The following is a 68,431-nucleotide window of genomic DNA, read 5'->3' as shown; positions in this document are numbered from 1 at the left end:
CAACTATTGGACCGATCATTCCAACTCCTAGACCGATCGGTCCATTCACTCGACACCGACAAAACACCTGAAAAATGTGTTTGACCGATTGGTTATTTTCGTGACAGACCTAATTGAGTTTCTTAAACTGGTTTTGTTTTCTATTTTTCCTTAATGGGTACAAAAACTCCAATAACCGAAGAGATGAATTACATTTTATTTTTCTGAATTTTTGAAGCACTTGATACCTTTTGCAAACCACTTATTGGGAAGATTCGTCTTTTTAGACAATTAGAAGATTTGTAAACAATTTTTCTCTTATTTCAATAATCTAATTATATCTTCTTCATTTATTTGTGTTGTTTCACGCAATATGTATGAGTAGTGTCTTAGTTGGTCCTTATGGATCGAGCTTGGATTTCCTAGAAAATCATTATCTCTACCATCACATCATGAAATTTTGTTAGTTTTATAATGGTCAATTCGCTCCTCTTTGTGTAGATAATCCATTAACAATTGTCTTCTATGCTCGAGCAAAGAGTTTTCCACACATCTCCTTTTTGAATAGATTGCCTATACGCATTGGCGCTGCTATCATATCATCAAATCTTCTTAGTTTCCCTAATGGTAAGTTCACCCTTCTTTGTTAACATAAAATCATCAACAATTGTGTTCAATGATAAACACTAATAACATGGTTCAACCCTCTCGAAAATGCAAACATTCTAACTAAACTATATATTAAGATATATAAATTGGAAATAAAATTCAACCACACAATTTAATTTCGAATAGAACTTTGATTAGTTGTCAAATTCAAATGATAAGATGATATTAAAAATATATACAGGACCAGAAGATGCAATAAGTCTCATTCCAATCAGACCCAAAGTTTTGGATAATGTGTCAAAATCACAAGTTAAGATACATATCTTCAAATGGGACTGAGAGTTGCCTATCTCACTATATTTCTCATATTTGGTCATTTGTCGATTCTTCTCATGCATTATGTGTGAAAACTTTCATAGCTGAAAAGCATCATCGAACGTAGCCAATATGTGAAGCAATAATTACTTTGTAGCATCGAAATTAGCTACAGTAATTGTTTCACACATCGACTATGTCCGATGATGCCTAGCTTAGTTGTAATCGTTTGGTTTTGAGTTGAAGAAATTTTTTGACAAAAAAAATTATAAATTATGTCTTTGGTTGATTCTAAATTTACAACAATGAGAAATTGTAATCACTAAATAGTATTAGTTATTTTAACAAAATTAGAGTCCAACTGTTTAATAATTATTTATCAAAAAGTTGAAGTAATGTATTAAGTAGTTTATGTTTTTGGTACAAAATATCATGGAATCAAATCATATCAGTCGCTATTCAGTTACAACATCTAAATTTTTTTATCCAATATTGTTATTTGGCATTTATGTTGTTTTTCCATGTGGATTTTTAAAAATATCCTTCTATTGAAGTCAAATATGTGAATCAAATATTTTTAAAAATATCCTTCTTAATTTTCTATTAAAATCTATTATACAATTTTTCCAACCACTTTAAATTTAAATTGATTGACTCAAATGAGTAAATTTTGAGGAACAATATTTACATATAAATTCAACAGCGGTTCGATACATACTTTATGTGCTGTAATTATATTATACGTGAAAATTTAGTGGTTTGCTATATATTTTAACAGTTTCTCAAAAAATATCTCTTTCCAAATACTTCAAGATAAGTAAGCAATTATAACTTTATGATTGACTATCATCACTTCAATTTTGTTTCCTACTACACATATTAAATTAATATTATATCTATGAAACAAAAATTTATGTATGATAAATTTAAAATAAAATATTAAAAAATAATTAAATTGACAATCATTTTCAAATACACACTCTAATTACTTAATCTTTTAAATAATAAAATAATGATAAAAAAGTGAAACTATAAATTAAATGTAGGGGATGACAATTGAATACTATAAAATAAAATTATTAACATAAATTTATCATCTTAATTTCTTAGTCAATGTTTTAGAGTTGAATTTTGTGGGACCAAAGAAAATGTGGACCCTCATTCAATAGAAACCATTAGATTAACATCATAATACCAAGAAAATAATCACACAGCTAATTGAAATAATATTGCTTACATGTTCAACACTTGTCACCACAACAATACAAACTACCTTATAACGACTTCATGATTATTACATGACAAATTTTAGAGACTATTTTACCTTTGGACTACCAAAATGTCTTTACAAAAAATAAATTTTTTTTATTCAAACAATTTATAAAAAGTTATTTGCCAGCTCATCACCATTCACAGTTTTGTTATTATTTATAAGGCTTAGTATTCTACTCTTACCATCACTTCACCCAGTTTTCCTCTTCCTTAATTTTGTTTATCAATTACTTTACTCATCATCTTTTATTTGCAGTCAAGTTAAATTGCTCTCTCTGAAGTCTTTGTGTTCTTTAAACCAAAAAAAAAATGTCTTTGTGTTCTTCACCAACTCATTTCTTCTTTCAGATATAAGATTTTATACTTCAACTCAACTTTTTTTTTGTTTAGTTAATCCATCTTCTAATCTTTGTTTATATGTAGTTTTAAACTATGGAGTTCGAGTCAGTGATCAAAATGCATTATCCGTATCTTGCAGCCGTTATCTACGACGATAGCCTCACTATAAAAGATGATTTTTCTTGTATACACAATATGCATCACAAACCTATCCAGATTAATCTCGATATGTCACATCTTCCATCGATGGTAAACTCTAACCCTTATCTTTGTCACAAGAATTTCACATCAAAAACTTCAAACTCAACTTCTGATCACTTTATTCAAAATCTAAATATTGTTCCCTATTACTTTGATATGCAGCCTCACACACATGAAATACCGTCAAAAGAAACCAATAGGGGCATAACTCCTTCTCCATGCACTGAAACTTTTGAGACATATTTTCATGGCACATCCAACGACCAAGGTTTTTTCAGCATGGCCTACACCACCTCGCAAACTGTTGAATCCAACGTTTCACATGTCACACATGAGAGTACTATGTGGGAAAATGATCAAAACCAAGGATTCATCTTTGGGACCGAATCAACCTTCAATCTGGCCTTGGTTGAGTCTAATCAATTCATTATGCCGAAACCAAACTTGAGTGCAAATGAAGACACCATCATATCTCGGCTTCAAAATAATCAAGTAATGATCAAGACTGAGCAGGTCAAGAAGAATAACAAGAGATTCCAGATTAGAAGAATTCGTAAACCCACAAAAAATGCTAGCATCATCAAAGGACAATGGACTCCTGTAGAAGACAAGTAAAAATAAAATCTAAACATTTTTGGAATCCTCAATAAATAATTTTCCTAATATGGTATGATTTTTTTCCTAATAACAAGATTTTTCTGATGATTTTGTCTATATTTAGGTTATTGGTGAAATTAGTGGAAAGTCATGGAACTAAAAAATGGTCTCAGATTGCAAAGATGCTTCAAGGACGAGTTGGAAAACAGTGCAGAGAGAGGTGGCATAACCATCTTCGTCCCGATATCAAGGTCTTTTAATTTCTTACCTTCTTCTTATTTTTATATGCATATGTGTATGGTCGTCTTTGTGTGTAACATGATTTAGAGAAGCATACATATACATATATCATGATTCATACATCAACTTGATGTGTCCATCACTCAAATTGACATCTGGCATCAGATGGTCATGGATACATAAGCAAATAGAATTATGTGTTTAGTTTTTGATGATTACATACAATATGATACATCACTGTGTGGTGATACACGCATATGCATATATAAACACAAATTCATCTTAATAAATTATTAGAAATTAAATAATTGCATAGAATATGTCTATGTTAGTTATTTTATGATGAAATGTTCAAAGATCGTAAAGTTTTGTAAAACATATTAGTATGCTATACAAACACTTTTTTTTTTTCACAGTAAGAAAAAAAAAGAAAAAAAAAAAAGCAAAGTATCATCTTCGATATGTTCAGATTCATACATATTACATTGAGAATCTTCTAAGGGAATTAAGCAAACTTTTCTAACACTTGTCAACATGTATACGGTTTTAATTCATGCATGACTACTTTAAACTTTTTGTTTGTATATACATATATGTCTATGGCATTTTGTCTTCTTCTTGCGGACAAAACTTTTTAATTGGTGAGACAATTAAACTAAAGTCATTTTCACTCAGATTCTCTCATAACAATGTAACAACCCAATTAAAAAAATATACTTTAATTTAATATCATATGTGTCATTTTATAAGCATATTTTATGTTTTATATTACAGAAAGATGGTTGGACTGAAGAAGAAGATATCATTCTGATTGAAGCCCACAAGCAGATTGGGAACAGATGGGCTGAGATCGCTAGAAAACTCCCTGGACGCACAGAAAACACGATCAAGAACCATTGGAATGCGACGAAACGTCGACAAAACTCGAGGAGGGCTAAAGGAAAAGATGAAGTCTCCCTTCAACTTGGCAGCAACACTCTTCAGAACTACATAAGGTCTGTTACCTACAAAGATGATACCCTGACCCTCATGACCCCAAACTCGAACGTTGGTCCAAAAAACATGAGAGATAAAGGCAAGGGTGTAATGGTCGCGGTCAAGGAGGATGAAGAGGATGAGTGTAAGTATATTGTTGATGGTGTGATGAACATGGGTTTAGACAATAAAACGAAGATGCCATCATTGGCGGCTGTGTCTTCGACTTGTGCGTCTACTTCTGGTTCTGCGTCTGCTTCTGGAAGTGGTGTAACCATGGAGCTTGATGAGCCAATGACTGATAGCTGGATGGTGATGCATGGGTGTGATGAAGTTATGATGAGCGAGATTGCTTTGCTGGAGATGATTGCTCATGGCCGTCTTTAGACCGTAATATAAAACAAGTCAAACTTGATTATATCCTATCTATCTTTATGTTTAATTATGCTTATAATATGAACTCAAATTAGTGTTTTATAATTAAATAATTGGACATGTAATATATATCGTGGTTTTATTGAAGTTCTCGTTTCTCTATTGAGTTTATATATTTTTCTAAAGACCTTTCATTGTCATAGTATTTTTCATCATACTTTAGTGGGTATGTTTGTGTTCTTGAGTAGTTTTTATTCCATACCATTTTGTTTTTCTATTTTATTAATTTTTTTGAAAATTGAATCTGTAATTCTTACATACGATTTGTTATATTTTCATTTTTTCTATTCAAAATATCATACATAACTAATTAAAAAGTATAAATAACTTTTTGGTATATATATATATATATATATTTGGTATCTATATTCATTAATGTTATTTTGACCAGATTCATAGAAAATTGAAATCCCAATAGAAAAATATATAACAGTAAAGCTTACTACAAAAGAAAAAACCAAATACAGTAAAGCTTTTCTTATTTTTTGCCACTTTCACATAAGAAAAAAAAAACTTATTTTAGACTTCACCGTAAATAGTAAAAAGAATATGATGAGCTGGTAGTGTTGTAAAACACTTGTGGACTCTATAGACCGGCCCGCTCATAGCCCGTTAGGACATGGCCTTACGGCCCATGTACGGTCCGCGCATGTACGGCCCATATGTTATTGCTTTACGGCCCATGGCCTATTCTATGTACTCGTTTGGTTTATGGGCTTTGACCTTTGTACTCCTATTATATATACTTGTAAACCTCGACATTCATCAATAAGACTAAGAGATTTCGCTCCCTAAATCCTCTAGTTTACAACACGTTATCAGCACGATAGCCTCTAACCCTAAACCCTAAAAGCAGCCGCCGCTTCCCAAACCCTAAAACCCTAAGGCAGCCGCCGATCTTCTTCTCTCTTTCACAAACCCTAAACCGTCTTCGTTCTTGCTTCCATCCGAGACCAAAACACCTTTCTGTTCGAAGATCCCCTTGTTCACGAGCATACCTTAAGCTCATGATCAAGCTTCTATCGACAACTTGATCGAGGTTAGTGGTCCGTGTTCGGGGGTGAGTTCGTGTGTTCGTGGTATGTGATTCTGGACAAGAGAAGTACAAAGGAGCGGTTCGTGGGAAGCTGTTCGTGGTTCGCGGGAGCTGTTCGCGGAACCAGTTCGTGGTTCTGTTCGTGATCCAGTTCGTGGTTCTGTTCGTGATCTAGTTCGTGGTTCTGTTCGTGATCCAGTTCGTGGTTCTGTTCGCGATCCGGTTCGTGGTTCTGTTCGTGGTCCTGTTCGTGGTCCGTGAGCGAGAGAGAGTTAAAACCGAGGTCTGTTAGCTCCCGGTCCATATCCAGTCAGATCCAAATCGGTGAAAGGTAAAATATGGCCGAACCCTCTTAAAACCCTATGATCCGAATTTGGACTTAAACATACAGAACCCTAAAACAAACAAGTACACAACCAACAAAGTTTAAGATCTCTGAAACCTAAAACTTAAAAATCGGTTGGTGTTTACGTTGTTAGATTTCTTGAGAATTAAAACCAATTATATTATGAATTAAATTTGGTTGTTTGCTGCTTGTTGTGATGCATAAGAACCTAGAAATATTTTGCTGTTTAAAGATGTTCTAGGATATTAAAAACCGGATCATTCATGCATCATATTGAAATCGGATCATGTGTAAGATAGGATCTATTTAAGCATAACTTGTTCATGTAAATTTCGGCTGCATGAATCATGTTCTAGGATTGTTAAAACTCAAAAACCGAATTTGATAAACTTGTGTTAAGGGTGAATCCGATTAAGCTTTTAGTAAAATTGTTAATTTTCTAAAACTAAAACTTTTGAAATCGGAAATTAAAACATTGGTTAGGATAAATTCCTAATTAATTTAGTAATTATCTAAAACACCCTAAAAACAATATTTACTAAATCCTAGACTAAAAGGAAATTTAAGAAAAGGAAATCCTATCTAGAAATAAGGAAATTGTTGCATGCATACATATTTGATTTTGTTGTCTTTGCATGCATGATTTTAAACCAACGAAATCTATAATAGGCAAGGGCATGTTTCGGTCTCAAATACCGCATGGCCCAAGGCATGTTTCGGTCTTAAATACCGCATGACCTGAATAAATATTTGTTGCATGATTCGATCTCAAATATTGCATGCTAACTATCGGTTTGTCTATATTATATGTAGATGGCAAATCTCAAAAGCCTAGACTATCCCATCTTGCAAGCTTCTGGAAAGAACTACTTGGAATGGGTGAAAGACACCGAAATCCACCTAAGGTCAAACGGCCTTGCTGGTTGCATTGATGAGGAAGTTGAGAGCACTGACAAGAAAAAGAACAAGTGTCTCCAACATATGCACCATCACATTGCGGAGAGTCTCAAGAGCCAGTACCTCTTCATAGACAATCCACTCGCCCTTTGGACACAGCTTAAACGCCGTTACAGGCACCAAAAGACGGTGCTCCTTCCAAAGGCCGAGTTTGATTGGAAGAACCTAAGGATCCAGGATTACAAATCCATGGAGGAGTATAACTCTGAGCTTTTTAGGATTGTCTCACTCCTTAGGTTATATGGAAAAGAGGTGACTGAAAGGGAGCTGATAGAAAAGACTTTGTCTACTTTCATCCCTAACAATAGAGTTCTTCAGCAACAGTATCGGCATCAAGGCTTTGCCGATTATGGGGCACTCATTGAATGTTTACTGCTAGGTGAGCAGAATGATGAGTTGTTGCTGATGAACAGTGCTATGAGACCTCCCGGTACAACCCCATTACCGGAAGCAAATAAGGTTGATTTGGGAAAGAAAACTACAATGGAGTCTAAGGAGCCAAAAGCGCCCCATGAGACCAACTACGTCCACAGAGAAAGATACTACGGCCAAGGCCGTGGTGGCAGAGGACGTGGTGGCCGTGGCGGCCGTGGCGGACAGGCCGGCCGAGGAGGCCGCGGACGTGGTGGTAAGGGACGTATGTCCTTTAAACCACACACCAAGGTCAAATCGGTCTGCCACAGATGTGGTATGTCAAACCACTGGTCCAAGACTTGTAGAACTCCCAAACACCTCATTGATGCATACCAAGAAGTTCTAAAGAAAAATCCGGAAGCCAACTATGTGTAAATCGATGATGAAGGAGACTTCGATCATGAGAATGACGACTTGCTAGAGACTTCCGATTGCCTTCAAGATGATGATTGATTTTCGTTTTAATTTGGTTTAATTTCAATGCTTTTATGCTTTATTTTCCTTTATTGTATTGGATGATTATTTAAATTTAAATGCAATGGTTTTTATTTTATAATTGTCTTATTAAAATACAAAATTATATCCTATTTATAGAAATGGCCAAGGACATGAGTGAACTAGTGGTGGACAGTGGATCCAGCCACACTATACTAAGAGACAAAAGATATTTCATAAATCTTAAAATGAAAATTGCAAATGTTAGTACAATTGCCGGTATAGCCAACATGATAGAAGGCTACGGCCAGGCTCACGTTTTGTTGCCTAACGGCACACACATTGAACTAAGTGATGCCCTATACTCACCCAGCTCTAAGAGAAACTTATTGAGCTTTAAAGATATAAGATTAAATGGTTATCATGTTGAAACCAAGGGTGAAGGAACTAAAGAGTTCCTATACATTACAGAAAATGTAAATGGCCAAAAGAAGGTCCTAGAGACTATACCTGCACTAGCCACTGGTTTATACCATGCTAGGATAAACATGATAGAAGCTAACATGGCTAAGCACAAAATGTTCACTGAACAATTCACTCTATGGCATGACCGGTTAGGCCACCCGGGTTCGAACATGATGCGTTAAGTTATTAAGAGTTCGAATGGGCACAATCTTAAAGAGAAAAAGGTTTTCCCTAAAAATCTCAATTGTGTAGCATGTGCACAAGGGAAACTAATCACAAGACCGTCACCAGTAAAAGTCACAAAAGAGACTTTACATTTTCTGGAAAGGATACAAGGTGATATATGCGGACCAATACACCCACCATGTGGGTCGTTTAGATATTTCATGGTTATGATCGATGCATCAACCAGATGGTCTCACGTTTGCTTGTTATCCACAAGGAACCTAGCATTTGCTAGGCTGTTGGCTCAAATCATAAGATTAAGAGCACACTTTCCAGATTTTCCACTTAATACTATACGTCTAGATAATGCTGGTGAATTTACATCCCAAGCGTTTAATGATTACTGTATGTCCATGGGGGTGAGTGTGGAACATCCTGTGGCACATGTCCATACACAAAATGGATTAGCTGAATCCTTCATTAAACGTATACAATTAATAGCTCGACCATTGTTAATGAGATCGAAGCTTCCTGTGTCGGCTTGGGGACACGCGGTCTTACATGCAGCAGAACTCATACGCATCAGGCCATCTAGTGAACACATATATTCACCATCCCAACTATTATCGGGTCAAGAGCCAGACTTATCCCATCTCAAAACATTTGGTTGTGCCGTTTATACACCCGTTGCTCCACCACAGAGAACTAAGATGGGACCTCAAAGGAGGATGGGAATATATGTGGGATATGAGTCTCCCACCATTATAAAGTATCTTGAGCCATTGACAGGAGATCTATTTAAGGCCAGATACGCGGACTGTCAATTCGTTGAGTCCGAATTCCCTACGATAGGTGGTGAGACCGGCAAGCTGGTCAAGAAATTAACATGGAATCAAACATCCTTAAATTGGCAAGATCCTCGAACTCTAGCATGTGATGCAGAGGTTCAAAAGATTATACATTTACAACAGCTAACTAATCAATTGCCAGATTCCTTTGCTGACCCAAAGAGAGTAACAAAATCGTACATACCAGCTTGCAATGCACCAGTACGTATTGATGTTCAGAAGGAACACAATAAACAAGTTGCTACAGAGTCTAAACCACGTTTGAAACGAGGTAGACCGTTAAGTTCCAAAGATAAAAATCCTCGAAAGTCTAAAGGTGCAAAACAGACCGAGGTTCAGGGAATTATAGAAAAACCAGACATGGCCGCGGAAATAATTAATGTACCAGGTGAAGTTCAGGACGCTGAACCTCAAGAACCTGAAGGAATTGATAACAATGAGGTATCAATCAATTACATAATGTCTGGAATAAAATGGAACCGGAAAAATGTCGACATTGATGAAATATTTATATACAAGGTAGCACTTGAGATAAATGAGGATCTAGAACCCACATCCATATTATAGTGCACTCAAAGTAAAGATTGGCTTAAGTGGAAAGAAGCCATTGATGTGGAGTTAAACTCTTTAAAGAAGAGAAGTGTGTTTGGTCTGATCTTAAGGACAACACCTACCATTAAACCAGTTGGACACAAGTGGGTCTTTGTAAGGAAGAGAAATGAGAAAAATGAGATAGTGAGATACAAAGCACGGCTTGTAGCACAATGATTCTCTCAAAGACCCGGCATAGATTATGAGGAGACATACTCCCCTGTGATGGATGCAACGACTTTTAGATATCTAATAAGTCTGGCCATAAGAGAAAATTTGGATTTACGGTTAATGGATGTTGTAACCGCCTATTTATATGGTCCACTGGATAATGAGATTTATATGAGATTACCAGAGGGTACAGAACATAAAGGTAAAAGTGGTTCTCGAGACCAATACTGCATAAGGCTAGACAAATCACTTTATGGACTGAAACAAAGTGGTCGAATGTGGTATAACCGACTAAGTGATTATTTAGCTAAGAAAGGCTATAAGAACGACCCAATCAGTCCATGTATATTCATAAAGAAGTTTGCAAACAAAGGATTTGTGATAATAGCAGTCTACGTGGATGATTTAAACATTCTCGGTACCTCTGGGGAAATCGCCCAAACTGTAGAATACCTCAAGAAAGAATTTGAGATGAAAGACCTAGGCAAAACAAAATTCTGTTTGGGATTGCAGCTTGAGTACAGAAATAATGGGATCCTTGTGCATCAAAAGGCATACACAGAAAAAGTACTCAAGAGATTTAATATGGAGCAAGCTCACCCATTGACTAGCCCAATGGTTGTTAGAAGCTTAGACTTGGATAAAGATCCATTTGCTCCTAAGAAGGCCAATGAAGAAATTCTTGGACCTGAAGTGCCTTACCTCAGTGCTATAGGAGCGTTAATGTTCCTGGCTAGCCACACTAGGCCGGACATATGCTTTGCCGTGAACCTCCTAGCAAGATATAGTTCTTGTCCGACTATACGGCACTGGAATGGTATTAAACACGTCCTACGGTACCTGCGAGGGATGGTTGATTTTGGTTTATTTTATACTAACCATAACAAAGATGGTCTAGTTGGTTTTGCTGATGCAGGTTATCTATCCGATCCACACAACGGTAAGTCACAAACAGGTTATGTGTTTACGCACGGTGGTACGGCGATCTCTTGGCGTTCGATGAAGCAGACTCTTGTGGCCACATCGTCAAATCACGCGGAGATCCTAGCCATCCATGAGGCCAGCCGTGAGTGTGTTTGGTTGCGGTCTATGACTCAGCATATTCGGACGGATAGCGGCTTAGAAGACAGCAAGGAAGCAACCGTCATCTACGAGGACAATACGGCTTGCATCGCCCAGCTCAAGGAAGGATACATCAAGGGAGATCGGACGAAGCACATACTGCCGAAGTTCTTCTTCACACATGAACTACAAAAGGCCGGAGAAGTTCAAGTGGTACAAGTACAGTCCTGCGACAACTCAGCCGATCTCTTCACCAAAGCATTGCCGACATCGACGTTCAAAAAGCTCACGCACAAGATTGGAATGCGGAGGCTTCAGGACTTGGAGTGATGTTTGGATCAGGGGAAGCAATGTGTGTTGTACTCTTTTTCCTTCACCAAGGTTTTGTCCCATTGGGTTTTCCTGGTAAGGTTTAATGAGGCAGCATCCCCTAAGCACATTGCAGCGATCCCATCCAACATGGCACGGTCATCTCGTCCAAGGGGGAGTGTTGTAAAACACTTGTGGACTCTATAGACCGGCCCGTTCATAGCCCGTTAGGACATGGCCTTACGGCCCATGTACGGTCCGCGCATGTATGGCCCATATGTTATTGCTTTACGGCCCATGGCCTATTCTATGTACTCGTTTGGTTTATGGGCTTTGGCCTTTGTACTCCTATTATATATACTTGTATACCTCGACATTCATCAATAAGACTAAGAGATTTCGCTTCCTAAATTCTCTAATTTACAACAGGTAGATATTTTTCCTTTCAGAAATGTTTGTCATTTTTATGCCTATACACACGAATCCAGAACGACGCCGTTTAAAATGTCCCACATGTCATTGTCTCTCACTCTGTGTTCTTCGATTTCTCCATTTTAGTGGGCCTCTAACACCGCCACTGGATAATTCTGGAGATTTATACGATATCTCTCATACGCTATCAAAGTTTCAAATTGACTTCTCCATCACACACATACACAACTTCACGTTACTTCTCAAGAACAAGAACAAGAAGAAACCTAACATTACGTAAGTATTAAGTATTCAAGCTACTACTTAATCCTAATATTCTAACATCTCTATATGTGTATTGTGAATCAAAAAAGTTACTTCAATTCATCTGCAGAGACGGGTCTGATCTGGTTTCTCAAGTCCGGTACTGATCCAATTGAGATTCGGATCTGAAGATCCGAATTATTCAGACGGATCAACTGAAGAAAAAATGAATCTTGAGAATGTTTTGGGATTGACCAGTTTTGAGTACTGGTTTAACTGGAGAGTGTTACTATGTGCGATATGGGTAATAACACCAATGATTGTTTCTTTATTCGTTTTGTGGAAGTACGAAGATAGTTCAGTACAAACTCAACCACCACTAGATGGTCATGATGGTGATGTTCTGTGCATTGATGATGTTTGGAGACCTTGTTTTAAGCGAATCCATCCGGGTTGGTTACTGGGTTTCCGGGTTCTCGGGTTTTACTTTCTTCTTGTTAACAACATTGTCCGTCTTGTTAACCGTGGATGGCGTATTTACTACTATTACACTCAGTGAGTTCTTTAAAAATCTCTCCTTTATTATGTATGTGTAAAGTGAAGATCTTTAGTGCTTTAAGAATGTTTCTGATTGAGATTTATGAGATGCGTTTGGTGTTTTTGATTGGTAGGTGGACATTCACATTGATAGCAATCTACTTTGGGGTATGTTTTGATCTCGATGTTGTGTATATCTATATGGGTTATAATAGTCAAATTTTGTGTGGATGAATGTGTTTGTTCTGTAGATGGGATCATTGCTTTCAGTTTATGGATGTTGTCAATACAAGAAGCAACGTAACATGGTTGATCAAGTAGGAAATGATGCAGAGATCGGGTTTCGTTCTCCCCTTATTAATGGGGACAAATTGGTTTCGTTCGACAAGAGTAAAACTTCTGATTCAAAGGCACTAAACTCATGTGTCCATCTCTTTCAGATTATATATCAGGTAGACTCAAATCTTTAGGATATGTATAATTTGTAACTTTCAGATTTCTGATAATAGCTTTAGTAGTATATTTTGTGATCACTGAGGTACTTACTACTTTGTGCGCTTTGGTTGTTGAAAACAGATGGGTGCTGGAGCATCTGTGCTTACAGACAGTATATATTGGACCGTGATTTTCCCGTTTCTGTCTTTACAGGACTATGAGATGGGTTTCGTAAGTTTTAGCGCCCTCTCATAAAGAATTCTCCTTACCGTATAATTGTTGAAGCCTTTGCTCGGCTGGAGGCACTTTCTATGTTTTACTCAGTCTTAACTTTTCTAGTGCAAACAATGTGTTTTCAGATGACTGTGAATTTGCACACGAGCAACCTCGTTTTGCTGCTTATTGACACATCTCTTAACCGTCTGGTAACATACTTCTTTCATCTGCATATGAGATGTTACCACAAGTTCTGTTTTTTTTCATTAATGTATCAACCTGAGGTCTTTTTTGGTGTTGCTTTGTAGAAATTTCCCTTGTTCAGGTTCGCTTACTTCATCTTGTGGACAGGATGTTTCGTTCTTTTCCAATGGATTCTCCATGTTTTTATCTCCGTAGGGTAAGAACAAAGAACTCGTCGTCCTACTCGTTCTCTGTCATCTTTTATATCTTACAGTCAGTTCTTGATTGATCTTACACTTGTATTCCTCGACTGACTTAGGTGGCCATATCCATTTCTCAACTTGTCATTAGACATGGCTCCAGTATGGTAAGCTTTCAAAACATTTACATACTAGATCAGTCAGGATTGGTACTGAGAAGAATAATGAAATTATTTTGCCTGCATTATTTCGCCGATCCTTAACAGTTTTATTAATTCATGCACCTGCAGGTATTTGTTGGTAGCACTACTGCATATTCCTTCTTATGGCGTATATGCATTAATCGTCAAAATCAAAAATAGACTCGTTACCTGAAGTGACTTCAAATCCAAGAGTTTCTGCCTCGTAAGAGTCGATTCTCGCTTCATTTTCGAGGGTTACAACAATGAAAGAAAGAAAGAAACAGAAATTTTTACCCCATATGTCTAAAAACTTCAGAACAGATCAATGTAATCACCACACTTTTCAGAACATTTCCAATCGTTTTGTCGATAAATAAAAATTCTTTATCGCCAATTCTGTTAGCAATCGTAATGGCTGGGATATTCTGCTTCAACCAGAGGTCATCAAATGGTTCCTTTGTTGTGCCAAACCACAATGCTTTATCAGCTTGTACTACTAGTGTCCTTTTGTTGTGTGAATCATTTTGCCTAATCTTGTCTGATCAAACACTACCTCTTTCGAACAGTTTTCCGCTAAGCTTCACCATTTGTATCACTGTACAACATTTTGGTTACGAGTCTTCAACCGCAGTTTCACCTTCTCGTCGGTATTATCAAACCATTGTTGCGTGACTCTACCACAAATCTTTTCAGTCACCGGAGGAGAATACGAATCTTTAAACAAGAATCTCTTAAGGTACTTCAAGAATGAACAAATCAGGCTCGAACCCGAATCTTATAATAGTATATACTATCAAATCGTTCATTATGTAAACAAAAAACTACGATTATGTGACAGAGTTACCAGAGAAGAAAAGTCAACAAAAGTCAAAAATAAAAGATAACAAAAATGAGGCTATCGGCCCAACCCTAAACTAAAAAAACCTTGACGCCGTTTCTTTTCTTTATTCTCTCTCTCTCAAGCACTGTCTCCTTTCACTTCACTGTGAAGAAACAACAACATGGCCATGGCAACGAGGACTCTGGGCTTTGTTTTGCCTACGAGCTTTTCTTCACAGCCTTCCTTCGACCGTCGCGGCGGTGGATTTAGGGTTTCGATCATCCGATGCTCCGCTTCTCCACTCACTTTGTCAACCTCTGGTAATTTTTTTTTGCTTTTGGGAATGTATTGTATAGACCCTTGTCTCTAATTGGCCTCTTTTATAGTCGAATTCTTGAATAAAGGATAAAGCTTGGATTTTTTTTTTTTTTTTTCCTTGAAATGATGATGTGAAAAAGTCTTGATTTTTTTGCATATCGTAGGTGTTGCGGAGAAACCTTGGACTTCGTACAATGCTAGGCTTGTGTTAGAAGATGGTTCAATCTGGCCGGCGAAGACCTTTGGTGCTCCAGGAACTCGTATTGCGGAATTGGTGTTTAACACTTCCTTGACTGGGTAAAGTTTTGATTTTTTCATTACATTATGGGTATCAGTATCATCCTCAAAGATTGTTAATTTGAGAGCTTTTAACTAATCTTTTTTAATTTCGTTTTGGAAAGGTATCAAGAGATTCTAACTGATCCTAGTTACGCTGGTCAATTTGTGCTAATGACAAACCCACAAATTGGTAACACTGGTGTTAATCCCGGTGAGTAGCAAGTTTTGGAAAATTCTTATAAACTGTAAAGCTATGTTCAGAGTGTTTCTTATCACATTTGTAATGTTTGTTGTTCTAGATGATGAAGAATCTGGACAATGCTTTCTTACTGGTTTGGTGATAAGAAATCTAAGCATCAGGTTAGTGTTCATTTCCATTGCACAGGAACAAGCATGTTTCTTTGGGCGTGTCTTCATTTAAAAGTTCCTAACTTTCGAAATTGTAAATGTTTCAGTACCTCAAACTGGAGATGCACGAAAACACTTGCTGACTATCTAACCGAAAGGAACATCATGGGAGTTTGTAAGTTCCTTTGTGTTCACTATACTATTTAGATTGTTGTTTACATGCTATGAAATTGGATGTCTGATTACTCTATTTGGGAATTTTTTTTTGTAAACACTATCAGATGATCTTGACACTCGAGCAATAACCCGTCGGTTAAGAGAAGATGGTAGTCTTATCGGGGTGTTGAGCACAGAAGAGTCCAAAACAGACGACGAGCTTCTGCAAATGTCTCGTTCATGGGATATCGTAGGTCAGAATTCTTGTCCCGTTTCCTTTTTCTTTTGTTGCATTATAATATAACCCTTGGAATATTGAACTCCTTTGGTCTGCTTGTTCGAATCTTGTAGGTATCGATCTAATAAGTGATGTTTCATGTAAATCTCCATATGAATGGGTTGACAAAACAAACCCTGAATGGGATTTCAACACGAATTCACGCGATGGGAAATCCTACAAAGTGAGTATTGTTACTTCTCTACTTCTTCTCTTATTAATGCTCCATACCAGCTTCTTACTCTCTTTTTTCTATACTTTTCTCTTGAATTCGAAGGTTATTGCTTACGATTTTGGAATCAAGCAAAACATCCTAAGACGTTTATCTTCATACGGATGTCAAATCACTGTTGTTCCGTCGACATGGCCAGCTTCTGAGGCGCTGAAAATGAATCCAGATGGGATTTTGTTCAGCAACGGTCCTGGAGACCCTTCTGCTGTGCCATATGCTGTTGAGACAGTTAAAGAGCTTCTCGGTAAAGTCCCTGTTTATGGAATCTGTATGGGTCATCAGTTGCTCGGCCAAGCTTTGGGGGGTAAGACCTTCAAGATGAAGTTTGGTCATCATGGAGGAAACCACCCAGTTCGTAACAACAGAACTGGCCAGGTGGAGATCAGTGCTCAGGTATATTTCCTTGCGTCTTATTCTTTTCAGCACAAGTTTGGAACTTTTGTGCTAGGAACATGGTTACAAGTTTGACAGAATCTGAATCTGGTTGTGTATCATTGTCTTTCTCTGTAATTTTTGTCAGAACCACAACTATGCTGTTGATCCAGCTTCACTTCCCGGAGGAGTGGAAGTGACACATGTCAATCTGAATGATGGAAGCTGTGCAGGTCTATCTTACCCGGCAATGAATGTCATGTCTCTCCAGTACCACCCTGAAGCCTCCCCTGGACCTCATGACTCTGATAACGGTAACTGTCCTTTCTATTTCATACACTGAGCCTGAACTCGGTCAAAGACACTTATGCTTCAGTTGTACTGAAAAACCAGAAGATTAATAGGACTTTTGTATGTTTTGTTTTGTTTTGTCCTGTGAATGCAGCATTTAGAGAGTTCATAGAGCTGATGAAGAGATCGAAACAGAGCTCCTGATCAATGGGAGAAGTAATCTATGGTTTTGTACTATTTACTGTTTGAATCATCGAACTTAAATTTATAAAACCTACTGTTTTGTTAGTGACAATGGAGTGGTATTATTGTTTTCGCTGTGACATGTATTAAGTGACCATCACACACACCTATTGAATAATTAAGGATTTGAAATTTTTATTAAAAAAAAGAGAAATGTAAGGTATATATTTTGATTGGTGATTCTTTATGTAGTAAAAATAGTAAAATGATATAGTGGTTTTGTATGTTTTAAGTTCTAAATGGATTCTTTTTTCATCGATGAAACACCTAAATCTGATAAACTTATTTTCTGATAAATTACCTAAAAAATGTTAATTTTGCTTGATCAGTTTTTTCACCGTCCCTAAACCCTAACTTAGCGTGAAATTCTCCAATTCTCTCCGTCCAACCATGGGCGAAGATCTCTCCAAAATGGAAGAACTCTACAAGATCGAAGATTTCTCCGTTAAGATCGCTCTATCCATCTCTAACCCGAAGATGTTTGTTTAGATTTTTATATGATTAGATCTGTCATAGTTAACTAGCACCCAGCCGTGATAGAGTGGATCTGTCAATACTAGTATAATAGTGGATCATAGTTAACCTATCTGTTTATGTGATTTGGTAATTCTGTGTATGCGTTGTCCGTTTTGTTCAGAGCCTATCACAGACGTGGAAGGGGCTCAGATGGGCATCTTCTGGGACCTCGGGGATTGCCCATTTCCTGGTAGTATGAATGATCCTGATTTGATCTATCAGAAAATCGAATCAGAACTTATTGGTAGGGGTTTTAGGGGTGAGATGTCAATCTGGGCTTATGTTGACGAGGAGAAGGATGATGTTTCCTCCTCATGGGGTGGAGAGATGTTGCGTAAGAAGACGTGGAAGAGCAGAATCTTCTTCCTTCCTGTAGGGTTTAAACCCGCCCAGAGAATGTTCAATGACATTTATTTATGGGTAATCGACTCTCCTGTGGACTTTCCTGATCGCGATTTGATCGTAGTCTCCTCTGAAGTCAGACGTGGCGGTTTCTTCAAACACCTTTCTGTTTTAGAATCTGGTAGATTTTACCGTGTTTCTTTAGTAGATCCGACTGATTGCGTCTCATCATCAGAAAATTCTCAATGGCCAGCATTCCTATTCGATAAAATGTACTCTTTTGCAAAAAAGGACAAAGTAAGCGAGGAAGGTCCTCCCCCTAAACGTAGAACGCTTGCGCCAGGGACGTCGGGTGGTCAGAGCTGATAATAGGCTTGCTTCTGTTCGTATTGGTGGATATGCCCTTTTTGCTTGTTGCAACATCGGATTTTATATCAAAAAAAAAAAAAAAAAAAAAAAAAAATACTCAGTGTTTTATTTTTAACTTGATTTACTTGTCTTTCCAACTTTTTACAATCCAATCTTATGTGTTTAGTTTAATGAATATATGTACGTCCATAACTTCATAAATATCAAACCAAATCGAAAATTGAATAGTAGAATTCTTCTAATAATCATACAATTAACAATGAATCTTTGAAGTATGAAATACAAAATCTTAGCAATAAAAATTTTGAACAAAACTCGCATGGGTCAATCCCTAGTTCAGTTTATTATAATGAATCCACAAAAAAAAAAAGTAGATTTTTTCAGTCCAACTCCTGTAAATCAAATTTTGTTTTAAAAAAATTATTGTGTAAATTCATTAGTTTTTAATTCAGGTTATTATTAGGAATCCACATAAAAAAAATAGATTTTTCATTGCTTTGTCATTTCAAAACCATCAAATATTTTTTTGTTTATTTTCTTTCAATATTTTGGTAAAGAAATTCGATTTCTTATATATATATATATATATATTTTTTTTGTCAACATTTCTAATATACTTTTAGTTAAAATAAAATCTCTATTTAAAAAAAAAAATGTAATACCGGACGGAATTATATGGTGAACCGAAATCCCGAGTTCAGATATTAAAAACAAGCCACAGATGTACACCCCTTAAAAACGGTTCTTGTGATCCAACGGCTGAGAACATGCCAGGCAATATATAGATCTCTCGGCCGCAGCGATAAAATCCCACAAACGCACTCTCTCTGTCTCTCATCCGTAGGCTGCACACATTCAATCAATCTAACCCTAATTTACCGAGAAAGTCTCCAATTCTCTCCGTGGAACCATGGGCGAAGATCTAACCGAGATGAGATATTTTTCCCATAAGATCTCTCTCTCTCTCTCCATCTCTAATCCGAAACTGTTTGTTTAGATTTTTCATGTGATCGATCTGTCATAATGGTTAATTTGTCAAGGTGATGAGACAGTGGTCTTCTGGAACTTGTAGATTATCCAATCCCTAGTGGTGCCGTTCGTGACTCGATTTATCCTAATATCGAATTAGCTCTCCATAAAATGGGCTTTCATGGTAGCGTGTCAATCATGGCCTTTGGTGACGACAAACATGACTTGAGCAGGGCCAGAATGTATATAAGGAAGTAGACGGTGTGAATTCCTCTTTTTTTTTTTTTTTTTCTCATTTCTACTTTTATATATGTGTATATCTGTGTGTTTGTAATCTAGAGATCTCTGTTTTATGATCTGTAGGGGAATTACCGGGTGATGGTTGTTGTGTGAGGAGAATGCTGGTACAACCATTTCTTTCTGTAGACTCAGTGGTTGAATCTACAAAAGTTTTAGGTGGAGTAAAGCCTATAAGCGGAATGCTGGTACGTTATTATGATGTTCTAAATGATAAGCGTATTGAGGAGTATAAGACCACCTGTTATTACTGTCACTGTGATTGTAACGCTCCTGGTGCTGTTGATTTGAGTTAGATATTTTGTCTTCTGTCAAAAGTAATGTATGAAATCATTCACCAATGTTTCATCTTTCTTCTTCTGTTTCTGTTAAAACTCTGTTGTTTTTGGGTTCAAAATGAGATTTGCAGTTTTATTACCTTTCCCATATATGAGGTTTCTTCAATTTTCCCTAAGTTGCATACAATCTAAACTTTTATCTTTTAAGCTTCCTGTGTAACTCTTTTAGCAATCGACCCTGTTATTCTCTTTTAGCATATCTTCGGGGGATTCTCCTCTTTTAATAATCTTAATTCCCACTGTTTGGTTTTCTATACCTATATATAACAATGAAAACACTTTTTCAGTCCATCAACCAACTTCTCCAATCATCAACCATCTATCTGCAGATGCAGAGAATCTACACACACACACACACAAAAAAAAACCCGAGTGTAACATTACAATGAATCATGATCAACACAACATGAACCACTAATCAAAACATAAATAGGTCTTTGATCCTTTAACATAAATAGGTCTTTGCAGAGAATAAAGGACATGCAATAAATGGCCATCTTCTGTTACGTTATTACGATCCTGATTTGATCTATCAGAAAATCGAATCAGAACTTATTGGTAGGGTAAGATGTCAATCTGGGTTTATGTTGACGAGGAGAAGGATGATGTTTCCTCCTCATGGGGTGAGACGTAGTAGCTAGCATAACGTAGTAACACGATGCTTCGGTGAGCTTTGTACTTGGGCAGGGTAGCTAATTGATCTCTTCAGTCTTTACCTGTATTGAGAAGGCATCAATAACAATGTGATTATCAATATTTTGGAGAAGTAAATTTTTTCTTACCTTTGTAATAGAGGAGCGGTGAAAACAACACTTGTGAGAAAGAAGCGACTCCGAGCGGTTGACACGAAAGTAGAAACTACAAACAGATCCTTAAAACAAACATCATATTATATAGTTTAGTCCATCACATAGCTGATTTAAACGAAGCATCGTTATAAGAAAATTAAGATTAAAGATTTATACTATTTGCAGTAATTTCATAATCCGACGACGAGAAAGGAGCGATATATATTTATGAAAATGACCCCCCCCCCCCCATAGAAAAAGAAAAAATCATAATCAACCCGAATATTATGAATTGTCATTAGAAGACCCCATGAGTTTTTTGCAAATTTTCAAAAAGACCAAACTGCGTGACGTTTTTTTATCTGAGCGTTTTTGGCCATTGAAAAAATACTAATTTTAGTTTCGTCTTCACTACAACGGCCTTCTCTCTCTCTCTCTCTCTCTCTCTCAGAGATCGTTGCTCTTCAAGTTTGGTCTCGCGCAAGCTTTTCAATGGTGATTTAACGGTGAGATTTTTTTTTTGATTCTCTGTTCAATTTCGCAATTGTATTTGCTTGATTCGTGATCGGTTTCAATCGGAGAGTAGTTTGCGATCTCCGACTTGTTAAGAATTCCATAGGCTTCTTCATACCTCTTCTCTGAAATTTCGCTAGCGTAATCTGTTTACAAGTTTGAGCTTGGCGATTAATTTAGAAATTTCAATCGTTGATCGGAGCAGATCTTGTGGATGATGATGGTTTTGTTGGTGTTTTTGATTGTACCGATAGATTCATGAAGTGATCTCTATCTAGGCCTAGGGTTCTGATTTCACGCTATTGGAATCTACAGATCTTCTTATTAGCAATTTGGTCATGGATACTCACACGCTCAAATCTGTCTCTGATTTGCCTGGAAATTTCCGTTCAGCTTTTAGCTTCAGGTGAGATCTCTATAAACTTGAGATTTAGTGTTTTGATGTTTTAGTTTCAGCTTTTAGTCTAGTGCTTGCTTCAGATGTTGTGTTTTGCTTACTCAAGGAATGGTTTACATACATGATATCTTTTGGGAATATCATGATTCTTTTATAATATACTTTGTTAATCCACACTTTGCTTTGTGTTGCTTCTGGATTGTTCTGTGTTCAGATACTTCAACTCGCTTCAGAGCGAGTGCTTTCCACTGTGCTTTCACTCCGACATCAACATGGTTATTTCAGCGCCTACGGGAAGTGGTAAAACCGTTCTCTTTGAACTGTGTATTTTGAGGCTCCTCTCTAAGTCCATCTCTACGGAAGGGAGGTTTCTTCATGCTAAAGGAGCTCTTAAAACAGTAAGCTTTTGAGCCTTTGTTTTTACAATACATATATCAATATTGGACTTGCTGCTACCTAGAAGTTTAATTGGGTTCTTCTACCTATTGGTGTCAAGGTTTACATATCTCCGTCCAAGGCTTTAGTACAGGAGAAGCTGCGTGATTGGAATCATAAGTTTAATTCATGGGGAATCATTTGTTTGGAGCTGACAGGTGATAATGAAACCTACAGCACAAGGAATATACAAGACGCAGATATTATCTTGACTACACCTGAGGTCATATATCAATTTCTCTTTTGTTGTCTGTATTTACTGTCTGGAACTTGTTTATAGCTTCTTGTTGCCCCATGCTTATAGCCGGAACACACGTACTATATGATATTTCATTCCGTATTTACACAAAGTACATGCTTGTATCTCTTCTATTGTTTCTGTAGCTTACATGTTTTCCTGCAGAAATTTGATGCAGTGAGCCGTTATCGCGTTACCAGTGGAGGCTTAGGTTTCTTCAGTGATATTGCGCTTGTGCTCATTGATGAAGTTCACCTGCTGAATGATCCCCGTGGAGCTGCTCTTGAAGCAATAGTCAGTAGAATAAAGATTCTTTCTAGCAATCATGAACTAAGGTCAAGTCCTTTAGCCTCCGTGCGTCTTCTGGCTGTCTCAGCTACTATCCCAAACATTGAGGATTTAGGTAAGATAAATCTCACAATTCCCTGTAGATTGTATAATGTTTTTTGCTTTGTTAACTCTACTTCGAAGTAAAAAATAAAAATACTTGCTTCAAACAACTAAAGTGGTAATACTTATTCAATTATTGCAGCTGAATGGCTCAAGGTTCCTACCGCAGGAATTAAGAAGTAACTAATGGATTAATTTTCAGAGAACTATGTCCTTATGTGGGTAACTTTTATCAGTCTCATCATTGTTTCCCTTCCCATGTTGTACAGGTTTGGCGAAGAAATGCGACCTGTTAAGTTGACAACTAAAGTTTTTGGTACCTGTCTCATCTCAAAAGTCATTTTGTTTTTGTTTGGTTAAGTGTTAAGATGATGAATTTGGTTAGCTGTTGATGAGTTTCTTGTTTTCATGAATTGTAAGATAATGTTAACTGTCTTTTTTTATACAGGTTATGCAGCTGCCAAGAATGACTTCCTCTTTGAAAAGGTATACAGTTTCTGCATCTTGGATTTAGATAGCCTTATCCCCTCGTCTCTTTTGTCAAATATTCCAAGACAGAAACTAAATCAATTCTTGTCTTCTTTTCATATATTTTCTCATATCCAGCGCCTCCAAAACTATATCTATGGTAAGCTGCAATTATCATGATTAAGATTCTTCCGTTATTGTTTTCTTTCTTAGGTTGTAACTTATACCACTCTGTTGAGGAATCCTATGAATTTTCAGATATTTTAATGCAATATTCAAAAGGAAAATCTGCATTGGTATTCTGCTCAACACGAAAAGGCGCTCAAGAGGCTGCACAAAAGCTTGCTCAGACTGCAATGACCTATGGTTACTCAAATCCATTTATTAAAAGCAGAGAACAGCTAGAACGATTAAGGGAGGCTTCGCCAATGTGCAGTGACAAACAAATGCAATCTTATATCCTCCAAGGCGGTATGGTCTATTTCACTCTTCTGAGTTGATTGTTCCTTTGCTTCAGCATTGTCTGCAAACTGAATAGTACCAAAATGTCCCAATTAGTTGGTTATCACAATGGTGGACTTTGCCAAAAGGACCGCAGCCTCGTAGAAGGGCTCTTCCTTAATGGAGATATCCAAGTTATCTGCGCGACCAACACTCTTGCCCATGGAATCAACCTGCCTGCACATACAGTTGTCATAAAATCAACTCAACATTTGTACGTCTTTGCATAGATATGTCCATTAAGTGAATATTTGGAATTTAAAAGTTAATATCCAGTATCCACTGACATTTGTATTCCATATAGCAATAAGGAAAAAGGTCACTACATGGAATATGATCGTTCCACACTACTACAGGTAAATTATTTGAGGATTTATAGTTTTCTAAATGTTATATTGCAGTGTGATTAGCTTCACAAGCTACTGGAATATGTTCTAAAAATATATTGCTAGCAGGATAAGTAATCTCTCTTTTCTAGATGTGTGGCAGGGCCGGTCGACCTCCATTTGATGACACGGGAATGGTTATTATTATGACAAGACGAGAGACGGTTATTTACTGAAACTTTTCTCATGTGGCTGAATCACTTACTTTAATTTTACTTTTCTCTAATATTGTCTGCTTTTAACTTAATAAACTATTACAGGTCCATCTATATGAGAATCTCTTAAATGGATGTGAGGTTGTTGAATCACAGTAAGTATTGCCTTTAAACTTTTTTTTGTGAAACCCTTTGCTTTCTTACACATTCTTAGAAGCTATTTGTTGGCGTAAACAAAAACTCTTTTGTTTATTTTGTTCCAGATTGCTGCCATGCTTAATAGAGCACCTAACCGCAGAAATAGTTCAACTCACTATCTCTGACATTACACGGGCAATTGAGTGGATGAAATGCTCATACCTGTATGTCCGAATGAAAAAGGTATGTTCATATGCTCTGTCAATGATTTCTCAGGTAATCGTATATGGTACAGATAACTTGGAAGTTCGTATGGACAGAATCCAGAGAATTATGCTATTAAGAAAGGAATTCCTAAAGATCGAGTAGAGAAGCATTTGCAAGGTGCCCTACTGACTTAGTTAGTTTACCCATTTTTCCTTTTGGGAGTTCTCATTTTTGCTATTTCCTACCAGAGCTTTGCCTTCAGAAGATCAATGAGCTTTCCCACTATCAGATGATCTGGACTGACACAGACGGCTTTGTTTTGAAACCAGAAGGTACTGAGATATATGATTTCATATCTTCAATTTCAAAATATAATGCACTCTCATTCTTGTGTAGAGCCCGGAAGGCTGATGACAAAGTATTATCTAAAGTTTGACACAATGAAGTACATTATTAATGCACCGACGGGCTATAGCTTGAATGAGGCCCTTCAGATAGTATGTCGTGCTGAAGAGATATCTTGTAAGTCAAATCTGCTTTGGTACATAACTCTGTTTTTACTTGATGAATGTACTAATCTATGTTTATATTAAAAATGAAGGGATACAGCTCAGACGCAATGAAAAGAAGACATTAAATGATGTAAATGCAGATAGAGAAGGGAGGCTCAGATTCCACATCAACGATAATAAAGGAAAGCGGAAAAAACGCATCCAAACCAGAGAAGAGAAACTGTTTCTGCTTGCAAATGATTGGTTGACTGGGGATCCTTCAATCCATGATTTATCCATGACTCAGGTCCACCAATATTATATTCATGGCTTCTGTCTATCACTTGATCACGGTTACTTCTTAGCTCTGCATATGAACATTGAAACTTTTGTCTCAGGATGCTAACTCTATTTGCTCGAACGGATCCAGAATAGCCAGATGCATGAAAGAGTACTTTATTTACAAAAAGAATTATAAAGGAACTCTTAGCTCAACTCTTCTAGCAAAATCACTCTATCAAAAGCTCTGGGACGACAGCCCATATTTGTTGAAACAATTACCAGGCATTGGAATGGTTACAGCAAAGGTTTCATCTCTGTTTTCTCTTTATACTCGTTCACTGCACCTTACTTTACCAGATGCTTCAGTGAATTTTTTTTCTTGGTACCTTTTGTCTAAATGCCTTCTTTTGCTAGGCACTTCATTCGATGGGAGTCAGGTCATTTGAAGCCCTTGCTGAAGCTGATCCACGAAGGATAGAGATTGTTACCGGTCGAAAATATCCTTTCGGAAATACCATCAAGGAGTCTCTATCATCCCTACCTCCTAAAGTTGAAATCAAGGTCGAGGAAGTTGACTGCCAGAAGCAAGGGATATCTAAACTAGCAGTCACATTGACACGGCTATCACAACCTGTCCAATCCACAAAACGCCATTATGCTGACATGGTTAGTTTCCTTAGCTTTCTGCATTTATACTCTAACTCTACTGAAGATACTGTACCTGCACCTCCACTTCTCTGAATAGTTTTTTGATTCGCTCATGAAAAAGTGATAACTACTAGATAAGCTACTAATCTGTATCCTTTTCTGGCAGATTGTTGGTTCAGATGAAGAGAATCGTATCCACTTTCATGAGAAAATAAGGTGATGAGCACTTAACCAATGATAAACCATAACTTCTTCTATTACAACATTCTTGTTTTCACGTAATCCTCTTTTAAGACATTTAAGTAAACGTAACTAATCAGTAATATTTTAATGGTAGCAGAATGGAAGACTTCTCCAGGTATGTTTACCTATCAGCCACTCTATCATCATTATCCCGATGCCAATCTTCGTCTAACTTCATCTAAGATTTGCAATACTTCATTCCTTTTTGTTGCCTTCTTCTAGTCCATATAGCGTAACCATTCTCCTGGAAAGGCCTCATCAACAAGCAAAGGCGACTGTGAAGGCTGATCTCATCTTCGAAGAATACAGTTAAGTCTTCTAAATAACACATCTGGTTTGGTAGCAAAACTTGATGACCATGTAGTAAGTAAGACACTGAAATAAGTAACAAACCAAGTGTGTTTACATCTGGGCTTTTGTTATTGTAGTTGGTATTGACCTCCATGAAACACTTCTACTGAAGAAGGCAAACAACAACAAAATAAATTACAGAAGCGAAAACAGGCTGCCTCACTATTATCCTCCTATGGTGGATGCCTGCATAGTAGATGATGACAACCCAGCTACATCTGGACCTTCAACCCGGAAGGATAAGAAAGATGAGATGTGAGTGCATTTTATATACTTTCTTGCTCAGAAAAATGTCCTTTTATCAGTTTCTTCATGATTACAACTTTCTCCTCAACTGCTCGATTTCCTTCTTCAGGCCTAGTTTCAAGCTCATAGATGAGGATTCAGAAGAAGGTTAGATGCTCACTACAAATTTAAATCCTTTTTCTTTTGTGTGCTTTGTATTCTATTCACCATTTTTCTTTCTTTACAGAGAAAGAGCCCTATGTGACGATGGAAGAAGATGACTGTGTCATTATCAATGAACATACAGTCTTTGACCACATACGCGAAAAAGCCAAGTGTTTTCCTTCATTGAACACTTTGAATCCAACTTCTCCAGCATCAAGAAAATCACCTCTGAAAAGGAAAAGCTTAGTGGAGAATTCTCCTGAACTCGATCCTCTATTTCAGTATGATTCTGTGCTTGGTTTACCTACAAGAACTAAGGATATCAAACAAAGTGCACAGCAAATTACTAGCCCAGGTTATGCAAGCCTTGCAGACAAAACTGGTGCATAAATCTTCTTCACTCATTATGAAGTTCTATTTTGCGTTTATAAATATTTGCTTAAAGTCTGACTGTGACCTCCCATGGATCTGACAAGGTGAAAAAGAAAGACCATTCTCGGATGAAACAATATTCAACTACATAAGGAAAAGGTCCAAGAACTCTCCGGTAGTCATCACATCAAGAACCGAAGATCCTATAGCCATATGTTCTCAAGAAGGAAGCAACACAGAGATAAGTCCGTATAGAGCATATGGATTATTGGTTAGTCCTTCAAAAAAAAGGCCAAGGATCACATCTGATGCACCTACAGAAATTCTGTCTTTTGATATCTCGATGGTCAAGGGAAGCAGCACAAGCTTAGAGAAGAATAAGGGATTATGCTCAACACTTGCAGGTAAGTCCAAAGAATCTGATTCTTTTCTTGGATTCAAAAGCGTCTTCTCTTTTCTGTGACTTTCTCATATACATGCCTTAAAACAAAACTCAATGTTGGTGAGTCTCTAGGCTCCTAGAGAGCACATAGTAATTACTAATGATAGTGGTAAAGATGAATGGATAATTAGAACAAAAATTAGTTTCTTCAAACCAAGAACTGCATGCTGTTTTGTTTATTTACCGAAAGTTCTGACAAATTAAAAAAGGAATGGTTGTGAAACTACCAAAAATACAAGAGCATTAGACTGAGAGAACCATAACGGGGGGGAAAAAAACCTTTTTCTATTGCATCATCTGTTTATGAAACAAAAACTAGTAAAACAAGAGAAATAATTAAAACTTATTTGAGGAAGATCCGCTTGAACCACAAGCCTAAGAAGCACAAAACTTAGGAGCTTGTTCTATTCCCCTTGATTTGTAAGGTGCAATGTTGTGGAATCGGACTGAACCAAATAAATCATTTTCAATGCACTCGTACAGTTTCTTGCAGAGTGTATCAACCAAAGCACTCATGTCGATGAGTTGACTCTTCATATTTATTACTTCCTTATGATCATACTCATGAAAAGGCTCTTCTAAAATTTTGGAAAGTTTCTCAACATTACCTTCAAGTTGCTGCTGCTGATCTTCAAACAGATTCTTCTTTATCTCTCTCTCTTCATCGCTCATCTCATCTTTGAACAGCTCTTCCCCAAACATGTAGAACGCGAAAGGATATGAATACGAAAGAATCCTTCTTGATCTGAATAACCGGTTCACTGCATCTGTAACCCAACCGTATTCTTTAAACACGGCTCGATTATCCTTGGTTTCAGAATTTAACTCTGCCTTCTCCAGGATACTTTTCCTAAGTTTATTCTCTAGCTTCGATGAATCGGTATGTGCTTTGTAGCGGTAATGGTAATGTGTGTACCTGTCCAAATCCCTTTTGGCTCTATCCAGTTGCCTTACTTTGTCATCTTTGTACCGACCACAGCTATGACCAGCGATACTCCGATAGCTATGAGTCTTTCCAGTAGCTTCACCACACAGCCAGCAAAAACACTGCCCGCAAATACAAGTCATGTGATTGCACCCATCCCTCTTTTCAACTGGTTTGCTACATTCGGGACACAGCTTAGTGTTAACTGTTATCCAATTAACAGTCTCAGACTCGTCTGCACACTTTTTAGTCCATAGCTTCCACATCAAACAAGAGCAAGGAGAGTGAGACTCACTCAGACAACTGAAACAGAACTGATGTCCACATGAACACTCAACCTCATCGTCGTCGTCATCTACCGTTTTTTGTATCGCGTTCCCGCAATGCGGTGTGCTTGGACACCACTTCACCATCTTGTTATCTTCGACATACGACTCAATGAGGAAACGATCAAACTTCTCAGCCAACTCCGGACTAACTAGTCTCCTAACAACATCCTCGTCGCAAATCACGTTGCATTTATGAGCCATACATCTAATCCTTTTGCTCTCACCTTCATTAATCCTCACAGTAAAGTGTCCCTTCCAACAATCATTGCAAAACCTATGACCACACTCCATTCTTGTCATGGCATGTTTTGATGAAACCTCTTCCATGCAGATATCACACTTCCTCGTCTTCTTCGCCTTCTTCGTCTTCTTACTCGTCTTCTTACTCGTCTTCTCCTTCTTCTTCCTCTTCGAATTAACTACGCAAGGGTCACAAACTGTAAGACCAGCACAAGTAAACAAAAAATCTTTGCCTTGATCAGCATACACAGAGAACAACTTATCAACCTTCCATTGGTAATGAATAAGAAGTATCCTCGCTTGGTTCTCCTTAACTGATAAAAATTCCATAACCCTAACCAAAACATCCTTCTGCGCTGCTATAAGTGCTTCCTTCGTGATCACCTGGCTCGTAGGTTTTCTAGAGTGTTGCAAACCCGACTCTTCCTCGTCGCAACCCTCCTGATCATGATCATCGGATTCAGAGTAGCAATAATCTTCCTCCTCGAAACTTAAATATTCGTCATCCATGGATCAAAATAATTAAGAGACGATCAGAGCAAAAATATCGACCAAGAGCGCGAGAGTTATGAAGACGATGAAGTTAGACGACAAGTTTCATACACTTGGCGAGATCTTTTGTAGAGAGAATTGTTACTTTGTTGGACTCAATAACTTTATATATAGGGCAGTATGGTTCCTTTTTATAGATGGAATTAACTATTTCCTTATTTTAAATTAAAGTAAACGTCTCTTATTTTTTCTAATTGAATTTGAGATGTCCTTATTTATAGTTTGAGCATCTTTATATATTTTCTAATTTTCTTCTACTACAAAATGTAAACATGGTTTTTTTTTTCTTCATTATTATTTTTCTCCTAAACGTAGAACTCACTTTAGAGACTGGTCGGTGAACTACAAGTTTGATGATTAACTTGTTAAGTTTGATTATGTATCCCTGTATATTAAAAGACAAGCATTCTCACTAAAAAAGCTGATGTGTCAGCATTACAGAGCTCAGTGCACATTTTTGCAAAATCCCCTTAATTTTTCTAATTAATTACATCTTTGTGCGATTGTATTTATTTGCACAAAAAAAAGTGCATAAACGATAACCCTACACATACCTATCCTCACCTATAAATAAAATTTTCCTAACACTCACAAGAAAAAACAAACAAACTTCATCTTCAATTTTCATATGCCTTCTTTCACTAAGCTTTACGTGAGTCTTTTTTAGTTATGGTTCGAGCGTAATAGCCAATACCAATCTTTTACAAATATTATTTATGATGAACATCCTCCTAAGTTTGTTTATAATGTAGAGAAAAAACAGTGGCAGCAAAAAAAGAAAAACAGTATTCTCTATCAATTGGGAACCTTTACTCGGTAAGTATTCAAAGTTTTATGATGATCAAGTTCACAGTTTAATTGGTAAAAAATATGATGATGATCAAATTATCAAATATGATGATTATCAAGTTCAAAGTTTTCTGATGATCAAATAAACAATAATAATCACATAACTAAAAAATATTCAAAAGTAAAGACGATATTTAAGGAGAATTTCCTATAATTAAGTCATTTGTTTCCTATTATTTAAATATTATCTTTAAATATTCCTTATAATTGTTACAAATCATTTTGTAAAGTAAACTGAAAATGTCCCCTACTAACTTTTTTTCCCACAATGTAAAATGATACTGAGTATAAATAAAATGATACTAACTATAAAGATATTTAATCCCTAAAATCACTCAAACTATTTAAATCAAACTATCCAATTTCAAGAAACTAAATTTAAATTCAAATATATTAAAGGTAAATTTGTTACCATCAAAATTGGACAATTAAATTCAAAAACTTATAAATGTAAACATGTTAAATTTAGTTATATATTCATTAACATAATTTTTGATTTGATATTACCTAACATACAAAACTGAATAGATTTTAAATATAATTTAAATAACGATTTTTTTTCCTTAAATATATATGCCAAACCGAAATTAACAAAATCTAAAATAACTACAATTTTTTTTTTGTTAGCATTTTAAAATATTTTGGAGTAACAAATAGTATACCCTTTATGGAGTAAGGCTACCGAGACGGGTTTGACCCGCTTAAGGATTTAGGTCATTCGTTTCGAGAAGTTTTAGTCTTTTTGATGGTTTTTATCCGTTTCATAGTTTACAAGTTTGATACAATTCCGATTAATCACTAATTTCGTAAACATTAGATTCATGTATGTTGTTTTGTGAATCTTAATTTATGCTGAAACCTTTATTATTTCAAAAATCACAAACTGGATGAAACCAAACTTATAGTAAACATAGTTTTTTAAATTAATCACGCACATACGTGCGGGTCGGTACCTAGTTGGTGTTATTATCCAGACGGTTTTTCTTTTGTTGGGATTTTTTTATTTATTTTATACTTCCACCTCACCATTTGTACTTTTGTAGATTATAATTGGTATTGTGTATGTGTATTATTTGAGATCCCCGCCGTTTTACTTCATAAAAATGGATCCGGGTTCAGATTATCAAATCTTGAATCGGTCGAAATTTGATCCAAATTAGTGAAATATTTTTTTTATGTTTTTAAATTATTATATTATTTTTTTATATGAAAAATATTCTTTTTATAACACATCAAATATAACTTTTGAAAACATTTACAATAAAAGTTATCATACTATTCTTTCAAATTAAATTTCCACTTTTAATGAATCTATATCAGAATATAGATATTAACTATATTGAATGGAAACTCTTTTTGAGGTCAATTTTCCGTTTCCGAAACGTTTTTGGAAGTGAAAACTCGTGGAAACACATAAATACGATTCCTAAAAATCTTTTTCTAAAAACACGATGGTTTCTATTTTGGAAATGCGATGGAAACTCTTTTTTTAGTTTGAAAATTTAATACAATTTGAAAATTTAAGAATTCATGATACATATAAATATATCATATTACTAGTGTTTTAGTTTAATTATTTAATATTTATGTTTTGAATTTGTGCTATTTCAAATATTCCTTTCAATATAGTTTTTATGTATGGTATTTTATTATATATATATATATGTATACACACGTTTCTATTTTCTAATTTTAGAAAAAAAAATCATTTTGTGTTTTCGAAATGTTATGTTTCTACGTATCCGTTTCCATTTGGATGCAACATATGATATCAACCAAAATCGGATAACTAGAAAGACATATATCCCAATAATTAAAATTTGAATCTGGATCTGATCCACCACTATTATCTGTTTATAATTTTTTTTAAGTAGAAAATTATATTGTTGGACTTTGCGTTGGGACCTCGAACCATTGTATAAGGATATTAAATCTTCCATATTCATATGAATGATTTGTAAATAATATATATAATCACATTAGTTAGGACTTAGGATAGTAGGTTAAATGACATATATATATATATATATATATATATGTATGCTTGCACATTGTTAAGCCATGCCTATAATAAATACTCTAATTCTTCCAGTCACAACTCTCATCCCTTTCTACACATTGTAGCTCCTGCTCTATAATGTGAACCGGCCTTGCAAGATTTTTGGGTAACTAGGTTAAGTATTTAACAGTGAGTTGTGATGGGTTTAGAGATGGTTTTGCATCCTCCTAAAATGGTTATGATGAACCCATTAAGAAAACAACGCCATTAAGAAGAGCCAACCATAAATAACACTGCATCATCTGTCTATGAAACAAAGACTACTGAAAAGGGAAAACTAAACAAATAAACTTATATAATCAAAATAATAACTTCTCATGATCTACGAAGATCCGCTTGAACCACAATCAGAAGATTTGTCAGGACAAAACTCAGTTGCTTGTTCTATTCCCTTTGACCTATAAGGTGCAACGTTGTGGACTCCAAATTGGATTGGGCCCAACAATTCATTCTCAATGCACTCATACATTTGCTTGCAGAGTTTATCGACCAAAGCACTCAAATTGTTGAGTTGTCTCTTCATCTCCACTACTTCCATAAAACAGTATCCATCAAAAGGCTCTTCTAAAACCTTGGAAAGTTTCTCAACGTTACCTTCAAGTTGCTGCTGCTGATCCTCGAACAGATTCTTCTTTATCTCTCTCTCTTCATCACTCATCTCATCTTTGAACAGCTCTTCCCCAAACATGTAGAACGCGAAAGGATATGAATACGAAAGGATCCTTCTTGATCTGAATAACCGGTTCACTCCATCTGTAACCCAACTGTATTCTTTAAACACGTCTTGATCCTTGGTTTCAGAATTCAACACTGCCTTCTCAAGGACACTCTTCCTAAGTTTATCCTCTAGCTTGGATGAATCGGTATGTGCTTTGTAGCGGTAATGGTAATGTGTGTACCTGTCCAAATCCCTTTTGGCTCTCTCCAATTGCCTTACTTTGTCATCTTTGTACCGACCACAACTATGGCCCTCGATAGTCGTCCAAGTATGGTTGACTCCAGTAGCTTCACCACACAGCCAACAAAAATGCTGCCCACACTTACAAGTCATGAGATTGCAACCATCTCGTTTTGAAATAGGTTTGCTACATTTGGGGCAAAGCTTTGTGTTAACTGTTATCCAGTTAACAGACTCTGACTCGTCGGCACACTTTTTAGTCCATAGCTTCCACATCAAACAAGAGCAAGGAGAGTGAGACTCACTCAGACAACTGAAACAGAACTGATGTCCACATGAACACTGAACCTCGCTGCTGTCATCTACCGTTTTTTGTATCGCGTTCCCGCAATGCGGTGTGCTTGGACACCACTTCACCATCTTGTTATCTTCGACATACGACTCAGTGAGGAAACGATCAAACTTCTCAGCTAACTCCGGACTAACGAGTATCCTAACAACATCCTCGTCGCAAATAGCGTTGCATTTATGAGCCATACATGTAATCCTTTTGCTCTCACCTTCATTGATCCTAACAGTGAAATGTCCCTTCCAACAATCATTACAAAAGCTATGACCACACTCCATTCTCGTCATCATATTACTTGGTAAATCATCTTCCATGCAGATATCGCAACACTTCATCATCGTCCCACCATTCGATGTAACCAAACGAGGATCGAAAACAGTAAGACCAGCAAGAGAAAACAAACGATCTTTGCCTTGATCAACATACACAGAGAACAAGTTATCAACGTTCCATTGATAATAAATAAGAAGTGTCCTGGCTTGGTTCTCCTTAACCGATAACAATTCCATAACCCTAACCAAAACATCCTTCTGTGCTGCTACAAGAGATTCTTTAGTGATCACCTGGCTCGTAGGCTTTTTCGAGGATACGTGTTGCAAATCTGACTCTTCATCGCTGTAACAGTACTCCTGCTCATCCAAGGAATAATCATAATCCTCTTCTTCTTCCTCCTCTTCCTCCTCCAAGCTCATATATTCGTCATCCATGGATTGACAAAAAGAAGAAAAAAATAAGAGTAATCTTTGGAGGAGACGATCAAGAATTGAAAAGATTCGATCAATTAAAGGGAGAAGATTGGATACGAAACGTCTCATATATGTTGGGGGGCGAGATCTTGAGAATTGTTAGTAAACGCAAAACTTTAGGGCAATATTGTTGATTTTCTTATAGTTGAAGTAAATCTTTTTCAATAAAAGAAAATATCTCTCTTCTTTATCTTTCTTGAATTAAATTTACAATTTCCTTACTTTTTCCAAAAAAAAAAACATTAAATATATAAAGTTCTGTTTTAAAGTTAATCATTAATACAATCCTGTGGTACATGTCACCTCTATTGATCATTAGATGTTGGCTTGTGTCAAAACATTTTTAGTTTTTTTTTTATTTAATAAAATTTGAAAATAATCACGGAAAATTCCCTCAAAAGAACACAAACTATTTAATATTTGAGAGAAAAAACATCAACTTTTTTGTTGCCAAAAAAAAATTAGGAACCATTTTTAAGCTGACAAAAAATACAAACTATTACTTTTCTAATTTATTCTCGTATCTATTACTACGTCAACGACTCGTGAATTCGTAACTATTTTTGGAAAAAATTCCAGAAACATACCTAAACTTTTTGTTCCTTGGCAGAAAAATACACACTGCATATCAAAAAGTTTTTTTTTCCATTAACAATATTAGGTGGTCACAACTTATAGCTTCTTATACTCTCTTAGATCTACGTAGACTTTAGAAATTTTGGGACTACATCAACACTAAAACTCTAAATTTCCTGAGAGCTCCAAAGACCTTTGTTTTAGAGATTCTCTCATAAAACGATTAATGACGAACCCCTTCAAAAAATATGTTTTGATGTATTTACCGCAATTTTAAAAAAGTTTATATTTTCTATTTTATTTGATATTTTCTATTTTATTTGATATGTTCTATTTATATTTGATATAATAACATATATTTTATTTTATTATTAATATAATAAATAAACCTAAAAAATTTGTTACTATTAATCCTCGTTTAATCTCCAAATTTTAAACAAGGCTTCTATGTATGAGGATCAATAGAGTAGATGAAGTATGAGCTCTGACCACCTTAAATTGTTAATGAGAAAAAAAAATCTTTTTTATCTACGTAATTTTCTTGCAACGGAAAAACTTCATATGTTTTTCTGGCAAAATTAAATAATTTAGGTTTGTTTTTGGATTTTTTTTCCAAAAATAGGAACACTATTACAACACTGTTAACAGTTTTAACATAGACGAGGAGAAATTAGAAAAAGTAATAGTTCGTGTTTTTCTTCTCAGCTAAAAAATAGTTTGTGTATTTTTCTGGCAGTGAAAAAAAGTTCATGTTCTGTTTGGCAAATATTAAAAAGTTCATGTGTTTTTGGGAATTTTTCTGAAAATAAATATATTTTTATATACTAATTTACATTTTTATATCTATTTTTTCAACATTTCTTTTCGTTAACCAAAAAGAAAAACTAACAAAATAACAAAACTATATATGCTAATTTTACTAGGGCATCGGTAACTCCACTCTATTTTAAAGTCAAAACTACTACTCTATATCTTACTCTAAAATAGAAAAAATGATGAGATTGCTCTATATTTAGTAACTCTATTCTCATCTCTATTTTTTTTTACTCTAACTTTATTTTGGTGTAAAAAATAGAGGAACACATTAGAGAAAAACCATACTTTATTTTTGAGTTACTTAAACGGAGATATACATTAAAGATGGTCTTGTGCTCTTGGTAAATTAGTTTTTGACATGTATCAAATATAATAAAATTTTAATTAGCATGGGTATTAATCAATATATAACCACTTAAATGTTTTTACTCACTTTTTTTTCCCTAGAATAGTTTTCACTAGTATATATAGTGACTAGATGCAAGTTTGTATATTAGATGATGGGATTGTTTATTTTTAAGAAATGTGAAATTTATATATAGTGAACGAAGCTATACATTGTGTGTAGTAGACTGAAACAAATCAGTCAAAATAGAGCAGCCTAGAACTGAGGATTACAAATAAAAGAAAACTGAAACAGCTAATAACATATCATTGTCGCAGCTCGTCCCATCGTACTTGCAAGCCATGAAGTTTCGATGTTGGTTGTGTTTTCAGAGACGTGATACAGACATACAGTTGATAATGGCTTTGGTAATAGTGCCAACCAAGGCGGTTGTTGTGTGAAAACCTTGGCCATGATCCCGCCCATTCCTCTCTTTGTGTGAAAACTTGGCCATGATCCCGCCCATTCCTCTCTCTCCAAACCATGTAGAGAGTAGTTTGGAAGACCTTATACGGAGCAGTGTCATCTCTTTATGGCTGTAACGGTTTGAGCACATGGAAGCTAAGGTTCTTGACCAGTCTGGGCTGAGCTGACGGGGTAGCAACCGATGAGTGATCTCGGACCAGACGGTAAAAGAGAAAGGGCAAGCGAAGAATAGGTGGTTCCTCGATTCGTCCCTCTCTCCACAAAGTACATATGGTTTAACTAAAAGTATTATATAACAATTTAAAATATTTTAAATATAAATTCAAATAAAAGTGGAAAGAATCATATATTTATATATGTTTGAATTAGGTAGAAATATCTTCTTATCTTTTAAAATCTACCATATAATTGATTTTGAAATTTTGGTAACTAATATTAAATACATTAGCATTCAAATGATAATTGTTTTAAAAATGAAGATTTATTTGTGAAAAATGCTGCAAAAATATTATCTTGTTATATAAATTTGGGTTTTCAAATTAGCCATTAACAGGATCATGACACGTGTCAAGTATACTGATGAGATATTGACATGTGTTAAAAAATTATTATTTTTCTAAAAAAAAAATAATAGCATTAAATCTACATAAAATTTACATGTTTATATCTAAAAAAAATTCCTAAATCAAAAAGGAAAATTAACAAACTAACATATTTTTCATTTGTACGCTAATTATTATACATGTTTTCTCAATTAGATTTTGACATGTATAAACAAAAAATAATTCATTAAACATATATTATTATTAATCAATAAATATGGAATAACAAATCTAAAAAGAATAACATAAGTTATGTCAAAAGAATTATTATTTTTGAAATGTAATAGGACATCTAATTAAGAAAATAACATTATATCTACATAAATTTACATGTTTATATAAAAAGCTTTTGATCTTTGATTTTTTTTTCTGATATAATCTTTCTTATCAATTGTGGGTCTTTGATTCGTGCAGGTTCTTCAATAGAAGCTACTTGATCGAGTAATTGAGAAGCGATTTTGAAATTTGGGAAGTTAGAACGGTAAACCGTTTTATAGTTGGTTTCAAACCGGATTTATGATGTTTTTTTATCAGATTTGGTTCGTAAACCGTTAAAACCCAAGTATATAGAGAAATATATGAGAACTTTTGATTCAGGTAGAAATAAGTTGAGAATTTACAATTCGAGAATATTTGAGACGAGGTCATAGTTCTAAGTAATTTTGGTACGATGCGATACTTCTGAGGAGTAAACAAGTCATCAATCCTTTAACGTGATTATAACATATGTCATGTTTTGGATTGTTTATAAAGTTTTTATTTTGTATATCTGAATTATCAAAGACTTATATATACCATCATGATTATAATTTTCAAATTTTTATTTTTATTATGTTAATATTAACTTTCCTTCAATTTCTCAATAAAAAACTTTTATTGGGTTGGTCATAAAATCATTGTACTCGAGTAGATAATTTTCACCAGTTGTTCATCCAAAATATCTTTGGAGTAAAAAAATTCATGGTTAAAAATATTATGTCACAAAATAATTTTAGTAATTGTAAGAACTATAATTATGCCAAAATGAAAGTAAAGCAACATAAAATTTGTTTAATTTGTTTAAAAGACATTTTAGGTGGTGATAAAGAGCATACTTTAACAATAAAATAATTTTGGGTATAAGAACATATTTTTAATGGTAAAACATACAGAAATTGTACGTGGTTATTAATTATATGTTATTTTGATGAATTCTTTGCATGTAAAATATTTTGTAATAAGTTGAGAAATGTTCTTGAAATTTGACAATAATAATATTTGTAATGATGAGTATTTGAAAAAAGTTTTGGTGGGATATAATTTAGCTTTAGATTATTGTAATAATTGTTATAATATATTTAAAATATAAAAAATAAATAAGTGTATAAAGGTAAATATAAATACTATTTTTTCTTTAACTAAAATTATTAATATATTTACTTCAGGAAATAATTTGTTTTTTATATTTTTTAAAAAAATTTCAGGGTTTAGAATTTTTTTTTTTCAACAATTTTAATTTCTGCACCCCTTATCTAATATATATATTTATATATATATATATATAAGATAGACTCTGTAACATTATATATATTGCACTTAAAGTCTTAAAACAATAAAAATTAAAAACACAGAAGGACTTGAATTTATAAATTTAGTATCAATTTAGGAAACTAAAAGAATTTACAAACTCTTGGGGTCATTATGTAAAATTTATAAACTCTTGGGGGTAGCAAATCGAAATTTCCCAAGTCTCCTCCTCGCATTGCCTTGTTTATTTTGATAACAAAAAAGTCCCCTCTCTCTCTTCTCTCTTCTCTCAGCTAATTTCACAAGCTCCTTCAAACCCTAACGCCGAGGCCAGTCGCTATCAGCGTCAGCGACGTTGTGATTCTCTGAGCAATTCCTGAACATCTTCGGCGAACAATCTCCTCCGTGGATTTTAATCTTCATTGACGATCTCTCCCTCCGTCACTACTTATTATTTTTTTTTGTCCTCGCTCCAATTTCTTCCCCGAATGTTCCATCCATTGCTTTTGATTTAGGCTTTCGCCGTCGGGTTAGCCTGAATCCGAAATTTCTGGTCTGTGAGGAAGAGCGAACAGAGTCATTGCTTCAGAGAACCTGTAAGATTTATTTCCCCGTTTCTGATAAATTTTTCTGAAGCTCGCTAGCTTTGTTTAAAGCCTAAGTTTCTTATGCTTGTTGATGTTAGTCTTCTGGAGTTATCTTAATGTGTTAGTGTAATCGAGTTGTTGTGGGAATTATGAGCTTAATCGATAGTATATTTGAAGCATGAATCTGTGATCTCACGAGAGATGATCGTTGCTTTGTAATCACTAAAGGGAAGATGAGATATAGGTTGTTTTTCTTGAGGATTGATTGCAAATTAGATCGTTTAGGGGTTCGTTTTGTTGTGTTACTCTTTGTTTGTTGTGTGTGCAATAATCTGATGGTGTATACCAATTTGTATCAGAGTTTTGTATGAAGAGATAAAGGAAGCTCTGCGTTATTGAAGTGGTTTCATGGAACTTTCTGTTTCCTCTCCAAAGCAAAGTGTGTTATCTCCACCTGAGTGTATGAGTGACCCTGAGGAGGAGCATGAGATCAGCGAGGAGGAGGATGACGATCGCAACCATAAGCACCGAAGGAAAGAAGAGGCGAGGTCTCAGTCCTTGGAACAAGATTCTTCAGATCAGGGGTTCTCACGGCCATACAGGAAAAATTATAGACATAATGAAAATGGGAATTCGTTTAGTGAACAAGAAAAGCGGCCTTTTGGGGCAGGATCAGGGCAACGTGTACAGTATGATAATCAAAGAATGAGGTCGAACCCAATGTTTTCAAGGGACTCTGGTCCTAGTAGAGGTAGAGGAAACTATGGTTCTTGGGCCCAGCGTGATTCCAGGTTTAATCCTGTTGATCTCTCATCTCATATGGTTCAAGTCGGGTCTATGGCCCCCAATATGTTTGGAGGAAGGGGACTAGCTGGTGTTTCAGCTGCTCAGAGTGCACCATGGCCTGCTTTTGGAATGATTCCTGGAGTTCCAAATGGTGGCTTGGATGGTTTCCATCACTTACAAGGTTCCCTAAGACCTCCCCTAAATGCTCAACTCAACATGGGTATTCCTCGACAGCGATGCAGAGACTTTGAGGAACGTGGTTTCTGCCTCAGAGGGGACATGTGTCCAATGGAGCATGGGATGAATCGTATTGTTGTTGACGATGTTCAGGTATGTTTCTTGATTATTTTTGCCTTCAGTGGTATTAGATTTATCTAGAAAACACAATAGAACCTAGAGTGTTTACTAGATATTTGATAACTATTTGCATGATCCTCCACTGAGCTGGAATATCAGCACATCTATGTTTCTTGCATATGTTGCTAGTAGTATGACCACTTTACTCCCTTCAATAGTAGTTCTCAGTGATGTTGAGGTTAAGTTTTTAAATGTGTTCAGCATTAGCTTTTACCTGGCGTGATAATAGTATGACCATTTTACTCCCTTCAATAGTAGTTCTCAGTGATGTTGAATTAAGTTCTTTAATGTATTCAGCATTAGCTTTACCTGGCATGACTATCAGAAACAGCCAAACTCCATTCTGATTTTTGGATGCATGTTAATGATATATTGACATCATGGTTGTTGAACTGCAAATACTTTGTACTGCATGATAAATTTCTTATAATTGCCATTTTATTACCTCTCTAAGTGATTAATTATTCTTCATTTTCCAATTGTGCAGAGTCTATCACAGTTTAACCTTCCTGTTTCAGTCCCTGGTGCACCTCATTTGGCAGCTTCTTCCAAACCGGTGACTGCACAATTTGGGGGTGCTAATTTCATGAATGCTAAAGGAGCTCATGGGAGGATTAACGAGGTTGGAATGACTGTTGATGGATTGGGTTATGGGGATGCATATCCTAGTGCTGGTGGAACTGATTTTTATGATCCTGATCAACCTTTGTGGAATAACAGTTCTGGTGAAACGTCAGGTGCAATATCTACTCTAAATTCTCATGGGATTGATGAGAATGTAGCTCCAGTGGATGACAATAACCAAGATGGCGCTGAAAATGGATGTGGTATTCGAGATTCTAGAAGCACAAGTCAATCAGTTTGGGGAAGAATGCGTGGTTCTAATAGTCAAACGAATTCGAAAGAGAAAACTGATGCAGTATTAAATTCATCAGCTGGTCTTGAAGATCAATTAAAGGAGGTCTCAGTTAATATATCCCGACATGGTAAACAAAATTATGTCGGTGAAAGTGTCACAAAAGTTGTTGATTCATCAAGTACTTCAAATGATGCAATGAACAATACAAGGAAATCAACTCAAAAGGCAATGCGGACTCTATTTGTGAATAATGTTCCCCACGAGAGCAACAGAAGGGACCTCATTCTTGCCCATTTTCAGAAGTTTGGGAAAGTTATTGATATTCACATCCCATTGAATAGTGAGCGGGCATTTGTACAATTCTCGAAACGTGAAGAAGCTGAATCTGCTCTCAGGGCTCCTGATGCTGTGATGGGTAACCGCTTTATTAAACTTTGGTGGGCAAATAGAGATAGTATACCTGATAATGGCTTGTCCACTGGCAATGGTGCTTCTATGAAGGGTCGTGGTATGACTGCTGCTGGAGGGCAGAACCAACTTCCGATTGCTGCAGCTTTGAAAAGCAACCATGTAAATTCCATGGCAAAGGGTCCTGCCTTTCACACTGGTGGAGCTCCGTCCTCCTCTGAACAGTCTAAGCCTGTGGTTGCTACTAGTGGTCCCAAGGTTATGCTGCTTCAGCGGAAGAAAGCAGACACTCTTGAGCAGTTGAAGGAGACACTTCGGAAAAAACAGGAAATGTTGGAGCAGAAGCGTAACGAGTACCGCAAAAAATTGGCCACACTTGAAAAACAAGTACGACCAAGTAACGAAATTTCTTTCCATTTTTTTTATTCAATCCCGGTAATACCTTTTCAAAGGAGAATTACAATTTTGCAATCACTAGAATTCTAGAAAGTTAAGCAGAAGTAGAAGTTAGGGTTCTGAAAATTTGAATCTCAGAAGTGTCTTTTGGAAATTGAAGTAGTGTACAGTGCTAGATAAGTGCAAACCTGATTTCTGATTATATTATAGCATTGAGTTTGGTTCACAAAGATTTGAGTAGACATATGTGCGTCGTGATATATTTATTTTTGCTTAGGATGTCTTCATTCTAATGACCTTGTCTTACTAAATATCGCATAGATGCAGATGAAATTATTTACTTGATCAACATTAATATCATCTTGCGCTAATCTTCTCAGGGTACGGTTGTCAAGGGCGAGGAAGCAGATGAGCCAGATGCTAAGCGCGCTAAAGTAGACGCAGCCTCTGATTCCGGTGCTGCAATTGCATCACCAAAAACAGAGTCATCAACAGATACGAGAGTGCCTATCCAGAAACCACTTTCCACTTGCAAGCTAAGCACAGAAACACCATCTCCTGATTCAAAAAACCTGAAGCAGAGACCTTATTCGTATACCACAAGTTTGAAAGCTCCTATGGCAAATAGGTATAAGTTGGATAACCGCACCACGACCATCAAAGTGGTTCCTCCTTTGCCAACTGGGTTAGCTGATGTATGTCCTCCCATTTCCCTTTTTCTTCTTTATGAATGTGCAAAACTTTCTCACTTTCCATTAAATAGGCTAAATACTATTAAATTCCACCCGGATTATTAAGTATTTGACGGACTTACGATGCTTTGAACTATTTTTTACTTCTAGGTTGCTGTCTTAAAGGAACATTTTTCTTATTATGGCGAAGTCTCAAAAGTGGAACTCGAAGACAATGTGTCCATTGGTAGTGGCAAGGACCATGAAACAGATAACGAAAACCGTGCAGCTTGTGTCACATTTGTGAAACGCAGCGCAGCCGAGAAAGCATTAGCTAATGCAAAGTGTTGGCAAGAAAACATGTTGCAGCTTGTGTGGGTAACACGTCAAAGCAGCAGAGAGAGCAATAATAACAGCAACAACAATAGTAATAGTCTCTCTGTTTCTCGTTACCACCTTATCAGCAAAAGCAAGTGCGCTTCTAATGACCCAAAACCAGCAGATGAAGTCAAGACCTCCTCTACAGAAAATCTAGAGAATACAAATGTTTCTGAAGATAACGACAGTACTTTGGATAAACAAGAGACCAAAGAAAGCGACAACGATAACAATAAAAGTAACCACGAGTCCATCGAAGGAGCTTCTGAGGCGATTGTAGCTACAGGAACTGATGAAGATCAGTCAGAACAAATCCGTGAGTGAGGTAATCTTTTTTGTCTCAGAAACAAATCTTTTGATCTTGGGATCTGGTATTAGTGATCTTTTCCTTCGTTTTAGGCTATTTAGCCAATTCGTGAGACGTTAATATTTGTTGGTAGCAAAAGATATATATCTAAGTAATTTTTTTTTTTTTTCCTTTTTGCAATAGTAGAATGTGAAAAAGAAAAGAGAGAAAAGAGAAGACAGAAAAAAGTGTATTGTTACATTTGGCCTTCCAAGAACATTTGGTTGGGTCTTTGTATCAGCAGATCTTTGTGTTTTTTTTTTCCCAGTTATTTAGCTGCTATAACAATTTCGATTCTGTTGTATATAGTTTTGGACATTTTGATTCTTAGTCGTTTATAGTGGAGGAGAAATTTGGTTCGGAAGCCATTTTGAAAGTTATATGCAAGACTTGTATTCTTATCTCCTTTTAGGATTGGAATCTTCAAGTTACAGTGTAGTGTATTTGTTTTCTTTCAGTTCTAACATTTATAAAGGAACAGTTGTAAACAAATTCAATAGTTGTAAATAATTTTATGCATCTCAAGCATTTACAACTTGTTGAATTTGGAAAGTTACTGCTTTGTTCGAACAGCAGACTTTCTAGCAACTGACTGTACCACTCAATGACTCAAACATGAAAATTACACTTGCCGAGCCTCCGAAGGAAGCAAGAATATGAAAATATCTGGTTCCACATTCTTATACGTTTATTTTAATGTTTGTACTAAAAGTTAGTACTTGGTACCTAATGCAAATTTCTGGCGAAAGCGAGGATATGGAACCGAAATATCATATGTTTAGGCCTTAGGGATACTTAAAATGCATTGATAAATGTTAAAACTTTACATAAATGATCCGATCAAACTCTATTTTCCGGGGACGAAGTTGGTGGCGAAAGCCCAAGCATTGTTAGCCACAGGGTCTGCGATATGATCGAACAGGTTCTCGATCGGACCTTTACCCGTAACAATGGCTTGAACAAAGAATCCAAACATTGAGAACATGGCAAGACGACCGTTCTTGAGCTCCTTCACCTTCAATTCCGAGAAAGCCTCTGGATCCTCTGCTAGGTTCAACGGGTCAAACGCCCCGCCTGGGTAAAGCGGGTCAAGTCCTTCACCAAGAGGACCACCTCCGATTCTGTACCCTTCAATGAATCCCATGAGCACAACTTGACATGCCCATATAGCCAATATACTTTGCGCATGGATCAAGTTAGGGTTTCCGAGATAGTCAAGCCCTCCTTCTGAGAAGATCTGAGATCCCGCCTTGAACCACACGGCTTCACCGAATTTGACTCCGTTTTTGGAGAGGATCTCCGGGAAGGTGCAGCCCAAAGCACCCAACATTGCCCATCTACTGTGGATTACTTCGAGCTCACGGTTCTTTGCGAATGTTTCTGGATCAGCGGAGAGACCGGCTGTATCCCAGCCATAGTCTCCAGGGTATTCTCCTGTTAGGTATGATGGTGTGTTTTCCGAGAATGGTCCTAGGTATTTCGGACGGTCTGGTCCGTACCTGTCACAAGTTTTTCTTGTTAGATGCTAAAATTAAATGGTTTGGTGATTGATTTAGGCATTTAGCTATACTAGAAATGAGGACACAAAAACTAATGGGTCGTTAAAATATATCCAAAGAACCTAGCGAAACCGAATTCGAATAAGCACTACACATAATTCAAGTGTATTTTCATTTTTTGTTTTTGTTTAATGAAAAGTCGAATCTTGAACCGAAACCAATCTTTAGTACGTAGTTTCACTTTTCATTGTTTACTACCATGTTAAAATGGAAATTCTCTTATCTAGAAAAACAAAGATGAGTGAAAGAGAGAGGGATTAGGGATGGAACCAGATGCTCTGAGGAGTAGACTTGACGGTACGACGCATGACGATACGACCACCGCCGTTGGAGGATCCAACTTTGCGGAGGAGATCGTTGGATGGCTTTAGAGCCGTTTGGCCGGCGAAAGAGGAGTGTTGGATTGCTGAAGTGGCCATTGCTTCTTCTAGACAAAAATAAGTGAGATGAGATGTTGTTGGTGTTATGTTAGTGATAATGTTCTCATGCTATCTCGCTTATTGGCTATCGTCTATTCACTATTGGTTATGCTTGCGATTGCCATGAGCCCATCCATGATAACAATTGTTTTTTTTTTCTTTTTTCTTCTGAAGATAAATAAATTATACTGGATAGGGTCATTACAGACAAATCTTTGCTATTAGCCAAGATGGACATTACTTAGACATAGAAAATTGATTATCCTAAACTACCAAACGAATAAGTCAAAGATAAATTCAGAAGAACCGAGCCAAAGAGTTCTTTAACATGAGGCGAAGCTCCTCATCCTCAAATAATTTATGTAGCCAAGACGGATAACCCAATGCGCCACACATGAGTGAATCCTTTCGATCTCCAATTTTTATTCTGAAATATTCTCACAAAAATAATTAATCTCATCCACTTGTGCACCAAAAGAAGGCCATGCCCATGCATGCCTTATAGCTAGGTCTTCTACATGCTTCATAAATATCCTTAGCTTCCCAGGCAAAACTACTCTCTAGATTGAGTTTATAGCTACGCATGCTTTTAATGCGCCTGAGTATACTTGCAAGTGCAGCCTCATGTTTGTTATTGTAGACCATAGAAAGCTTTTCTTCTGTAAACCAGAGCCCAAACTGCAGAGCTCATCACAACCCTTGTAGGTCCTCCTAACTTTTTACTTCGTAGACCATGAAACTCCAATATTAGAGTTGACCCATCCTCTTTGTTCATTGACAACATCCACATCCTCATATATTGTTGGTAATATTTTCTATAACAATTTTTACGTTTTACTTTAAAACAAAACGAAAAACTTAATATTTTTTTAAAAGAAAAGCAAATTTGAGGATACATACAAAATCCTTAGTTTCTTATATATACCTATATTACTATATATCCCATTTTATTTTATTTTTGTGCTAAAATTTCTGGTTTTATATTGATTAATTAAAGGGACTATGTATAATTAATTACATAGATGAAAATAAAATAAAAAAGCCCTCATAACGACATCGACATCGACATCGACATCGACATGAAATAGCATCCTTGAACTAAGTAAGGCTAAATCTCATCATCTCAAACTATATATGTAAAAAGAAATATTTGTTTTGTATGAAGACCACAATTTCACGGTTTTGTTTTACTTTTTAGAAATACCTGGAGCTGTCCTCGCAGATGATTCACCTATGCTTTTTAAGCCATGGAAGGTGGAAATAGCGTCAAAATATTGAAACACACGTTCCTCTCTGTTCTTTTAATAAGAAACCAAGCCCATCGTATCCATGATAATTTATGTCTTACGCTTCGATTAATTGTTGTTAGTCTTTTAAACGTAATTTTTGTTTATTAAGTTGCTAGCTAACGAGAATTCTGACCCAAAGCAAGAATATGAACTAACATATCAACTAGTTGTATACATAATACTTTAATGCATTGACCAATTCTTAAAAAACTATAATTTACATAAATGATGCGATCAAACTCTATTTTCCGGGGACGAAGTTGGTGGCGTAAGCCCAAGCATTATTGTTAGCCACAGGGTCTGCTATATGATAATCGAACAAGTTCTCGATCGGACCTTTACCGGTAACAATGGCTTGAACAAAGAATCCAAACATTGGGAACATGGCAAGACGACCGCTCTTGAGTGTTACAAGGTAATCAACCAGTTGCCTTTCTATTCATTAGACATACGACATATATACAAATATGGGAGAGTGTTCTCCAAGTATTGGTAAGTGAATATTACATATTCCCTTATCTATCACTCCTCCACAGTCTTAGCATCGTTGGGAAGGATGCCGAAACTGGAACGAAAGTCAGTGAACAGCGGAGTGGGAAGACCCTTTGTGAAGATGTCCGCGTATTGGTGAGACGAGGGGACGTGAAGAACACGTACGGTGCTGAGGGCGACACGTTCACGAACAAAGTGAATGTCGATGTCAACATGTTTGGTTCGTTGGTGTTGAACAAGGTTGGTGGAGAGATAGACGGTGCTGACGTTGTCGCAGTAGACGAGAGTGGCTTTGGTGAGAGGACATTGCAAGTCGAGGAGGAGGTTACGAAGCCACATTGTTTCGGCAACAACGTTGGCCACACCGCGATATTCAGCCCCTGCGCTTGCACGAGAGACAATGTGTTGACGTTTGGAGGACCAGGAGATTAAGTTGTCACCGTGGAAAATGCAGTAGCCGGAAGTTGATCGTCGAGTAGAGGGGTAGCCAGCCCAGTCGGCGTCCGTGTACGCGATGAGACCGGTAGGTTGTGTCGGGTAGAGTTGGAGGCCGTGATCAAGAGTGCCCTTGAGGTAGCGCAACATACGTTTGAGAGCTTTGAGGTGAGATTCGCGGGGGTCATGCATGTATAGACATATTTGCTGGACGGCAAAAGAGATATCCGGTCGTGTAAATGTTAAGTACTGGAGGGCGCCGACGAGGCTGCGATAAAGTGTCGGATCGGAGACCGGTGGGCCATCCTCGGCGACTAGGCGAGCACGAGGATCGGCTGACGTGGTACAAGAGTTGCAGTTAGACATGTTGGCTCGGTGTAGGATGTCAGCTGCGTAATTCCATTGTGAAAGGAAGAAGCCGGAGGTGTTGCGTTTGATGGCAATGCCGAGGAAGTAGTGAAGCTCACCGGAATCTGTCATTTCAAACTCACTGTGAAGAGAGGTGATGATGTCGTTGAGTAGCTTGGTGGAGGATGCGGTGAGACCAATGTCGTCGACATATAGGAGTAGATAGGCGGTGCCATGTGGTTGATGGTAGACGAACAAGGATGGATCTCTTTTGCTTTGCACGAAACCAACTTTACGGGCATACTGAATGAAGCGTTGATTCCATGCACGTGGAGATTGTTTGAGAACGTAGATGGACCCTTTGAGCAAACAAACATGATCAGGTTTGTCCGGGTCGCGAAAACCCGGTGGTTGGTGCATGTAAACCGTCTCATCTAGTGTGCTGTTAAGGAATGCATTCTTGACATCAAGTTGATGTATAGGCCAGTTGCGAGATAAAGAGAGCTCTAGGACAAGACGAATTGTTGAAGGCTTCACGACAGGGCTGAAAGTCTCTTCACAATCGATGCCGAGTTCTTGAGATTTCCCATTTGCGACCAACCGGGCCTTGTAGCGAGATAGCTTTCCATCTGCACCAAATTTATGCCTAAACAACCACATAGAGCGCACAATGTTAGTGTTGGGGGGTCGTGGTACTAAGTCCCACGTTCTCTTTTTAATTTGAGCTCCATGTTCCTCATGCATGGCTCCTGTCCAGTTAGGATCTTCTAAAGCTTTTAAGTGAGAGGTGGGAAGGGGTGAGAGAATTTCAGTATGAAGTGAAAGGTGTTGTTTATGTTTGGTGATCCCGCGTTTGCTACGCGTCCGCATATGGTGACTAACGGCCTGTGGAGGTGGTTGTGCAACCGGCAGGGCTGGAGGTGGTGGAGGTGGGAGTGTTGGTTGAGGAACGGTAGGTTGTTGGTCTTGTGAAGCTTGTTGGCGGAGAAGAGGAGAGATTGTTGGCGGAGGTGGTGTGGGGTCGTCAAGTGGTGTAGAGACTTTAAACTAGGAACTATTTGAAAAAGGAAACCTAGACTCCTCAAAAATGACATGGCGTGAGATAAATACCTTGCGACTAGTGAGGTCAAGACAACGGTAACCTTTATGATTGGAAGGGTAGCCAAGGAAGACGCACGCGGTGGAGCGAGCGTCGAGTTTGTGTGAAGTGGTAGGGAGGAGATTTGGATAGCAAAGACACCCGAACACCCGAAGGTGATCATAAGTGGCTGGTTTGTTGAACAGTTTCGTGAACGGGATTTCGTTGTTGACGGCAGATGAAGGAGGAATGTTGAAGAGATGAGCTGCCATCATAAGTGCCTCCACCCAATATGTGTTTGGCATGTTTGCTTGAAAGAGAAGTGATCGAACATAATTGTTTAATGTTCGGAGTGTACGTTCGGCTTTGCCGTTTTGTTGGGAAGTGTGAGGGCAAGAGAACCGAGGGGTGATGCCGTGAGAAGAGAAGTAATTGAGAAATTCTCGGTTTTGGTATTCACCACCATTATCGCATTGGAAATTTTTTATGCTGCGGCCAAAATGGTTAGAAACATAAGCCATGAAAGTTAAGAATGTTGAATAGACATCAGATTTGTTGCGGAGAGGAAAAACCCAAAGAAAATGTGTAAAATGATCAAGATAAATAACATAATATTTATTCCCACTGATGCTGGAAACCAGAGAGGTCCAAACATCTGAATGAATAAGTTCAAAAGTTGCAGAAACAAAAGAAAAAAATGAATCATATGGTAATCTAGTGTGTTTCCCCAATTGACATGCATGACAAAGAGGCATGTATATTTTAGAACAATTTATTAAACGAGAAGAAATAAGAGATTGAAGAGTAGTGTTTCCGAAATGTCCTAGACGACGATGCCATAAGAGAGAATCAGGCACCGTTGCGAGCATGGCTTTTGGAGGTGATGAAAGAGAGGTGGCCGATGGTGGTGAGTGGACCGAGTAGAGAGGGCCACTGCTGTCACAGCGGAGTAGTGGGATCCGGGAAAGGTAATCCTTAACACAAAAAGCAAAGGGGTCAAACTCGACAGTGACATAGTTGTCGGTAGTGAATTGACGAACAAAAATAAGATTTTTGATGATAGACGGACACACAAGTACATTATTGAGATTTAGAGGGAATAGAAGAATAACCAATGGCTTTTGTAGAAATAGAAGATCCATTACCGACAATAACCGATGGGCCGGAGCTCGAATTAAAAAGAGAATGAAGGGTACCTGGTTGTGCGGTTAAGTGTGAAGTAGCGCCGGTATCCATGTACCAACTGACATCATTTGGGTCACGAATGGTCATGGTCCCAAATGCAGCCGCTAGGTCGGCAGGGAGTTGTGTAGGTTGAGCCGGAAGAGCAAGTGATTGTGGAGGAAATGTGCGCCATTGGTGAACGTGGCATCCAATGTTGTTGTGGCCAGTGCAGATATGGCGTTAGTGCGGAGAACCAAGGTTGCTGCGTCTGCCAGTTACATGGGTTCAATGGCCAGTACGATTGTGGCCATGACTGTCGTCCGCGTCCCCTTCCGGAATTGCCACGTCCGCGTCCGCGACCCCTGTTGTTGTTGTTGTCACGGTAGCCGGAGTGGTCTCGAGACCCGTTGGTGGAACCATCACGGAGGTTGGTGTCTCGAGCTCCGGAGTGATGTTGTTCATGTGATGAGGCATAGAGGACGTCCGAAGATGAGGTATTAGCCGAGGTGATCGTACAGGTGCGAACTTGCTTAGAGAGACGACGTTCCTCCTCCATGAGCATGGATTTGGTAGTGGAGAAGGAGGGGAATGGTTGGCGGTGTTTGATGATGTTGACGATGTTGTCGAACTTCTCCAAGAGACCGTTTAACATGTGCATGACAACAACACGTTCAGTTACGGGAGAGTCGACATTAGACATACGACATATATACAAATATGGGAGAGTGTTCTCCAAGTATTGGCTGTACATAGTTGGTAAGTGAATATTACATATTCCCTTATCTATAATTGAGCTCTTTAATTCACCCTCAATCTAGAGAAGACTTCTGGATCTTCTTCTAAGTTCAATGGGTCAAAGGTCCCACCAGGGTAAAGTGGGTCAAGTCCTTCACCAAGAGATCTGTGTTCCCGCCTTGAACCAGACGACTTCACCAAATTTGACTCTGTTTTTTGAGAGGATCACTAGGAAGGTGCAGCCTAAAGCGCCTAACATTGCCCATCTACTGTGGATTACTTCGGGCTCACGGTTCATTGTTTCTGGAAGACTGGATCGGCAGAGAGACCGGCAGTGTCCCAGCCGTAGTCTCCAGGGTTAGGTATGATGGTGTGTTTTCCGAGAATGGTCTGTACCTGTGACAATGTTGTTATAGATACTTAGATGCTAGATAAAATGGTTTTGTGGATTAGCAAGAAAAAGTTATTGAGTCGATTAGTAGAGTGTTGATTGGATTATTTCGACAAATTAGTTCATGTGCAGAAGATATATAGAGGTTTTTTATGCATGTGCGTGGGACTGTAAAATGCCCGTCAGCAAACAATTGGTTAGTGTTCCTATTCAACATACTTCATGACGACTCTCTTATATATAGTACCATGCATGAACACGAAAACCAAGTTAACAAAACGAAACATCTACCCAAAAAAAAAGAAAAATGAAAAACCTTTCAATGTTTCTATTTGTTTTTAGCATTTATATCCTTGGCTATGTATCCGGTAAAGCCAAAATAAGAATCACGAATGAACTTCAATTCAAGAAACTCCTATGGATGAAGTGATATTCGAAAGATGATAAAATAGGTCCAAATATAATACCAATTAGACAATATCATGAAATTATTTTTACCGCTAACATTTTGGGTACAACTCGTTACATGTTTACTTTGAAACAAGGGACTAACTATAGATACTATCAGAATTTCATAGCATTTAAGCAATTCAAGTGGTACGATTACAGAGGCACATGGTAGTGGGGAGCCAGAGAAGATGGAATATATTTAACTTTTGCTAGCTTGGCTTTTGCCTGGCTCTTCTTTAGATCACCTTGGAAGTTGGAAGTCAATCTATTAATTTCTAGGTTTAAGATTTTTGAAATCTCAATTAAGCGACAGGCTACTGTGTAACCATGATCTTACAAGTTTTGTATTATATATTTTTGATAACCAATCATCAGTTGTCTTCATACGTGACTATATATACATGATATATAGCTTATAGATTGGCAAACAAGAGATGCATGGTGCAGATATTACATACTCTGCATAACAAATTGCGACTTGACTTCTACAAAAAATCTAACTGCCTCTGATCTACTAGGAAATTCAATGGATCAGAAGTCTAAGTCGCTGTCACAGAAACATTCAACTCCTTGTCTGGAAAGATCAATGATGTCCCTCATACAGTCAGGAACAACTCCGTATTTTATTGAAGCCAAGATTAATCTAATCTGTGTTAGTGTTATTTGACTTAGTCTTTTATTGTTCGAATAAACTCCTAGCTTGTCGGAGTCGTGGCTGTTGAATTGTTCTCCCATGTTTCTTAGTTGTAGAAAATCCTCCGTATGATAAGGAAGTGCAGTTGTTTTTTGAGTTTGGCTATTTAAAGCCCTATGAAATAAGAACAAAGATACGATTTTGTTCAATCCTATTTGCTCTGTTTTCAACAAATTGGTATCAGAGCCTGGTGAGAGCAATTGCGAGAGAGAAAGAGAGATACAAAAGAAGGAGTGAAAGATGTCAGGCGATGGGCAAAGCATGTTGGCGATACCCAAGTTTGACGGAGATTTCGAACATTGGAGCATGTTGATGGAGAATCTCATCAAATCCAAGCAATGGTGGGATTTGATCGACCGAGGCTACGTTGAGCCAGACCGAGGAGACATTCTGACTGGAGCACAGAGAGAAGAATTGGCGGAGAAGAAGCTAACTGATCTGAAGGTGAAGAGCTATCTGTTTCAAGCCATCGAAAAATCCATTCTGAAGACTATTATTCAGAAGGATACCTCTTAGCAACTGTGGGATTCTCTGAAGACAAAATATCAGGGAAATGATCGTGTGAAGAGAGCTCAACTTCAGCGTCTGAGAAGAGAGTTTGAAGTTTTAGAGATGAAAGAAACTGAGAATATCACAGAATATTTCTCAAGGGTGTTGCTCGTCTCAACTAACATGAGGAACCTTGGAGAGGATATGCAAGATCACAAGATTGTTGAGAAGATCCTAAGAACACTCTCAGAGAAGTTTACATACGCTGTATGTTCGATTGAAGAGTCTAAAGACATAGCGAGTCTTTCAGTGGATGCTTTGCAAAGTTCACTTCTATGTCACGAACAGAACATTGTGAAACATGCCAGAGGATCCAGTAGCAAAATGAATAACAAATGCATGATGAAAGAGTGTAAAATATATACATATCAACTCCCCCAAACTTATTCTTTGTTTGCCCTCAAGCAAATAACAAGAACAAAGTATGGAAGAGAGGTTTGAAAATGGGGTCTCAGAACCTAAAGCATGTTGAATAAAATAGTTAGAATCAAGGTCTTTGTTTTTAGTTCTATGACACATGGTGAAAGGACTTTATTTAAAAACTTTATTGAAACGATTCTGATCTTTAATCTACACATGCAATCCTATCAATCATTCCCTTTAACATTCATTCACCGAGAACCGTGAATCAAGCTATGCAATGTCATTGAACTCATTTGGCTAGGGTAAAAGGTCAGAGACAAAGATGCTCTCCTTCTCAAGTGGTTTTATCAATACAAAACAAGGTTCTCTCACGAAAAGGAGTTGAGCTTAAGAGAAGGTTAAAGGTTGAAACCAACTGATACAAACAAGAGCAGCACCCTGTCTACCCAAAGGTCCCCAAGGAAACTCAGCCCTAACATTCTAACCCAGAAGTTGGTCCTATCTCTACCCTTCATTAGAAACATCATCTCAAACTCTTTACACTTAGTCTTAGGAGGAGTTCACTTCTTTTCATTCTAGCGGATTGGGAAATCTTTATTATCACTATGGTTCCTTTTCTTTTCTTCTGAGGACTCTAGACATCTTAAACATTTTTACTTTCTTTTCTCTGTCTAATCTTTTTATTTTATGCCCAGAACCAATAACTCTTTTTACTTTGCTCAACCCAAATCCTTTACTAGACTTGTAAACTTTGAAAACACATCCCTCTCCTAAAGACTTTCTACCCTTTACTTTCTTTTTACTCTTCACTTTTCTGCACAAATCCATACCCAATATCCAAAATCGAGTTCTCACCTAGTCTTACTAGTCCGGATAACGCGAACTAGAACTACACAGGATCCTACTCTTGTCGGTTAGAACCTAACACTTTATAACAAGCTCAACTCGGAAAAGGTAGAGGAGGCTTGTACGGTGGAGGGATGAATCTCACAGGTTTGACATTAGGAACAGCAGGTTCCTTAACAGTTTCAGGTTCTTCATCCATCTCCAGAACCACGAAGTTGGTTGGCCCTTCCACGTCTCTAATCCTGATAGGTACGTCTTCTAAAATACCGTGTGGAAGTCTCACTGATCTATCTGCAAGGATGAGGGAGATGTCGCAACCTCTAAACCTTGTAAAACCCAACCGCTTAGCCACAGAGAGTGGCATAAGATTAACTGAAGCGCCAAGATCAAATAGACACCTATCAAAAGACATAGGGCCAAGGGAGCAAGGTAGAGTGAATGCTCCAAGATCTTTGAGCTTCTTGGGTACAATATTTTTCTGGATGATTGCACTCAACTCAAGACTTAGTACCACCATACCTTGAACTTCTTTTGATCTCTCCATCACTAAGTCCTTGAGGAATTTCTGGTAGTGAGGAACAAGTGCGAATGCATCCAGCAATGGCATCCTCAACTCGATCTCCTTGACTTGTTGTTCGAACAGAGCTTTATAATTCTCAGTAAGCTGCTTCTTGAACCTCACTGGAAATGGTAGAGGAGGCTTGTACGGTGGAGGGATGAATCTCACAGGTTTGACATTAGGAACAGCAGGTTCCTTAACAGTTTCAGGTTCGGACTGCTGCACTGGTTCAATCGGGTCCTTGACTGCTTCGACGAGATCCTTCATCTGAGCTTCATCTTGAACAAGATCCTCCCAATCTAAGTCCTCACTATCCTCAGTGACGTCTGGAACTCCCTGCCAGGGAAGGAATATTTTCCCACTTCTCAGCGTAATTGCATTTGGAAACTCCTTGGGGTTCTGAACAGCCTTCCCAGGGAATTGGCCAGGCGTTGGTGCAGAAGTAAAAGCAGATTGGCCTTCTATATACCTTATCTTCGAGTTCAGAGCTTCGAATTTGACATTGAGGTCATTGTAAGAACATTCCATCCTATGACTGAGTTCAGCGAACTTCTTAGCAGTGTCCATAGAACCACTAGCTTGACCCTGAAAAATTTGTTGCATCATTTGCTTCATTTCTTGATCAAGATCTGGAGTAGTCTGAACCGGTTGAGGGCGGAATCCTGGCGGTGGTCCTGAGGGAGCTTGGAATTGTTGTTTGGGGATGAATCCTTGATTGTAAGGCACAAACGGTTTTTGTTGACCTTGTTGTTGTCGTTGAGGAGGGTACACCTGAACCTGTGGATTTGCAACGTTGGTGATCCGGTAAGACAGATTGGGGTTCGTCTTATAGGGGTTGTAACCCTTGTTGTATCCACCTTGATTCTGGACGTAGTTGATCTCCTCAGACTGCTCACCCTCCCCATCTTGAACTTGGAAAGGGTCATCCTCAGATACAAAGTGGACATTCTTCTGCTGGCTGAGCAGGAGGCGATCAAGCTTGTCATTAACATTCTTGAGGTCCTTCTTGTACTTCTCCTCAGAACCAGCGTCGCCGCTAACTGAGCGGTCATAGTCGTCATGGTAGTTGCCGTCAGACTGGGCGAGATTCTCAACCAGTTGCCATCTTTCATCAACATCTTTGTTCAGGAAGTTACCGTTAGAGGTAGTGTCAAGCAGCATGTGGATTTTTGGAAGGACACCACGGTATAGAGTGCTCAACAGTGACTCGTTGCTGAAACCATGGTGTGGACACTGGCTCTGGTAACCCTTGAAACGCTCCCAGGATTTGCAGAATGATTCAGAGTGTTTCTGAGTGAAGCTGGAGATTTCATTCCTAAGACGTGCTGTTCTGGGGTTGAAGAAAAACTTAGCCAGGAAGGATTTCTTGTAGACGTCCCAAGTGGTGATGGATCCTTGAGGAATGTTCTTCTCCCATTGATGAACTTTGTCTCCCAGGGAGAATGGGAAGAGCCACAACTTGTAACCATCCTCACTTACTCCATTGATCTTGGTGAGGCTGCAAAGACGGTCGAACTCGTCCAGGTGATCGAGTGGATCCTCCATAGGTAACCCGTGAAACTTGTTCCCTTGGATCATGGAGATCAGACCACTTTTGATCTCGAAGTTATTGTTTTGCACCGCAGGAGGGACAATTCCAGCACGCTGAGTATGAGTGTTCGGTGCATCCCCAGAACCAATGTTTCGCGGTCTCGGATTTGCTCCATTCTGTTGTTCCATAGTGACTGGTGCGGGATGATCAGTGAGATGATGAACTTGTCGTGGTCTTTGTAACCGATTGATGTCATCGATAGCAGGAAGGAGATTCTGATGTCCTCTTGATCTGGTGTGCATGCAATGTTGCAATCAACATGTTCCTGAGATGCAAAACAAACAAGCAGACAATCAAAACAAGTCAGTATCCAGAATGAAAATAGTAACAGAACTTAATCTTGCAAAACTTAAAATCTTAAATGTAGCAAAACGATTCCCAAACGGCAACGACGCCAAATTGATACTAGGATTTTGTGTGTCCTAGCAGATTCAATTAACCTTATGTAGTTGTAGTACTTAAGGTGTCAATCCAAATGGGATGATGCTAGTCACTCAAGATGCAATCAAGATTTCACAAGTCAAGCTAATTCGAGAGAGTGTTTTTATCTAACAATCCTAGAATGATCAGAATGCAAAACGAAAATGAGCTACAAGACTAGAAACGAGAATGTATGACAAGAAGCAAAAATGAATGAAAACATAAAACGAGTCTAAGCAAGAATTAGATAGCAAGATCATAAACAGTTTCAGGATGTAATAAAAATCAGAAAGATAGAAGTCCTAAGGATGGGAGTAATTGATGTCGATGGAGTATCCTAGTGTACAGAGTGTTTAACATGCCACAATCAAACTATCCCTAAACAATGAACATCACGACTTAGCTAATCCAATCTCTTGACAGAAGCTACTCAGACTGATAGTAGGATTTTGACCCAGGGTATCAATTTCCTATGAAATTGTAGTACAAAGGGTTATCAATCCAAATGGTTGTTATGCTAGAAGATGAGATATGATCAGAACTATGCAAGTCAAGCCAAGCAATCAATGGTTTGATCTAACAATCCTAAAATAAACAAAAGAAAACAAATAAACAAGAACCACACGACCTAAGCACTCCTTGCAAGCATTCGAGTACAGGATCGGGTGGGGAGATCGAGTAAACAAGATGAGTATGAACAGCTCGAAGGTGTACTCGAAGCAGGTCAAAGTGTACATGTTCGGGTAAGTGATCGAGTTATGAATGAAAATGGAAACAATCAAAATGCGAAAGCTCCTAAGGATGGGGTAATCGACTCCTAAGCGTTCCTGACCAGTATTCCTACATGCCTCAAGCAAATATTTCCTAGATAAAAAATCTCTAAAATATTGTTAAAACACTCTCGTGATAGAAACAATCAACCTTGATCACTCCCCTACCCAACTCTCGTTGGAGAAACATGACCAAGCAGGCAATACAAACCGATTCATTATTGTCAATAAACTCCTTACACATCTAATCTCTTAGGCTGAGTGAGTAACTCTCTAGCATTGATTGATTTAAACATTTTATCTACACCTCTCGATGGTAAAACACCCTAGATCTAATCTCAACCTCTCGGTCTGTTTATAGCATTAAAAACACCAATCTAGAAGGGAATTTATAAAACATAAACAACCAAGCTAAGACATCCTAACTGATCAAGAACACAAATTGTCTATCCCATCCCTAGAAACTTTGTTTCACTACTCAGATCTCATTGCAGAAAACACAAAAGCATAGATAAACGAAAATTGCATTGTATTGAAAATAGAGTAAAGAAGAAGAGTATATAATCGAAAATGCAAAAGAAAATAACAAAATGAATCCTAACAAAGTGGAAAAAGTGTTTGAGTCGCTCAAGATCTCTCTCAGAAGCTCTCGCTCTCTGGTTTGAGTGTCTGTGGCGTGCTAGGGCAAGAGTAAGAAGAGGGGGGGTTTATATATGGAAACCCTTTAATCCTAGCAGCCCAGTCCTGCCCGAGGGTCTGCTCGAGGAGGTGCTCGAGGATGTGGTCGGGTAACTCCTCATATAGGTCCTCAGGTTGTTCTTCCTGCCCTTGGATCCTCTTCGATCGGGTTGAGGTTCGGACTATTCTCCCTGCTCCATAGCTCCTTCGGGTACATGCTCGGATTTGACCTTGTTTCTTCCCATTTTAGGCTCCAAAGCACCTGTTTTCATCCACAAAGTGCAAATGCAAGAATGCAACACCCTAAATGGCCGAAATGTGGATTCCTACGGTAAATGACCTAAAAATGCTAAGGTTAGGGTAAATATTATGCAGAATATGGACAAAAAAGGATGCTTAAAATATGTAAATTAGAGAGTTATCACAGACTCAACCACTTCCAAACCTAGCTCTCGCTAGAGAAACATGATCAAGCATGGCATGACAAACAAGTTCATTCACGTAAACAAACATCCTAGACAACTAATCTCTTAGGCTAGGAATGTAAGTATCTGGTACTAGTTGGTCAGACATTTCATCAAACACTTTTTGGGTGTGGAAATGTCTAAGACCTAGTTCCAATTGATCAGAGAGAAACTAGTATTTCTAACTCTAGTACAGAAGGGAATCATACGAATCTAGTCCAGACTTAGCTACTTGGGCTTCACCGAGAGTGGGCTTGGGGTTGTGGAATTCGGACTCCACTCGCCACCCGAGTAAGAACACGATAAGGCGAGTCGGGTACGAATTCGGGTAGAGCCTCGGGTTCCCCAAAATTTCATTTTTTTTTCTTTTTTTTTTAATAAATATAAATATGTAAAAATCTAAAATAAGACAAAATAAATAAAATTAAAATAAAACAAAATAAAAGGATACCTTTGGGACTTCCTCCCAAGTGAGTTTGTTTTAAGTCACTAAGCTTGACTCTTCATGCTCTTTAAGCACGGGTTTTAGGAGGGAGAGGTTCTGGAATCCTCTCCACTGTAGCTGGCTGATTTAATGGATTTTCCAGGTCTTGTCCAGATTCCACAGCAAATGTAGTATTGACTTCTTTGTGGTGCTTGAATCTTCTTTGCTTTGTCTTGGTGGAAAAGACTTGACCATCAATGGATGGCCTTTTAATTCCTTTCTTGATGCCAAATTCTACTTTGAAGTGCTCTCCATGCTCAATTCTGATCTTCCCTTGCTTCACATCAATCACTGCTCCTACAATTGCCAAGAATGGTCTTCCTAGGATCAGCGGATTGTCTGGTTCCTTATCCATATCGAGGATCATTAAATCAGTAGGAACTTCCACTCTTCCAATCCTGAGAGGCAAGTTTTACAGAATACCAATGGGGTGTCTGATTGTTCTATCAGCTAGAACCAAATACAGACTATTCGGTTTAAAACTGCTAAAACTCATCTTGTTGGCAACTGATAGTGGCATGATGCTGACTGAAGCTCCCAAATCGCACAAACAGTTGTCGAAAATCCGAAGTCCTATTGAACATGGCAATGTAAAAGAGCCGAGATCCTCCAATTTTTCCTCAATTCGCATTTCAGGATCTAAACACACTCCACTCCTCAGAATTGCATTACCAATCTCTTTGACAGCTTCCTTAACCTCAACCTCTAGCTGAGCTGTCTCCTTGATGATTTCCTCTCGAAGTTCGTGTGGTGGCAAGAGCTTAGGAGGTGGGGCTTTTCGCTTGGACATACGCTCTGCAAGCGCCTCTAACTGGATGTCAAGAGCAGCTCTGAACCTTTCCTCTAATTCCCCTTCTTCAGCCGTAGGTAGTTGAGGTTGATCTGTCATCTGAACGTCTACCCGATGGATCATCCGATCACCATCATCGGGTATGTTATCGGGTTCAACCTCGGGTGGTTCATCGGTTTGTGATTCTCGAACAAGTGCTCGATCATCAACTCGATCAGTCTCCTCGGGTGAAGGCTCGAGTTCATACTCGGATATGTAGTACTGATACTCATTCATCCCATAGTGATCCATATCCTTCCCATCTTGAACATCGCTGTCCTCAGTGAGGTTTTCCTCAAAGTCATCATCAAGAATGATGGCTTGGGCAGTGGCATAATCTTTTGGGTTCTGAACAGCTTTACCTGGAAGCTGGTTTATTTTCGGAGGTGGTTGGGTGTTGTGATGGCCTTCTAGGTGTCTCAGCTTAGTGTCGAGAGAGTCATACTTGGCAGTTAGGTCATTATATCCAGAATCGATCTTGTTGCTCATCTCCGCGAAAAGTTTGGCATTGTCCATTGCAGCCAAGGCTTGACTCTGTATCATCTGCTGAATCAGTCCGCGTAAATCAGCTTCTTGAGATAGGTTTTGCGGACCTTGCTGGTGTTGGAAACCAGGTGGTGCAATTGGGTGATTGTAATTACCAGAATACTGCTGCATAGGAGCATAGCCTTGATTGTATTGAATAAAAGGCTTTTGCTGGCCTTGGTTCCCTTGGACTGTGGATGGGTAGACTTGGTCTTGAGGATTAGAAACATTGGGGTTACAGTATGATAGGTTCTGGTTTGGTTTGTAGTTGTTGTACCCTTTGTTGTAACCTCCTTGGTTGTTGATGTAGTTCACATCCTCTAGCTGAGCATTCTTCCCATCTTGTTGCAGAAACTGCACTTCCTTTGAGATGGCATGTACATGCTGCTGCTGGCTTAGGAGCTTATCCAATTTGTCATTGAGGGCTTTCATGTCTCTCTTATACTCGACATCATCCTCTCCTGTAGATTGTACAATGCGATCATACTCATCATTGTAAAGCCCATCAAGTTGAGCCAAGTTCTCTACTAGATCCTAACCTTCATCGACATCCTTGTTGAGGAAGTTACTATTGCTTGCAGTGTCCAGCAACATCCGTATCTTAGGGACCACACCTCGGTATAGTGTACTTATCAATTAAGCATTGCTGAATCCATGATGAGGGCATCTGGTAGTGTATCCCTTGAAACGTTCCCAAGATTCACTGAACGTCTCATTGCACTTCTGAACAAAGCTGGAGATATCATTTCGTAGCCTTGCAGTTCTGGAGTTGGAAAAGAATTTGGCTAGAAACGCCTTCTTGCATGCTTCCCAGGTGGTGATGGACTCCTTGGGGAGTGATTTCTCCCAGATGTGTGCTTTGTCTCCCAAAGAAAATGGGAAAATCCGGAGTTTGAATCCATCTTCATTAACTCCATTTATCAATCCAAATGGTTGTTATGCTAGCAGATGAGATATGATCAGAACTATGCAATTCAAGCCAAGCAATCAATGGTTTGATCTAAAAATCCTAAAATAAACAAAAGAAAGCAAATAAACAAGAACCACACGACCTAAGCACTCGATGCAAGCATTCGAGTACAGGATCTGGTGGGGTGATCGAGTAAACAAGATGAGTATGAACAGCTCGAAGGTGTACTCAAAGTAGGTGAGCGTGTGCCTGTTCGGGTAAGTGATCGAGTTGTGAATGTAAATGTAAACAATGAAAATGCGAAAGCTCCTAAGGATGGGATAATCGACTCCTAAGCGTTCATGACCAGTATGAATGTCCTACATGCGTCAAGCAAATATTCCTAGACAATGAATCTCTAAAATCTTGTTAAAACACTCTTGTGATAGAAACAATCAACCTTGATCACTCCCCTACCCAACTCTCGTTGGAGAAACATGACCAAGCAGGCAATACAAACTGATTCATTATTGTCAATAAACTCCTTACACATCTAATCTCTTAGGCTAAGTGAGTAAATCTCTAGCATTGATTGATTCAATCATTTTATCGACACCTCTCGATGGTAAAACACCCTAGATCTAATCTCAACCTCTCGGTCTGTTGATAGCATTAAGAACACCAATATAGAAGGGAATTAATAAAACATAAACAACCGAGCTAAGACATCCTAACCGATCAAGAACACAAAATTGTCTATCCCATCCCTAGAAACTTTGTTTCACTACTCAGATATCATTGCAGAAAACACAAAAGCATAGATAAACAAAAATTGCATTGTATTGAAAATAGACTAAGAGGAAGTTTATAGAATCGAAAATGCAAAAGAAAATAACAAAATGAATCCTAACAAAGTGGAAAAAGTGTTTGAGTCGCTCAAGATCTCTCTCAGAAGCTCTTGCTCTCTGGTTTGAGTGTCTGCGGCGTACTGTGGCGAGAGGAAGAAGAGGGGGGGTTTATATATGGAAACCCTTTAACCTTAGCAGTCCAGTCCTGCCCGAAGGTCTGCTCGAGGCGGTTCTCGAGGATGTGGTCGGGTAACTCCTCGGATAGGTCCTCGGGTTGTTCATCCTGCCCTTGGATCCTCTTAGATCGGGTTGAGGTTCAGACTATTCTTCCTGCTCCATAGCTCTTTCGGGTACATGCTCGGATTTGACCTTGTTTCTTTCCATTTTAGGCTCTAAAGCACCTGTTTTCATCCAAAAAGTGCAAATGCAAGAATGTAACACCCTAAATGGCCGAAATATGGATTCCTACAGTAAATGACCTAAAAATGCTAAGGTTAGGGTAAATATTATGTAGAATATGAACAAAAAAGGATGCTTAAAATATGTAAATTAGAGAGTTATCACAGATTCAACCACTTCCAAACCTAGCTCTCGCTAGAGAAACATGATCAAGCATGGCATGACAAACAAGTTCATTCACGTCAACAATCATCCTAGAAAACTAATCTCTTAGGCTAGGAATGTAAGTCTCTGGTACTAGTTGGTCAGACATTTCATCAAACACCTTTTGGGTGTGGAAATGTCTAAGACCTAGTTCCAATTGATCAGAGAAAAACTAGTATTTCTAACTCTAGTCCAGAAGGGAATCATACGAATCTAAGCTTAAACACCCTACATACTAAGATCCTCCACCTAATCTATCCCATTCTCAAGAACAATCACACTACTCAGATCCAGAAATCATCATCAAAGATACGAATTCGGAAAACATTGAATCAAGCATAGTAAGATAGATAAAAATGAGATGAACAACTTTGCAGAAGAAATTTAATGCAAAAACTCAATAAACTAAAAGATATCGGGATACAAAGTTTTGAGAACGTTTTAGGTGGCTAGGTAAAACCTTAAGAACAAAAGCGAGATAAAAGATGTCTCAAACCAAGACTTAACAAAATGTATTTATAGTAAAAACATGTGAATCCCTAAAATTTAAAACGACAAGATAGAGCGTCGGTTTGGGAATCTCCTGAAGCGTGTAAGACGGAGCGTCTTCCTGACATGTGTGATCGAGTCGGTGTGCGTCCAATGGCTCGATTGGTATATGAATGTGGCTCAAATGGTGTGAGTAGGAGTGGCTCGAGCAGTGTGAGTGAAAGTGGCTCGAGCGTGGTGAGTGAAAGTGGCTCGAGCGTGGTCGGCTCGAAAGAGGTGCGGGGAGGTTGGCTCGAGCTGGGTGTATACGCATCCACTAAAACGATGATAACTCTTGAACTACATCTCCGATTGGCTTGAAATAAATGGCATTGGAAAGATGACTCAATTCTATACAACTTTGATGAAGACTTCAAAAGCTGAATCTCTCGACCGGTGGATCTAGTGATGGCTCAAGTTGTGGCTCGAGTGGTGGGTGAAATTGGCTCGAGAGAGGTAGTCGCGTGAGTGGCTCGATTGGGTTCAGCGGTTGGCTCGATTGGTGAGGCTCAAACGGGAGGCGAAGTCGGCTCGAGAGAGGGAGTTCGGAACATCGGCTCGAATGAGGGAGTTCGGAATGCGGCTCGAGCGTGGATGTTGGAGCGTGGCTCGAGCGTTGATATTGGAGCGTGGCTCGAGCGTTGATGACATCCATTCCAGGCATGATGGATCGAGTGGGATACTGGTGCTTCTTCCTGGGAGCATGTCCAAGTCGCATGTCGGTCGAGTCACATGACGTCCATTCTGGGCATGCTTGGTCGAGCTGCATGTCTCAACCTCCATTCAGTTCTAACAGTGTGGACATCTTCTAAACACCTGAAATAACTCCAATATGCAAGATGTATGCAAGACCAATGCAAAGACTACCTAGATATGCATATTATGCAAAAGAGACTAAAAACAATGCAAAACAATGAGTTAAGAGAACAAAATGAATAACAAATGCATGATGAAAGAGTGTAAAATATATACATATCACTGTGGTACTCGAGATCAGCTGGCAGATATCATGACCAAACCACTGAAGCTAGAGACGTTTGTGAAGTTGAGGGAGATGCTTGGACTTGTTGAAGTGCCAAGGTAAACTGTTCTTGCTTAGAGCAAAACAGTTTAGGGAAGGAATTTGTTAGTGTTATTTGACTAAATCTTTTATTGTTCGAATAAACTCGTAGCTTGTAGGAGTCGTGGCTGTTGAATTGTTCTCCCATGTTTCTTAGTTGTAGAAAATCCTCCGTATGATAAGGAGGTGCAGTTGTTTTTTGAGTTTGGCTATTTAAAGCCCTATGAAATAAGAACAAATGTACGGTTTTGTTCAATCCTATTTGCTCTGTTTTCAACAATCTGATGGGTGAAACTCAAGAATACACAGTTCGCGGGAGATCTGAAAAATATACTTTTCTGTGTTGCATTTTAAGAAATTATCTATCATTGTCAAGCATGATGTCTTTGGGCCTAAGAAGCCTTTAGAATCATTCTTGAGTTATCAAAAAAAAAATTCAATTAAAATGAAAATGAAAGGGTGCAAACTTCAGTTTTTTTCCCTCCCTCCATCATTTCCTGAAAGATCCGAGCATTTAATGAGAGGAGAAATAAAGATGCGGAGTTAAAAGAAAATGATCTGTGCATTATTAAAAATAATTCTAATCTACATATATATATATATATGATTCATGCATTATTAAAAATAATTGAATAATATTTTGGTTCCTCTTTCATCCACCTCTTTATAAAATAAGGAAATAAAATCTGTATACATTGTTATAATTATAAAAACTTAAATTGAAGTTTCTGATTGGTTGGTTGAAAATGGAGATGATGTATAGAAGATTATGACTGGTTAAAAATGAGCAGGTGAACAAAAAAGTTCACCCCTAAAAGTGAACCCAAGTATTTTTCAAAATAATTATATTATATATATATTTATATATATGATCCATGCCTTATTAAAAAAATTCTATTATATATATATATATGATCTTCCACAAATGATACTTGATATTATCCTTATTTCTTCAAAATTTTATTCTAATATTAACAATATTAAATATGTGATAAGTTAGAACTAATAATGAAGGATATCTTGTGCTAACAATAGTAATACAAATGTGTGTGTATATATATAGTACGAGAAACACAAAAACCAAGTTAACTTACCCAAGAAAATATAATATATATATATATACATGAAAATCCTTTCAATTTTTCTATTTGTTTTTAGCATTTACATGCTTGGCCATGTATCCGGCGCCAAAATCAGAATCGTGAACGAACTCAGATTCAAGAAACTCCTCTGGATGAGGTGTTATTCTAAAAATGACGTAATAGGTCCAAATATACTACCAATCGGTCAAGATTCTATAACTTCTTTTACCCCTAACATTTGGGGTAGGACTCGTTTCATGTGTACTTTAAAACAAGGACCTAACTATAGACATTATCAAAATTTTACAGCATTTAAGCAATACAGTGGTCTTGATGGTGGAGGCTTATGGGATTGGAGAGCCCGAGAAGATGGAATCTATTTAAAGAAAGAAGGCAGCCAAAAGTCGACTGATATGCATAAAGTATATGACTGGATAAATTAAAAACGTTAAGAAGCTGTGTGAGAATAAAAAATGTTATATATATATTAATATTTTTGAAGTACATATGTGTTATCTTTCAAGTTATACTTATTTACAAATTTGTTTACAAAATTAATCTCTAGAAAATTGCACAAAATATAATAACTAAAATATGACAATTCAAAATCGAGTACTCAATTAATATGTAAATAAAATCGCTAAACCAATTTGATTTCTAAAGTATCTTTTTAAATTAATTTTTGTTATGAATGATTATATTTTTATATAGATGTCCACTGGGCCCTTAGTGTTATAAATCCTAAATTCTAATATTATTTCTCTATATATATGTTTTATCCTATAAAATATAGCAATAACAAAAATAATTCTCTAAACCTTCTTGTTTCTAGTACGTTATTAGCATACTCTATCTCTAACCATCTAAAACAAAATCATGAAACCCTCTAAACCGACTGAGTAAAGATAAAGAGTCGATATCTAAGTTCTCCGACGGTCTCTTAAATCAATTGTCTAGATAAGTTTTATCTCATGCTTTAATCCTCTCATCTTTATTTATATTTTACATATCGAAGCATGATTCATAATAACCACATCATGCTTAAATTAATTTGATCGTTTATTGCTTCGACTTATCATTTCAATATTTAACAATTAGCACTTATTAGTCAAACATGTTGAATCACTTTTTTACCAACGGCTGGTCATATTTTATCACATGTTTATTGTTAATTAAATATTTATCGAATTATACTAATATTTGATCTATTGGTTTGATAATATCACCGTTTTAGACCAGCGACGCCATCAACAATCGATATGGTTACTATCACCGATCTCCGATTATTTATTATCATCGAGATAAATATTATTTATCAATTGGTTCATTACTAAAGAAATCAATCACCGCATGATTTATCAATTGATTCAATTTTAATAAAATACTAGATAGTTACCAAGTGGAAATGTTATAAAATATTATTAAAAGTTTTATTTATTAGTTGTAAAATATTATTAAAAGTTTTATTTGTTTTACTCTATATTTTATAATTTTTTACATATGATTTACTTAATTTCATATTCTGATTTCAATCCGTTTTAGCTAAATGATACAATAATTAAATCCGTGAATCATATAAATTTAGTAAAATCCAGGAAATCAAACAAAATCTATATTGAAGCGGTCGTGTTTAGAAATCTTGATTTAACTTTTTGATTTTTTTTAGTTATATATATCATATTGAATAAAATATAACATTTTTGATTTCTTAGATTTTAATAAGATGTTACTGCATTGATGTGCATTACAAAAAAATATTTAATAAATTAGATATGATATTTTATATAGTATGTAAGCAATAAATTAAATATAAAATGATATATTTTTAAAATATAAGCAATGTTCTATCTTAGTTTTAAAATATATATGTCATTATTAAAAGATTTAGGGATATATCTATACTGTATATATATTTTATCTTAGTTTTATAATTATTCTAAATAGTTTGTTATTGTTTTCTAAAATTTCTGAAATAATAAATGAAATCTGTAAAACAATTTCAAAAATCTTTTTTTTTTATTTTTTTATAAACTAATATAAACTTTTTTTTGG

General features: G+C 37.3%; 9 protein-coding genes, 1 long non-coding RNA gene, 2 other non-coding genes and 2 pseudogenes across 25 annotated transcripts; 10 read left to right on the top strand and 4 right to left on the bottom strand.

The window, feature by feature from the left end:
* Positions 1 to 2,250: 2,250 nt before the first annotated feature.
* On the top strand, positions 2,251 to 5,064 carry LOC104780022 (transcription factor MYB118-like). 4 transcript variants are annotated; one of them, XM_087510025.1, is made up of 5 exons: positions 2,351 to 2,435; positions 2,599 to 2,763; positions 2,878 to 3,326; positions 3,437 to 3,563; positions 4,327 to 5,064. In XM_087510025.1, exons 2-5 carry the CDS (start codon positions 2,608 to 2,610, stop codon positions 4,912 to 4,914), a joined length of 1,320 nt encoding a protein of 439 aa, XP_087366151.1. In that variant the 5' UTR covers positions 2,351 to 2,435; positions 2,599 to 2,607; the 3' UTR covers positions 4,915 to 5,064. The 4 variants fall into 4 exon arrangements, with proteins under 4 accessions (XP_010502784.1, XP_087366150.1, XP_087366151.1 ...); XM_010504482.3 differs by having other exon boundaries at positions 2,251 to 2,763; XM_087510024.1 differs by having other exon boundaries at positions 2,347 to 2,435; positions 2,599 to 3,326.
* A 7,203-nt stretch (positions 5,065 to 12,267) lies between these two features.
* Positions 12,268 to 14,583, top strand: LOC104780020 (uncharacterized). The gene is made up of 9 exons (XM_010504481.3): positions 12,268 to 12,469; positions 12,567 to 12,991; positions 13,108 to 13,141; positions 13,225 to 13,425; positions 13,550 to 13,639; positions 13,768 to 13,833; positions 13,933 to 14,024; positions 14,127 to 14,174; positions 14,298 to 14,583. Exons 2-9 carry the CDS (start codon positions 12,663 to 12,665, stop codon positions 14,380 to 14,382), a joined length of 945 nt encoding a protein of 314 aa, XP_010502783.1. The 5' UTR covers positions 12,268 to 12,469; positions 12,567 to 12,662; the 3' UTR covers positions 14,383 to 14,583.
* Positions 14,584 to 14,703: 120 nt separating this feature from the next.
* LOC104780019 (carbamoyl phosphate synthase small chain, chloroplastic) lies at positions 14,704 to 18,932 on the top strand. The gene is made up of 10 exons (XM_010504480.3): positions 14,704 to 15,329; positions 15,492 to 15,624; positions 15,729 to 15,817; positions 15,906 to 15,966; positions 16,062 to 16,129; positions 16,236 to 16,364; positions 16,462 to 16,571; positions 16,665 to 17,012; positions 17,140 to 17,305; positions 17,437 to 18,932. The coding sequence occupies exons 1-10, from the start codon at positions 15,191 to 15,193 to the stop codon at positions 17,484 to 17,486; spliced, it is 1,293 nt and encodes a 430-aa protein (XP_010502782.1). The 5' UTR covers positions 14,704 to 15,190; the 3' UTR covers positions 17,487 to 18,932.
* LOC147945514 (uncharacterized) lies at positions 18,141 to 18,932 on the top strand. The gene has a single exon (XM_087510022.1). It carries the CDS (start codon positions 18,141 to 18,143, stop codon positions 18,747 to 18,749), a length of 609 nt encoding a protein of 202 aa, XP_087366148.1. The 3' UTR covers positions 18,750 to 18,932.
* A 527-nt stretch (positions 18,933 to 19,459) lies between these two features.
* On the top strand, positions 19,460 to 20,435 carry LOC104780018 (uncharacterized). Its single transcript, XR_766621.3, has 2 exons — positions 19,460 to 19,982; positions 20,085 to 20,435. It is a non-coding gene; the product is annotated as an uncharacterized LOC104780018 (long non-coding RNA).
* Positions 20,436 to 21,456: 1,021 nt separating this feature from the next.
* On the top strand, positions 21,457 to 28,348 carry LOC104780017 (ATP-dependent DNA helicase homolog MER3). 9 transcript variants are annotated; one of them, XM_010504478.3, is made up of 28 exons: positions 21,457 to 21,650; positions 21,973 to 22,063; positions 22,269 to 22,452; positions 22,551 to 22,712; positions 22,893 to 23,130; positions 23,260 to 23,296; positions 23,387 to 23,433; positions 23,566 to 23,603; positions 23,724 to 23,745; positions 23,844 to 24,056; positions 24,144 to 24,300; positions 24,391 to 24,442; positions 24,565 to 24,636; positions 24,733 to 24,782; positions 24,891 to 25,008; positions 25,086 to 25,149; positions 25,221 to 25,304; positions 25,369 to 25,494; positions 25,574 to 25,770; positions 25,862 to 26,050; positions 26,160 to 26,411; positions 26,560 to 26,609; positions 26,734 to 26,751; positions 26,859 to 26,944; positions 27,065 to 27,242; positions 27,343 to 27,380; positions 27,460 to 27,759; positions 27,854 to 28,348. In XM_010504478.3, exons 2-28 carry the CDS (start codon positions 21,996 to 21,998, stop codon positions 28,210 to 28,212), a joined length of 3,399 nt encoding a protein of 1,132 aa, XP_010502780.2. In that variant the 5' UTR covers positions 21,457 to 21,650; positions 21,973 to 21,995; the 3' UTR covers positions 28,213 to 28,348. The 9 variants fall into 9 exon arrangements, with proteins under 9 accessions (XP_010502780.2, XP_087366142.1, XP_010502781.2 ...); XM_010504479.3 differs by having other exon boundaries at positions 21,509 to 21,650; positions 21,912 to 22,063; XM_087510014.1 differs by having other exon boundaries at positions 21,543 to 21,650; positions 21,863 to 22,063.
* LOC104783634 (putative E3 ubiquitin-protein ligase ARI4 pseudogene) lies at positions 28,177 to 30,241 on the bottom strand (annotated as a pseudogene). Its single transcript, XR_015596616.1, has one exon. The product of XR_015596616.1 is annotated as a putative E3 ubiquitin-protein ligase ARI4 pseudogene (transcript).
* Positions 30,242 to 33,352: 3,111 nt separating this feature from the next.
* Positions 33,353 to 35,224, bottom strand: LOC104780016 (putative E3 ubiquitin-protein ligase ARI3). The gene has a single exon (XM_010504477.2). It carries the CDS (start codon positions 35,205 to 35,207, stop codon positions 33,468 to 33,470), a length of 1,740 nt encoding a protein of 579 aa, XP_010502779.1. The 5' UTR covers positions 35,208 to 35,224; the 3' UTR covers positions 33,353 to 33,467.
* A 4,444-nt stretch (positions 35,225 to 39,668) lies between these two features.
* On the top strand, positions 39,669 to 44,756 carry LOC104780015 (zinc finger CCCH domain-containing protein 41). 2 transcript variants are annotated; one of them, XM_010504475.3, is made up of 6 exons: positions 39,669 to 40,045; positions 40,396 to 41,152; positions 41,667 to 42,833; positions 43,223 to 43,537; positions 43,685 to 44,216; positions 44,385 to 44,756. In XM_010504475.3, the coding sequence occupies exons 2-5, from the start codon at positions 40,445 to 40,447 to the stop codon at positions 44,213 to 44,215; spliced, it is 2,721 nt and encodes a 906-aa protein (XP_010502777.2). In that variant the 5' UTR covers positions 39,669 to 40,045; positions 40,396 to 40,444; the 3' UTR covers position 44,216; positions 44,385 to 44,756. The 2 variants fall into 2 exon arrangements, with proteins under 2 accessions (XP_010502777.2, XP_010502778.2); XM_010504476.3 differs by having other exon boundaries at positions 44,382 to 44,756.
* A 238-nt stretch (positions 44,757 to 44,994) lies between these two features.
* Positions 44,995 to 46,266, bottom strand: LOC104780014 (chlorophyll a-b binding protein 2.4, chloroplastic). Its single transcript, XM_010504473.3, has 2 exons — positions 46,067 to 46,266; positions 44,995 to 45,736 (listed from the first exon to the last, which is right to left on the bottom strand). The coding sequence occupies exons 1-2, from the start codon at positions 46,213 to 46,215 to the stop codon at positions 45,085 to 45,087; spliced, it is 801 nt and encodes a 266-aa protein (XP_010502775.1). The 5' UTR covers positions 46,216 to 46,266; the 3' UTR covers positions 44,995 to 45,084.
* A 1,460-nt stretch (positions 46,267 to 47,726) lies between these two features.
* Positions 47,727 to 52,371, bottom strand: LOC147945513 (chlorophyll a-b binding protein 2.4, chloroplastic pseudogene; annotated as a pseudogene).
* A 4,453-nt stretch (positions 52,372 to 56,824) lies between these two features.
* On the top strand, positions 56,825 to 56,931 carry LOC147945512 (small nucleolar RNA R71). Its single transcript, XR_015597895.1, has one exon. It is a non-coding gene; the product is annotated as a small nucleolar RNA R71 (small nucleolar RNA).
* A 5,087-nt stretch (positions 56,932 to 62,018) lies between these two features.
* On the top strand, positions 62,019 to 62,125 carry LOC147945511 (small nucleolar RNA R71). The gene has a single exon (XR_015597861.1). It is a non-coding gene; the product is annotated as a small nucleolar RNA R71 (small nucleolar RNA).
* Positions 62,126 to 66,420: 4,295 nt separating this feature from the next.
* Positions 66,421 to 66,822, top strand: LOC104780013 (S-protein homolog 31-like). Its single transcript, XM_010504472.1, has one exon. The coding sequence runs from the start codon at positions 66,421 to 66,423 to the stop codon at positions 66,820 to 66,822; it is 402 nt and encodes a 133-aa protein (XP_010502774.1).
* Positions 66,823 to 68,431: the final 1,609 nt, after the last annotated feature.

Source organism: Camelina sativa, chromosome 4 (assembly GCF_030686135.1).
Source record: "Camelina sativa cultivar CO46 ecotype springtype chromosome 4, ASM3068613v1".
Classification (NCBI taxonomy): Eukaryota; Viridiplantae; Streptophyta; class Magnoliopsida; order Brassicales; family Brassicaceae; genus Camelina; species Camelina sativa.
Note: the sequence above shows the minus strand (reverse complement) of the source record. Positions and strands in the feature narration are given on the sequence as shown.

Bases quoted from the DNA above. Each gene is read 5' to 3' on its own strand.
- LOC104780014 (XM_010504473.3), bottom strand. From the start codon at position 46,215: ATGGCCACTTCAGCAATCCAACACTCCTCTTTCGCCGGCCAAACGGCT. The intron at 45,737-46,066 runs GTTCCATCCCTA...AACTTGTGACAG, and splicing joins TCTACTCCTCAGAGCATCTG to GTACGGACCAGACCGTCCGA.
- LOC104780016 (XM_010504477.2), bottom strand. From the start codon at position 35,207: ATGAGACGTTTCGTATCCAATCTTCTCCCTTTAATTGATCGAATCTTT.
- LOC104780015 (XM_010504475.3), top strand. From the start codon at position 40,445: ATGGAACTTTCTGTTTCCTCTCCAAAGCAAAGTGTGTTATCTCCACCT. The intron at 42,834-43,222 runs GTACGACCAAGT...TAATCTTCTCAG, and splicing joins TGGCCACACTTGAAAAACAA to GGTACGGTTGTCAAGGGCGA. The intron at 43,538-43,684 runs GTATGTCCTCCC...TTTTACTTCTAG, and splicing joins TGCCAACTGGGTTAGCTGAT to GTTGCTGTCTTAAAGGAACA.
- LOC104780013 (XM_010504472.1), top strand. From the start codon at position 66,421: ATGAAAATCCTTTCAATTTTTCTATTTGTTTTTAGCATTTACATGCTT.
- LOC104780019 (XM_010504480.3), top strand. From the start codon at position 15,191: ATGGCCATGGCAACGAGGACTCTGGGCTTTGTTTTGCCTACGAGCTTT. The intron at 15,625-15,728 runs GTAAAGTTTTGA...CGTTTTGGAAAG, and splicing joins TTTAACACTTCCTTGACTGG to GTATCAAGAGATTCTAACTG. The intron at 15,818-15,905 runs GTGAGTAGCAAG...TTGTTGTTCTAG, and splicing joins TAACACTGGTGTTAATCCCG to ATGATGAAGAATCTGGACAA.
- LOC104780022 (XM_087510024.1), top strand. From the start codon at position 2,608: ATGGAGTTCGAGTCAGTGATCAAAATGCATTATCCGTATCTTGCAGCC. The intron at 3,327-3,436 runs GTAAAAATAAAA...GTCTATATTTAG, and splicing joins TGGACTCCTGTAGAAGACAA to GTTATTGGTGAAATTAGTGG. The intron at 3,564-4,326 runs GTCTTTTAATTT...TTTATATTACAG, and splicing joins ATCTTCGTCCCGATATCAAG to AAAGATGGTTGGACTGAAGA.
- LOC104780020 (XM_010504481.3), top strand. From the start codon at position 12,663: ATGAATCTTGAGAATGTTTTGGGATTGACCAGTTTTGAGTACTGGTTT. The intron at 14,025-14,126 runs GTAAGAACAAAG...CGACTGACTTAG, and splicing joins CATGTTTTTATCTCCGTAGG to GTGGCCATATCCATTTCTCA. The intron at 14,175-14,297 runs GTAAGCTTTCAA...ATGCACCTGCAG, and splicing joins TTAGACATGGCTCCAGTATG to GTATTTGTTGGTAGCACTAC.
- LOC104780017 (XM_010504478.3), top strand. From the start codon at position 21,996: ATGGATACTCACACGCTCAAATCTGTCTCTGATTTGCCTGGAAATTTC. The intron at 25,009-25,085 runs GTATGTTCATAT...TCGTATGGACAG, and splicing joins TGTATGTCCGAATGAAAAAG to AATCCAGAGAATTATGCTAT. The intron at 26,051-26,159 runs GTTTCATCTCTG...TTCTTTTGCTAG, and splicing joins TTGGAATGGTTACAGCAAAG to GCACTTCATTCGATGGGAGT.
- LOC147945514 (XM_087510022.1), top strand. From the start codon at position 18,141: ATGCGTTGTCCGTTTTGTTCAGAGCCTATCACAGACGTGGAAGGGGCT.